Below are 59,817 nucleotides of genomic sequence, written 5' to 3' on the forward strand. Positions count from 1 at the left end.
CTCCTCTTCCATGCCGAGGCCGAGAGCACATCTCTGGGGTCTCAGGTCATGCCAGGTGCCTGGTGCACTCGGAGCACAGGAAGACCCTGCACCTGGCAGCACTCAGCACGCTGCTCCGCAAGTCACACCCCAGGCGTGGGACAGGAACAGCAGAGCGCAGGAAACTGCAAGGCAGGGGCTCGGGAGGCTGCAGTCTAGGGTTTGCAACAGCGTTCCCTGTAAGCTGAGTGTTTGGGCAGCTGCCCCGGCAAGAGTCAGGGGCCTCCCAGCTGATTAGCAGAGAACCCACAGAAAGCAGCCTGTGCGTCTATGGGTGGTGCACGTCAGCACCTGCCTGGGGGGGCACGTAACAAAATTTATTCCGCCCACAAATGTTAAAGATGCGAGGGAACGGTGGTTTGCAATGGTGCTCTCCACCCCTCCAGCAGCAGCAGCCCTTGTCGCACCCACTGACAATGCCACAGCATGACAAGCTCAGCACAGTCCTCTCACCATGGCAAAGGAGCCAAGAGCAGCACTGGGAGGACGTGACCCAGAGTAGCCAGCCAGCACGATAGGGGATGTGGACAAGCCCTGGGCTGGCACTTCATAGCTGGATCGGCGCAGGATCCTGGGAGACAGAGCAGCCCAGAACCTGCAGCAGAGATTCAGGGTCCTACTATGGCAACACCACCCTGGTGTGAACTGGAGACCAGGCAGCTCAAGCGGGGCCAAGGTGTACGTCCCAGTGGTACTGGATCCAGGATCCTCACCAGCCTGCGGGTATGAATCAGCAGGAGCCCCACGAAGGCAGCTTGGTAGCAGCTTGGGACCCAGCAGGAGCCTCACACAGGGCGCAGGACAGGAGGACCAGCAGTCTCATGGTGGCCCGGACCCTAGAGCAGTAAGAAGGCAGCGCCAGCTAGCTTCAGAGCAGGACTCAGGGCAGCGCAGGCTAGAGCAGGACTCAGCAGGCTGGGATCCAGTGGTAATCTCAGTGCAGCAGGAGAAGGCATTTCACAGCTGTACAGGACTGGGACTTCAGGTCGTCGTCCTAGTGGTGCGCACCTCATGGTCGGGCAGCGAGTCGAGTGGAGATCTGACCGTACCCGGGGCAGGGACTACGTGCCGCTGTCCTATGCAGGCCCAGGGGACCAGGCTGTCAAACGCACAGCTCCGATTTCAGGGTACCCCTCTTCGGCCTGGACTCCCCCGTTGCTTGAATCCCACCCAGCCAGCTTGGCCTTCAGACACCCAGTGCCGTCAGGGAGCCCGAGCTGCTGATCTTCTTGAATCGGTTGGCAGCACACACCCCAATAAAGTTTTTCTGTTAGGGAAACAAGAGGGAAGGTGTTCCCAATTCGAAGGCCTTGCTTAGGGAGTGGCGGAGGGCAAACCTGAGCAAGTGTCGGACAACGCAGCCTAGGAGGGAAGACTGATGGAACTGGGGTTGTTTGGTCTGGGAAGGAAACAACCGAGGGGATATGGTGCCGGCTTCCAAGTATCGAAGTCGGTATTGCGAGGAGGAGGGAGAAACATTATTCTCCTTCGTTGTGGAGGCTAGGACAAGGGAAAATCGGCGTGAATTACAGCGGGGGAGGTTTAGGTCGGACACTAAGAAAAACTCCCTGTCAGGATGGCTAAAGCCTGGACTAAATTGCCCAGGCAGGTGGCGGAATGGCCATGGTGGGAGATCTGGAAGAGCGGGTTAGACTGAGCCATGGAGGGTCTGTGGTGTTTGGCTCTGGACTTCATGACCCTTCCAGGCTCCTACGGCCGTGGGGAGTGGAGACACTGCTGTCCCTAACCCTCCCAGCCCGGCCGCCGCAGGCCCCTGGGAAGTGGCAGGCGGCTGCGGTTCTCCAAGCCCCAGGCCCACTGGGGATCCCTTTTCGGGCCTTGGGGGATGCACTGATCTCTTGCCAATGGCCACAGAGCTGCTTCTCTTGCCCACGTGCCCAGCTGAGCAGTGCCTCTCCCAGCTGCTGCCCCCTGTGCTCAGACACCTGGGAAGTTTTAGAGACCCCCTCCGCCCGCCCACCCTGCAGGGGCCTGGGTAAGAGCCACCCCTTCCTGGCAGCGCGAGGGGGCTCCGCACACCCACCAGCCCAGCTGGAGCAGCCGCCAGCGCCTGGGCAAACAGTCTCCCACCCTCCCAGCCAGGCCCCTTGCCCACTCCAGTGGCCAACCTCCTGCCTCACCCCCAGGCCCCTCCCTGAACATTCCCCCCACCCTGAGCCTCAGGGGCCCCACAGAAACGAATCGTCCCCAGAACAGCTCATCCAGCCCTGTGCCCGGCCTGGCCCCAGCTCAGCCAGGAGGGAGCCAGGCAGAAGCGAGAGAAGGGGGGTGATGGCAGTGAAGCTCAGCCCCCCCCCCACCCCAGAGGCAACCAAACAGCCCAGACCCAGCCAGGGGCGAGGCTGCAGGCAAAGGGAGCCCCAGCCCCCCGCTGTCGCTCCCTGCAGACATCAGTTGCTCCTGTGACCACGCCTGGAGCAGCCCTGGGCTGGGGGCCCTGGAGATCTCCTGTCCCCGGGGGCCGTGGGGGGTTCACATGCCAGGTCTCCCCGGGCCTGGGGGAGGGAGCGGCTGGGCGGGCAGGGACATTGTAGCGGGGATCCATGTGTGCCGGGCCCAGCAGGGCACTTCTCCCGTGCCCACGGGGGCTGCTGGCCTCAGGGTCCCAGGGGCTACCACCCACTCTCAGGCTCCCTCAGCACCTCAAAGTCAGGGGCCGGGGGAGAGACAGGCAGCAGCTGCCCAGGCCTGGGAGAACAGCCACACCCCTTCGAGCTCGCCCCCCACTGCCCCAAGCCCTGGTCAGCCGTGGGGCCCAGAGGAGCTGCCCTGTCCCACCCCAGCCCCAGGACTCCTCACACGTCCAGCGCTCCCTCCCCCCCTTGCCCCCACCCCCCCGGGCTGGCGACAGCTCCCCATTGTGCCCAGCAGTCCAGGGGAGCCTCCTTCCTACCTTCCAGCGCCGCCGCATGACATACTTCCGCAGCAGGACCTGGGATTTCAGGCGCCGGTTGCAGCGCTGGGCCTTCTCAGCCAGGTCGTTCAGCCAGGGGTGCTGGAGGCACTTGGCTGCACTCATCCGGGCGCTGCAGCGGGAGAGGAACAAGGGCACAAGGGCATGGGCCCATCCCTGCACGGGCCTGCAGGCTGCTACTGGCCGCCCTCGGGTACCTCCTCCAGGCAGGCAGTCTCCCGTGACCCGGAGCCCGCAGGGCCGGGCACCACAGCCTGATTTCGCCTCCCTTACTGCCTTGGAAAGGGTCCCAGTCCCCTCACCTTCCCCAGGGCCGGGATCTGGCTGAGCAGCCAGTGCTCCATGGACCCCGCCGTTCCCAAGGTGCAAGGGGAGGCTGGCTGGGTCTTCAGCCGACATGGGAAGCTGGGATCCACATTGTCCCTCTTGGGGCTCCCTGGCTGTGCCCCCAGTGAGCTCGGCACGGCTGACCGGAGCGTGCAGCCCGCGCAGGAGCGCCGGGAGAGGGCTCAGGGCTGCCACTGGCAAGAAGGGTCCCTTGCCGCCAGGGTGAGATGCTGCACCAGGCTGGCGTCAGCCCTTTGTGTACAGCCCCAGCGGGCCTGGCCCGATCCACGTGCTCCAGGCCAGCTTTGCCGGGAGTCAAACCTCTTCTCCTTGATGATCAGGTTTGAGACGAAGTCCTTGGCTTCGTCCGAGATGCCCTCAAAGGCTTCCTCGTCGAAGTACCAGTTGGCTGCCAAGACATTGTTCAGGGTTTCGGCGTCATTGTCTCCCAAGAAAGGAGAAAGGCCACTGAGCCTGGGGAGAGAGGAGGGAGGGAGCCGTCAGGGTCCCCAGCTGTGCTCGGAGCTCCTCAGGGAAGGAGGAGATGCAGCCCCCATTTCCCAGAAGGTTCCCGGTGCCTTTGGCACAAACCCACTGGCTACCTCCAGGTGCACAAGGTGGGGAAGCAGGCGGGCAGCGCTCTTAGAAAGGAACCGGCGTGTGCCCAGCTGGCATCTCGCTGCCTTCCCAGCTGGCTCGGGGGGGAGGTGAGCCATTCCCTCTCCACTGATGTTCCAGCCACCCAGCTCCGAGCAGGGTCAGCCCTGAAGGCTGGTGCCCGCTATCTGCAGAGCCTGGACGGGGTAGGCCTGCCTCATTTTACAGATGGAGAAACTGAGGCCTGGAGGGTCAGAGACCAGCCCACGGTCACCCTCAGGCTCCAGGACAGAGCTGGGACAACCCCAGGAGTTCTCATGCCAGCCCTTGGCTCTAAGCTGCCTAATGGTCTGCTCCTGCGCAGGGCCACCGCCAGCCCAGCCCGTGTCTAGAGACGAAGCCCAGTGAGGGTCTCACCCTACCAGCACCCTCCTGCCCGCTGGCCGGGCCCACACTCACAGCATGTAGGTGATCACGCCCAGGCTCCACATGTCAGTCGAATAGGAGACCTGGTCGTAGTTCACCACCTCCGGGGACAGGAACTCTGGCGTCCCAAAGTTCACCTTCAGCTTCTCCCGGGGGTTGTACCTGTGGGCGGAGGAGCCGGGCCAGTGAGGGCTCCTGCGGCCATCTGCATTCACTGTCACTGCCTGCCCATCACCCTGGCTCTGCGCTGCTCCAACATCCTGGCATGGCCCCAGCCGGGGCCACAACCCAGCCAGTGAGAGCAGCCCCAAAGCTGGGCACAGCTGACTCCACACAGCTGCCACCGAGCCCAGGCCAGATGGCAGATTCCACCTTCCCATGCTGGGATTCCTGCCTGCACCTCACCAGGGCCAGGCGCAGGGCTGGGGCAGCTGGTGCCCTGTGCCCAGCTCCAGGGGCACGGGAAGGGAGATCAGCAGGCGCGAGCCAGGCCGCGCAGGGCGGGGGGTTACCTTCGCGCCAGCCCAAAGTCGATGATCTTCACCATGTGGCCCGTGGAGGTGACACACAGGATGTTCTCGGGCTGCAGAGATGAAGTTCTGGAGGTTTGAGCCCAGCTCATGGCTACACACCTGCCCACCCCAGCCCAAGGAGCAGTTCGGGGCCACCCACGGAGGAACTGGAGACACTCCACTGGGACAAGCCCGCTGGAGGGTGGGACAGTTTCCCTGTCCCTGGGCAGCATCAGGGCTGTAGCCTCTGGCAGCCGAGTCTCAGCTCACGTACCGGGGGAGTCCTTGCGCCTCAGTCGAACGGGGGGCAGGTTACCATCCTCGCCCAGAGCGCCTGTGAAGCGCTGAGGTGAGGTACCAGCCGGCCCAGGCAGAGGTCAATCCCAGCTCTTCCCAAGAGCTCCGCTGTGTTACTCGTTCTGCCCGCCAGTGTCTCCAGACCACCTCTCTTCACTGGACAGAGCCTGCCAGGGCCGAGGCACCAGCCCACGGATGGGTTGCAGGTTGGAGGCGCTGCTGCGGTTACCCTGCGTGACGCTGCTCTAGACACCCCCAGACCGGGCACGGCGACCTGCGCACAGACCCCCCTGAGCCCTGCTCCCATCCCACCTGCCCTCGAATAGTGCTGAACCCAGAACGGCCCCGGATCTGAAGGGAGCCCAAGATGCCACCTTCATACAACCCAGGGAGCTGGCCCGAGCTGCTCCGCCAAGCCAGGCACCAGCCTCGCCAGCCCGCGGGATGGTACTACGGGCGAGGGCAGGGGGGAATTGCCCCCTGGGGCCAGTGCAGCCCCCAACACTCAGGAGACGGCCCCCTGGAACTGGAGAAGGAAGTCCCAGCTTCTGGAGGCCTCTCCCATCCCTTGCTGGGCTCGGCACAGGCTCCCTGCTGGCAGCACAAAGCCCTAAGGGCGGCCCTCAGCCCAGCGTTTGGCCTGCGGGATTGCTCTCCCCCCAGCCGCCGGCCTGGGAGCTGTGGACTCGCCGCACCCCCGCTGGCAGCACCTTGAGGTCCAAGTGCAGGATGCGCATCTGGTGCATGAAGGTGATCCCATCGCAGATCTGCCGCACGAACACCATGCAGTCCACTTCTGTCAGGTGGTAATCCTCATCAACGATGCGTTCAAAGAGCTCCCCGCCCTCCACGCTGCACAGACCAGCCGCGGTGTCAGCCGGCTGGACGCCCCCCTGCCCAGCACAGACGCCCCCTCCATAAGTCCAGGGCACCGTCCAGCAGCCAGGGCCAGGGAGAGGCAGGCTGGGTAACTGAGCAGGCCCTGGCCCAGGTTGGGGGGCAGAGGAACCAGGCAGTTCAGGTGCTGGGTGCCCACAGAGCCGAGAGATGGGGAATGCCCCAAGGAGACCCCAGGGGAGGGAGGGCAGAGGGAAGCTGGAGGCTGTGGCAGCCCACCCCCCGGCCGGGCTCCAGCAGGTTGGTGGCGAGGCCGCCCTAGCTGAGAGCAGGGAGGGCAGTGAAGTTGCCTGGGTTTCAGGGATCCGTCCCGTCCCGATGGGTCCCCGGGGACTGGAACGTAGGCAGAGCCAAGCAGTGCCTGGGCTGGGAACTCCCTAGCCAGGGCAGGGGCAGCGGGAGGCAGCACCTTGATGGGCTTGGTGCTGCATGGTGACCCCTAGCGGGGGACAGAGCGCCCAAGCAGCTCTCTGAGCAAGATGGCGCAGGAGGCCTGAGCGAACAAGCGTGGCCCCATAAGGCTGCTCCTGTGCCGCACCCCCAGCCCCACCCAGGGGGCTACTCACAACTCCATGAAGAGGATGATTTCCCGCGGTGTCTCAATGGCTTCGTAGAGCTGGACCAGGTTCCTGTGGTTCAGCTGGTTCATCACCTCGATTTCAACCAGGGCCATCTCCTGCGGGGGATACGTGGCGTCACCGCACAGGGTGCCGGCAGCACTGGGGGTCCAGCACACCGAGCTCCCTCCCAGGCCTGGCAAGGTGACGCTGCCAGCGGCTGGCCAATGCTTGGGCACCTGTGGTTCACGCGCACCCCCCAAACTGGGGCACATGGTGCCGCCCCAGGTGCCCAGGCCAACCCACGGCGATGCGGGACCCAGCCAGCCGCACGGGCCCAGCCAGATTCTGAGCTCACCTTGTCCTTTGAGCTCTGTTTCCGAATGATTTTGGCTGCAAGTTTGAGCCCCGTCTCCCTCTCCGTGCACGTGCGAACTTCACCAAACTTCCCCCTAGGGCAAAGGAAGCCGACAGCAGAGACTGTGAGCTCCACTCCCTGCCCTGAGAGGTGAGCTGGATGGAGCCTGTGGCTTTTGCAGCAAGGGGCCAAACTCAGCAGGGGTGTAAGCGGTTACACTGCCCCTTCGCAGCCCTGGCTGGAGAAAGGAGCAGGTGAGGGCGGGTTACCAGTTCTCAGGGTCACTGACCAGCCAGAGGCGCTGAAGAGATCCCTGGTTTCTTGGCGTTCTCGGCGAGCGAGGGACTGGAGGTCCTCCGAGCTGAAGAACTTGGCCTTGTCCCATTCCTTCATCCCAGAGGTACCCAATGACCATGAGCACCTCTGCTCCGGCAGGAGCATGCTCAGGTCTTGCTACAAACCAACCCAGCTCCCCCGGATGGCAGGGCAGGGCACTGGGCAGGCTGGGGCACACAGGGCACTGGGCAGGCTGGGATGAAAGGGGCACACAGGTCCTGGCAGCACACAGGCAGATGCTCAGGGGGAACAGAGGGGCAGGGCCCACTGTGCTGAGTGGGGCTGAATCCTCCACTGGACACCGGATCTCTCCAGTTTGCCCAGCGTGGGGCACCTTGTCCCTGGCAGGTGCCAAGTGCCTGATGCACACCAGCTCCCCACCGGCGCCTTCTGCCAGCAGGGTTACTGTGCGACCCAAGAACACCCCTCCCTCCTGCTGGGCTTCCGGAGACGCCAGGCCTGGAGGCGCAGAGCTGCCGCCTGGCTGGGAGTCAGGCCAGCCCTGCAGAAGGGGCTGGTGCAGCCCTGTTCTCCTGCGCCACCAGCGGGCTTCCGTGGGGCACCCCACGCAGATGACGCAAGCGGCTGAGCAGCCCTGATTCATCCCCTGGCTTGACCCAGCCCTTCACCTGCAAGGGGCATTTGCCTTGCGCACGTCACCTGCCCCAGGGAGTGGGAGTCCCCAGGCGGCGGAGAGGAGACCAGCCAGGTACTGCGCTGGCGGGAGCCCTCCCTGAGACCGCCAGCCCGGGCCCCGTTCGGGGAGACCAGGCAGCGGGGACTGAACGGGGAGCGCAAGAGGGAAAAGCGTCTACGTGTTCAGCCCACTGAGCAGGATGCGCCCGTGGGATTTGTAAGGGTGTTTGGAAACCAGCCCTCCCGCCCCCCCCACGTTGTTTTACAAACGTTCTTCTTGGGTCAAAGATGCCAACTCAGAACAAACCATTTCAGTCGGGGCACAGGACAGTGTGTGGGGGTGCAGGAGGGTGTGGGGGGGGCGCAGGAGAACGTGGGGGGCACAGGACAGTGTGTGGGGTGCAGGATGACGTGTGGGGGAGCACAGGACAGCCTGGGGGACTGTCCACCAGTGGGGCTTCCCCTCCCCATTGCTAAAGGGAACGAAAGTTTCCAGCCACACGTTGGCTGGGCCCAGCTGGCCCCACCGCCCTGCCCACAGCCCTGGCTCTTACCCCCCCAGCATCTCCTTGGCGTTGATGCTGAACCTGCTGTTCACGGTGCCGGATCTGAGGGCGACGATGCGATGGGCGAAGGGAGCCGGGGGCGGAGGAATATCATCTGCGGAGACAAGACACTTGGGAGCACCCAGCAGCTTCCGTCTTCCCAGCCACTCTCTGGTGCGGCTGGGACACCCCCAGGAACCAGCCCCCACACGCCAGGGGAACCAGAGCGGCTCTCACTTGTGGGCAGAGGCTGGCACCTAGTGGCAAGACGCTGGTACAGCCTGTGGCTGGCACCCTGGCCCTTCACAGGGACTCTTACACGCAGCCAAGGACGCCGCTGGCCGCCCGGGTGGCCCACGGACAGCAGGGGGTGCCCGAGCCCATCAGCTGCCCCAGTTTACTTCCAGAACTGTGTTAGACACCACCGGGTCCCACTGGGTCCTCACAGCCCCACTGACTGCCAAGCCGTCCTGAAGCCACTGCCTGCATGCCCCTCCAGCCCATATGCCCCCCCTCAGCCCACATGCCCCCCCACTGCCTGCACCCCCCCACTGCCCGCATGCCCCCCAGACCACGTCTCCCCCCACTGCCCGCACGCACCCCCAGCCCACATGCCCCCCCACTGCCCGCACGCCCCCCCAGCCCACACATCCCCCCCACTGCCCGCATGCCCACATGCCCCCCCACTGCCCGCATACGCCCCCAGCCCGCACACACCCCCCAGCCCACATGCCCCCCACACTGCTGGCACAGCCCCCCCCAACTGCTGCCCCCCCACTACCTGCCACAGCCAGCACATCTCCCCCGGGCTGCTGCACCCCCCATGGCCCCCCCACAGCCCACAAGGCCCCCCATGGTCCCCCTACAGCCAGTACATCCCCCCCAGGCTGCCGCACCCCCCACAGACTCCCCCTGGGCTCCCCCACCCCCTACAAACTCCCCCCGAGCTCCCCCCACATGGCCCACACATCCCCTGGGTCCACTGCACACCCCACATCTCCCCAAAGCACTGCCCAGCCCCCTGCCACTCCCACGCTGCACTACACACCCCTCCCCACCAGAGAATAGCCCTGTGCCCCCGGCCCTAGAGCCCCACGGCCCAGCCCTGCTTTCCCCATCTGCACAGGCTGCGCTGCCACCTCCCGCCCAGTGACCCCCCCGTGCCCCCGGCACTGCCAGCCACACGGGCTTCGCCAACGCAGGGGCGCAGGGATCTCAGCGACACACCCCAGGCGCTCCCACGTGCCTGCCCAGGGAGGAGCGCTCTGGGCCCCACACCCCAGGCACAAGCCGAGCACCGAGAACGTGCCAGGCACAGAGCGGGCCCGAGGTTTCCCATCACAGAAGCCTGGGGACAGGGCAGCCCCATTTAAAGGGAACCAGCCCCGGCACCCGCTGCGCCTGGGTGGAGAGCGCCTGCAGGTCGTACCCAGTATCTGGAAAGGGTCCTCTTTCCCGAAGTTGGGCGTCAGGTAGGGGCTTGGCGGGGCCTCCGCTACCTCCTCTGCCAAAGGTGGCTGCTCCCCAGGCACCAGGCCTGTTTCTCCCCCATTTCCGGGGCTGGCCAAGGCCAGGTGAGGCGGCTCCCCGGCTCTGGGCTCTGCAGGGGTCTCATTGGAAGCCGGGGGGGGTTGCCCCAGCAAGCTGGGGGGCTCTGCCAGCACCATGTTCCCACTGCTGCCAGCCGGGCAGGGCCCCTCGCTTGGGGTGGGCTTCTCCAGGCAGCTCTGCTCTGGGGCAGCATCCAAAGCCGGGCCAGACACCTCCTCTGCGGTGGGCTCTGCCGGCTCCACGCTGGCTCCTGGGGCAGGTGTTCCTGCGCCCTGCGTGCTGGTCTCTGTGCACGCCGCCGGGGCCTCTTCAGCAGCTGTCTGCACCGCCCCAGGTGGCTCCTCTGCTCTAGGAGCAAGACAGAGTGTGAGCTCGGCCGGCCTGCTCCACTGACCCCTCTCGTGAGGGCCCCAGGCCCAGTCTGCCCCTCACCGCACGTAAGAACCCCCCGGAAAGGGCCTGTGCACCTGCAGATGGGGAGCCCCCGGGAGGGGATCTCTTCCTGGAGCTGGGTCCTGCCGGGGAAGTTCCGTGCCCAGGGGCCCAGCGGCTCCAGGGGCCCGGGGGAAGAAGGGCCAGGGAGGCTGGGCTCTTGCACCACCAGACCTGAGGCTCTCCAGGGCGGACGTCCTGGTGCAATCACGGCAGGTCAGGCGCACATGGGGCGCAGAGGCAGGTCCAAGAGGGGCCCCCAGCTTTTGGAGATAAGGCAGGGGTTTCCCACTCCCCCAAGCCAGCAGGCCCAGCCTCCCGGGGGAGCAGAGAGATTACCTCTGGCTGCTCTCAGGGCAGCTCTGGCTGGGCTGGGGAACTGGCAGCTCCTGCAGAGAGGCCGTAGGTTCCCTCTGGTCTTCTGTCCCCTCCGTGGCCACTGCTTCCTTCTCACCAGCCTTCGTCCCCTCCCCGGCCATGGGGACGCCCTCCTCTCCAGGCTCTGCCGTTCCCTCTTCACTCCCAGACAGCGGCGAGGGTGCTGGGCCAGGCTGCCCTGGGCAGCTGTCTGTTCCTCCGGGAGCCGTGCCCTCCCCCACACTGCTGCAAGGCCCGGAGCCCTGGCCCATCAGTGCCCCCTCCAAAGGAGCCGTGGCCGGGATTGGCTGCCCAGAAGGGCCCTCCGAACCCTGGGGCATCTCTGCAGGCTTGGGCAAGGCCTCTGCGTGAGAAGGAAGTCAATAGCTCCCTGGAGGGATCTGAGCCCCCAGGGAGGAAACTCACAGGCCCAGATCCCAAGTCTCGGTGGCCCTCCCTACAGCCCCAAGCCCCAGCACCTGGGCAGAAGGGCAGCTTGAGCCTGAGAGCTGCCTGGAGACCAGGGAGTCCCCCACTGCTCCAAAGCCACAAGCCTATGGAAGACAGGACGAGCCTCCCCACAGAGCTCGGGGAATTCAGAGGGCCCCTGCAGCCTGGTTCCACTCAGTGCCCCTTGCAAGGACTCTGCTCGGAAGCCCCCATTGGCTATGCAGCGCCGCAGGCAGGCTGCTCCCAGGCTGAGCAGGGAGCCCGGCAGTAGCATGCAGACCTCCCATGGGGGTGCCCAGACCCACCCAAGGGCCATTGCAGGGGGGAAGCCAATCTCCTCCCACACCAGCAGCAGCTGGGGCAGGCGCTGCTGTGAGGTCTGAACAGGCCACCCTGGCAGGAGCCAAGTGCCGCCTTCGGGTCGCGCTGATACTGGGCACAGGAAGCCGCAGCCGGCGACATCCTGCCAAGGGGCGCAGGCAGCACCTGTCGTGGCAGCTCTCCCACGAGAAACCAAGGCCGCCCGCCCAGCCCAGCCTGCAGGACTCACCCGGTTCCACGCTCTGCGGCGCCGGCTCAGGGCTCCCTGCGGCTGCAGCCATCAGGAACGTGAGTCCTAGTGCTCCCTTGCCATGGCCGGGGCAGCGGGGCGGGAACGTCACCTGATAAATGCCACCAGGGCGCCCCTGCAACACAACCCCTGCTCAGCTCAGGCTGTCCCAGCCCAGGAATCCAAACAGCCGCCGAGCAGAGGCCGGCTGCTATTGCTGTGCTAGCGGCTGAGAGCACGTCCAGCTGGGAAAGGCTCCCACAGGAGACGGGGCGCAGGCAATGCCTTTACACCCAGGGTGACGGCTGCAGCCAGCTTGCCCTTCCTTCCTGGGAGGGCCAGACCTCCACTGGCGGGCCGGGGCGTGGGACTGCCCCGAGACAACTCCGGTGCCATCCAGTGAGAAGCGGAGGGGGGCAGGCGGAGCCAGGCCAGCCCTTCTCCGGAGCTGGTCTGCCCCAATCAGAGCCCCTGGGGAAGGGGAGGAGGGGGCCTCTTACCTGGGCTCCCCGCGGCGGCGGGTGGTCAGACTCGGCGTAAGGGCAGCATGGGAGCTGTGCTAGCGCCAGGACGGAGCCAGCCCCTTCTATACTGAGGGCCAGAGCCGGATTAGCGTGGGGAGAGCCGTATCCTTTACACCCGTCCGAGACCTCTCCGCGTCGCCTTTCAAGCCACCTGTCGCTGCTGGAGCGCGTTCAAAGGACGCTCCACTCTCCTCGCTGGCGCTCCTGCTCGGAGGAGACGGGAATTCAAACAAACAGAGACCAGATGACGGAGCCACCCCTCCCGAGCGCTGCGCCTGCCGCCCACCACCGCCGGTGGGGCCCCCAGCCCCACCTCAGTTACCGAAGGGGCGAGGGAGGGCGGTGGAGCCTGAGCGCCAAAGCCAGCCAAGCGCAGACCCCCCCGCAGGGCCCTTGGTGAGCACGTTACAGGCACGTGCCTGAAGGGCTGGGAAACGCCAGGCTCACCCCTCTTGCCCTGAGCTGCCCCTTGGGACGGGATGTCGCACAACCAGCGAGCCGGTTCTAAGACACCTGGAGAGCCCACCGCGGCCCACACACGAGCCCCCGTGAACGGGAACTGGCCTGGCTGGACCAGCTGTCCAACCTGCTGCAGCTCTGCTGCCCTCCAACAGGCCAGGGACCCGGACTGCTAAGCAACCTGCTCACCTGGGAGAGCCCAATGAAGGAGCAACTGCTCCAGGCCTCAGCCCAGGGGCTGGGCCACCCAGAACAGAACAGTGCAGGGAGCACCACACTAAGCTGTAGTCACAAGCATGCGTTTTGCAAGAGCCGCCTTCACCTGCGGCTGCCTTACGGGCAGCCCCACCTCTCCCTTCTCCTCTTCCAGAAGGCTTGAGCCTCCCTTCAGCAAAGACCCAGAGCTTCCCAGCCCCGTGCGCAGTAGCAGCTGATTGCTGAGCGGAGCTATGCGCCTTGCCGTGTAACTGGAGGTTCGTGTCCAGCCCTTGCTCCTAGCACTAGGCTAGTGTTATTGGCTGAGCAGTGCAGTATTAACGACTCATTGCTGATTGCAAGCCCCCGGCTCCAAGACTGCTAGGCCAGCAAGTGCAGGGTGAAGACGGGCTGAGTCATGTCTGCTTCTCCCACCCCTTAAAACCAGGGCAGAGCAGAGCAGAGCAGAGGCTCTGACTTTGACCCTACACAGCGAAGAGAAGAGCTGTGGTTGGGTGAAGCAGATGGGGAGCAGAATCTAGTGGTTACAACTTTAGCCCACAAGTCAGAGCCTGAGCGTCTGTTGGCCGCCCTGACAGACTCGCTGTGCCACCTCGGGCCACTCACTTTGTGCGTCAGTTTCCCTGTCTGCACAATGGAGGGGGCAGGGTTCCCTTACCTGCCCTGCCAGGGCATGGCTATGTCCCACCTGTACCTGGAGATAGCTGGTGGGAAGGTGCAGAGCTGCTACTGGGACAGGTTGGCACATGCTCTTTGGGTAACTCAGAAGGCAGGAGGCCAGAGTGCTCTGGGCAGAAGCCTGGTAGCTCACTTTGCTGGAATTGTACCTTCCCACTCAGTGGTTTCAAGGCTGGCCAGGTTCCCAGCAGAGGCTGAGCGGCAGAGCTCTGGGATTGCTCCTGGCTTCCCCATCTGCTGTCCTCTGCCTGCTGCCCAGCCCCGGCCTTCCTCCAATAGGTCTCTGTCCGACTGCTGCACCTTGGCATTGGAAAGCTTTGCATCATCCTTGCTGAGGCTCCCCAGCATCTCCCTCGCAGCCCCGCAAAAGCGCGGGAGACTCCAGCCGTAACGGTACTGCCCACTGCCTGCTTCTGAGCCCACACCAGTGGTGCAAGCCTCTGGAACCTCTCAGCCAGCGCACGCAGCTTCCAGTGCAGCCACACAGCCCCCGGGGGATGGAACGAACCGGCTGTTCAGTGGTGCGCAGGACTGACGGCAGGAAGAGGTGGATTCAGAAGAAGCTGCAGGAGGTGGTGTAAACTGGCACTGCCTGAGCTGTAACAGGCTCCAGGGAAATACCTCCCTCCCCGCAAACAGCCTCCCCCGACCCATTGCAGTCCCTCCTCGGAGCACAGCGGTGCCACCAACTCGTTGGCGACTCCCTCGCCAGAGCCAGCCCGCAGCATGCACCAGGCTAGAGGGGAGATGCCAAGGCAGGTATGGTCCACCACTTAGATCGGCTGTGCTGAAAGGGGACAGGGCAGCTGGTAGAGCCAGGGTAGTGCGTCCTGTCAGCACTCCTCCGACGCTCTGGGCTTCCAGTTACCTCCCGAGGCTTAACCCACCAGACCCCATGCAATACCAGCACAGCCTTGAGCGTGGGGTCTTAAGTGAGTCCCTCAGAGGCCTGCCATAGTCCACTACAGCCTCCTCTTGGGCTGGCCTCGGAGGAAGAGAGTGAGGCTGGCCCACTAGTTAAGGGCTGCCCCAGAACAAGAGACCTGGGTTCAATTCCTGGCTGAGCCATCTAGGCCCAGGGAACTGATGGGCAAAGCAGCAGCTCTGCAAAAAAGGACTGGGGATTACAGCAGCTGAGAGGCTAGAGATGAGCCAGCCCTGTGCCCTTGTAGCCAAGAAGGCTGATGGTATATTGGGGTGCATTAGGAGGAGCAGTGGCAGCAGCTTGTGGGAAGTGATTATTCCCCTCTGTTCAGCCTGGGTGAGGGGCCCCTGTACAGAAAGGCCCAGACACTGGAAGGCTTAATGTTGGGTAGGGGGATGGGCTTGGGAGAAGTGAACAAGGTGGGTGGGGAAGAGGCAGGGGGGTTAAGCAGGCCCATCTCACCCTGACAAGCCCTACACCTGGCCCCTCCACTCCCAGGCACCCATGTCACTGAGCACCAGCAAGCTGCACCTGGACCCCCACCTACCCCCCAGCCTCACCACAGTCCTGTTGCACCTACACCCAGAAGCCTCCCCCTCATGAGCCTCTGTGCATCCAGATCTCCCACTGACACCCAGACTGCCCCACACCTGGGTCCTCCCCTACACCACTAGGGTCATGCTGGGCTGAGCCTGCCCAGGCACAGAGGGGCAGAACCAGCCCTTGTGCTGTGTCTGGACTAGCTGCAGCCTCATTGCTGAGTTCCCGTACCAGCCTGGTCTCTCCACCTCACTGCTAGAAACATGAAGATCTGTTGTTTTCTGAATGGCCCTGCTGTCAGACCTCCACGATGACAGAGGACTCCTCAGTTGAGGCTTGATCTCAAGGGGAGCTTTTCCATAGATATCTGTTAAAAAAAGCAGAAAAAGAACTTAATCTTGTCCCTCATTTTCTTCATTGGAAAACAGGATGCCGGGAATACTCGCCGGCCTTGCAGGAGCTTGTGTAATGCATTGCTTTGGGGTGGTGCTTTGCAGCCAGCAGCTGGAATGAGCAGAGAAATCCAATTCTGCAAAAATGGTTTTTTACAAGTCCAAAACCTTTCTGGCTTCGTTCCTGCAGCAGGTACTGCCAGGGCTAACCGGAGAGCTTCTGTTGGGGCTCTGTGAGATGACTCCTGTGATGTAGTAGGGAATGGGGAGGGGGAAGCTAACAGAGGGTATGAGAATAATCCAGGCGACCAGGTGACACCTCTGGACTGCAGACAAAGGGGGAGGTGGAGCCTGAGGGGTTTGAATTGGAACTGGGAGCTGGGGAGCAGTGAGTCTGGGCTGGGAGAGAGAGACAAAGGAGGGGACAAGAACCTGGCTTGGGGGGGCCCCTCAGGGCCTCCTCTCCCCAACATGGATTGGAATGACTGGCTCTACCTTCTGTATTGACTCCTTGGCAGGAGGCTGTGCCCTGTTGGCTAATAACCCGCTGTTCTCCTGCTGAGTGCGAGTCACTCTTGCCTGCAGATGGGGTGCAGAGCTTGGGGACCCCCGAACCCCACAACAATTCCACCGCCCATGGTGTCAGAAGAAGTGTGGCAGGGAGAGCAGAGCCCTACCTGGCCTCCCCGTCATCTTTTTTCAGAGAGCTAGCCCAGTGTTTCCCAACTTTATTTGGCCACAAAACCCTTTTACTCAAGAGAATTTTGCGGAGCTCCATTCCCAGGCTCTATGCTGTTCGGTGCCCAAACCTGTTCCCCAGCTCCAGGCTTTTCCTGCTCAGCCCTCGTATCTGGCCCCCCACCCCCAAGCTTTAGCCCCCACCCTACAAAGCCGCTCTGCCATCCCTAGGATTAACCCACCTCAGCCCCAAACTGACCCCCGGGAGGGACTAACCCATCCATGGCGCTGGCTGGGGAAGCTTGTGCTGGGCAGCCCCATGGAGGTGTTCCACTGGCGGGAGCGAGCCGAGCCATGCCCGCAGGCAGGGTGTGGCCCCTCAGGTAACAAGGCAAGCGTGAGGCTCTCTGGCTCCCTGCCCTGCCACTGCTGAAACACTAGAACTAAATTCAGTTGGTTTAACGGCCAGATCCAGGGGAGTTCTACTGCTTCAGTGGCTGGAGGGCAGGGAGCCACAGAGACATTTTCTCACAGAGCCCTTTGGGAAACATTGAGCTAGTCAATGACACAGGAAGGCAGGCAGACAGCCTTATGCCACGTGCATGCTGCAGGGAGCACTGGATCATTTGTGGCACCAAGGCCAGCTGAGTAGCACCAGGCCAAGGCAGTAAACGGATGGGGGATGGATCCGACGCAGCAGCCTGGGCAAGAAGGTTTTTCACTTGTTCAAGTGCTGTGGTGGGCAGGTCAGGGCAGCGAGCCTGCAGGGACAGGAGCGTGGAAGAGAAAGTTAGTGGCAGGGAAGCTCTTGGTAGGATCAGGTTCAATGCTCTTCAGTCTCAGTTCCGTCAGTAGAGGAGAGATGACATTCGCCCGGGGAGAGCAGGCCTGGAGATTTGGTTCGTTCACTCTTGGGGCGATTGGGTTTCCGCCTCGGTTCTGTAGCTGAATGGTGCTGTTGTTGGTAAAGCAGCAGTCAGAGCCTGTCTTTTACTGCCCTTGGCAATTATTCATTGTCCAAGGGGCTTACTGTGATTGAAACATCAAACACACCAAGGGCCCAGTTTGTGTGTGTGACACGAAAATGAGGTGGCACCTTTCGCAGGCTGATTTTAATCATTTTAACTCTCCCGCGGCAAATGCCAGCTGAATGCGAGACCTGACACCTTGTTTTACTGTGTGCCGAAAGAACAGATTTCTCAGAGAGGTCACCATGTTAGGCTGTATCTTCCCAATACAAACCAGCAGGCCTGGAGCATTTTAAAGACGAACAAAATAACGTATTGGGTGATGAGCTTTCATGGAACAGACCCACTTCTTCAGACCTCGTCTATGGCAAGGTCTGCTTCCAGAGCTGAAGAAGTGGCTCTGCCCCACAAAAGCTCGTCCCCCAATATATTATTTAAAGTGCAACATCACCGCTGGCTTCTTTGTAGAGATTTCTCCATTAGCTTTAACTGGGGCTGGCAGTATGTGTTCCCAAGGATCAATGAGATGGGTTTGGGGTGTGTGCAAGCTGCCTGCATGTCAGAGTATACAAGAACTTGAGACGGACGCGTCTTATTCCCACCTTTAGTGCTTTTAATTAGCTGCCTTCTGCACGTCTGGCCCATGATACAACCCACCTTCCCTGTGTCAAGAAAATGCAGAAAATAGGAGGGCTTTATAATTTGCTTGGGTTCAGGGAATGGGGTGGAAGGAGACAAGCACACAGTGAGTGGGGATGGGGAAGGGAGACAGAGGGAAGTGGGGTGGAGCCTCAGTATGGCAGGGGAACTACAGCTTCTCTGCTTGAAGCATCACCCGCTGCTCATGGTGGCAGTATGCGGAGCTAAGCTGGGCCTGCGAATACCAACAAGACCAGCGCTGAGCTGGAGCCACCTGCCACAGAAACCCTCCACCAGGAGCGGCCGTATGTGGAGCGGGACAGAGAGAAGTATCTGCAAGTCAGACCAATGGCAGCGAGAGCAGCTGAGCTGGGACTGGGAGCGGACAGGCGCTTGGGACAGGCAGACCCATGAGTGCGGACTTGCCCCAGCAAGGGACAGCAGTTTCACTCGGCACCTGGGACTGCAACATTTTGATAGGCCCCCACGCTGCCTGGCACAAGCCTGCCGTGGAGGAAGGGCCAACTGGCACCAGCTCCCATCTGGGAGCATCCAAGAGGACTAGACTTGGTGCATGGGGTGCCAGGGCATCGGTGTGAGGCCCTGAATCCCTCAGGTCACACCAGCCTCACCTGCACTGAAGCAGTCTTTACCAGCACTGGCCCCTTAGCTGTTTTAGGAAGCTGAGCTGAAGCGTAGGAGTGACACTGAGCCAGGCCCCCATCCATACGTAGTGTTTGTGAATGAAAAGGCATTGAAGTCTTTTAAAAACTATATCCTTGGCAGGGCTGGTGTGCCTCTTGATTGCTTATTTTCTTAAAAAAAACACACAAAAGCCACCAGCTGCTTTGTGCGTGGCTAAAGCACAGCTGCAATCAGAGCACTGGCTTGTGCGAGTGTCAGTTTTGTGATGAAAGTCACAAATAAGCACTTCAGGAAATGGTAGTGAAGTGAAAAGTACATTATTTTCTTTCAAAATGACTTGGGTAAAAGTCAAAGCATCACAAAAATAAATGACCTAAGCACAAATACAGAGAGGACGGTAAGTATTTCTACTTAGGTACTTTCCATCTCTGCGACCTCACACGAATACTGCAGCCTAGGAACAGAGGACAAGGAACTGTTCTGTATCTGCATGTTCCTGTAGTCACCACTGTTGTGATGCACTAATTTCTTTCAGTGGAAGCTGCTTTATAGGCTCACAATCCCACAGTTCCCAGATGGACTCCGCTTCCTGTGTGCTGGCTCTTGGACCCCACCCTCCTTAACTTGCAGCCTAGCAGCACACGGAGAACGGGCTGGAAATTAAGGACTGCAAGGGAGAGGGCTTGCTGGTGATGAGTGTCTCCGCTGGAGCAGTGGGAGCCCTATTGGTGAGGTCATTTCAGAATGACCTAGGTGAATGCTGCTGGGGCAGGGGACAATGACTCAGTGTCGAGCTTCTGACATCCCCTGAGGGTAGATAAAAGGCAGGAGGTAGATGTCTCTGCCAAAGCAACTGGAGCATTTACATCTAAGACATCATTAAGCTTAAAAGCTAACAGTGAATGATCTGTGCAGATAGTTCACATCTTTAGCTACATTGTCAAACAGGTTGAGTGTGCATCATTCGCCTAACCAGGTTAAGAACTAAAGCACAGATCCTTAACAGGTATTTATGCACCTAACCTCTACAGTCACCTACGTGTGAGGATCTGGACCAACATCCTTTATTGCAAAAGCCAGGGTTGTTGGGGAAGAGAAGAGAAGCTACAGAAGACAGATCTGTTCTTGTTTAACAGCTTCATTGAAAAGCTCCTGAATGGACAGCTCTCTTATAGGGTTACTAGAGGTGGTTATTCAATTATACATGAGAGACAAACTTAGCTTTCATCAATGGATTGCATTGGACACATGGACTATCAAGTTCATATGAGACTAGGAATGGTAGCTATGCTGCCAGACCAGAAGTCCAGTTCACTCATAACCCAGCCTCAAGAGTACACAAGGAGGGGATGCAGAGAGCCACTACTTTATTATTTTCAGGTAAGCAAACAGGAAAACTTGCTAAGGGGTCAGGTTGATGATGGGGGACATCTAAACCAACTCTAGCCTCTTCCCAATATACAGGTAGAAATTCTCTCCTTTCCTTAGGAGCAACAGGCACAACAGCTAGCAGCCACATCTCCAAACTCATTCCAGACACATACTGCTGCATCTATTCCTCCCCTCCCCTGGTCTTCTGTCCTGTCCCTGCACCAAACTCCCACTGGAACAGCAAAGCAGCTTGCTTGTCATAGCACACGAGCCCACAGCTGCTCCATTCAACTCTATCTACATTTTCAGAGGGTCTAAAAAGGAACTGCAAGAGCTGTCAGATTGTCTAATAGGCTCAGGGAAAATGCACACAAAGTCAGGCAACAGACTAGGCCCCTTTCAATACCAGTCTCAAAGACATACAGGCCAGCAAGGATTAGTGTTATGGGTTGGAAGCTTTGAACTGTGCTAGAAGGTAAAGCCTTTACTGCTTACCAATGAGGAGCATGTTCTCTAGCTAGTTTACAAGGGTAAGAAGTGAAAGGGGGAATCTTTAGGATGGCCCAGGCTTTTGGCTATTAGGGGGACACCTCCCTTTAAACAAACACACCACCACCACCCCCCACCTTCAGTGGGAAGGGGAGAAAGACACAGGACAGAAGTTTTTCCCCCCCAAGCTCCCCTTTGCAGCAATACCAATGGAGGGAAGTGCTTGCTGGATTCTGTTCTAGAAACAAAATTTCTCAAACTCTAGGGCCAGTTGTCCCTTATGGCCAGTTGTCCAGGTTTAAGGCCTAAGAGCTACACCTCGAATTACTTTTTAATTATAGTGCTACAGGTTGCTCTTGACAGCAGGAAGTGACCAAGAAAATGCCAAGTGTTTTTCCACTCAGGAACTTGAGCCAGCATCCACATTGGCTCTGACTGGAACACACAGTGCCCTGGGATACTTGGCAAGGCCTCAAGCATGCCAGTTCCCTAGCTACACCAGCGTCACAGCTCTAAGTACCCCACACTTTAACCTTCATGTGCTTTTCATAGGCTTGAGAAACTCCACCCAGCCAGTCTGTTCCCCAGGAAACTTTATACCTGGTCTAAATTGAGCATCGCAGCAGGCTGCAAGGCAGATGGTGTTGAGATTCAGAACGAGAATAGCTTCCCTACCTGAATCCTAGCCACTGCACTGTAACTTAAGATAGCTGGGTTTTTCACAGCCAAGTCAAACAGACTATGTAGTCAACAGCTTCTGAACTGTTTCTATCATCACTAAGGATTTCCCCAGACAACTTATGAACATATTGTGACAGATACCACTTAAAGGAAAGGTGAAAGAAAGGGGGAAAAAGCCAGGCATTATGGAAACATGATCGCTCGTTGCTGTGCAATGCTAATAGGCAGTATCAAGAGCTTGTCTGCGGCTAAGAAGGTGGAATTAGGAGGAAATGGCTGTTGAACGTTCAGAACATTTAGGACACAAGACTGAACCAGTTGACAGAAAGAGCAACCAAAGATGACTCCTACAGAGTGACTCTCATAGCATTTTAGCTCAAGTTAGTGCACAGCATTAGCTAGTCAATATATGCAAAAATAGGAAAGGCTGGAGGGAAGGAAACAGACACTAGACAGCCGTTATCAGCTGATGGACAGCCTAGTTCTTTTAGCAACAGAAAGGAGAGGGTACCAATTTTAAAACATGGAGCTCCTAGCATTTCAGTCACAACATGGACTTGGTTTGTCACTAAAATCATTGCAAACAAGGTGAAGAGGCTGCAAACCAGAAACAAAATTCCTGCCTTTGAATTCTACATCTCTGAAGATGCTATTGTAGAGGATTCACTCTTGCCTTTAAATAGAGGGCTGCAATATCATACTCGGAAGTAGTCTCCGTGTGCGCAGAGAGAGGTCTGCTGGGTAAGGTTTCCAAAGCATCTTTTGCTCCTTTGAAGATCACCCAAAACTTGCTGAAATTCCAGAAGGATACGGTCTCCTCTGAGAAGGCCCCAGTTATTGCGATAGTGATTTTATACCCAGACAGAACACACAAGCTTCCCCATACACATCATTGGCTGCTTGGTGCTATTTGCTGAAGCTGCACTCTTTTGACATCCCCTAATCTTCATGCTTTCCAGATGCGAGAATTCTGTATGCCTGGTATCTCCAGAGAAGGAACAGTTACTTACCTGGAATTTGGCTCTCAAGTCATCCTGCAGGCTCTTCTTCCTTCACCCCGCTCCTGAGATCAGCGCCTCAAGAAGTTCAGCCTCTTGTGCCTTTTCATTTGTAATACATATTTATTTTCTTTTCATGAAATCCACTTCTCTGAAAACTTGGCCTCTCACCTCAGTTGAAGGAACTGTCTAGGGGGTTTGGACAGCAGCATTTGTACTGTACTGTAGTAGGGAGACAGTCAGATAAAACATGAGCCTGGACTAAACATGATCTAACACCACCCTTATGGGTGAGCTGCCATACCCTTTCCAAGAGCTATCCCCTCCACTCAGAGCTAGGAGACTTCAGTCAATCTCCTGCCTGAGAACCAAGAGCCAGGCTGGAGAATTCTGCACTGATTGTATTGTTAGAAATGGTTGTGTCCTTATCAATACAGAAGACAAAGTTAGAGAATTGCTCTAGGTGGAAAAGCTTGCATGGCTCAACACCCCTCCACCCTCAGTCATTACAACAGCTTTATTGCAACTAAACTACAGATAACCTATGAGGCTCAGCCCAGACATAAATGTATCTCCTATAATTGGAGAGGGCCCAGGCCCAAGGAATGACCTGAAGCCCTTAAGAAAACAGCTGAAACAGGAATCAAGTTGCCGGGGGGCGGGGAGGAAATGAAGGGAGAAGTGGCCACACATGCAGTACTCTGACCTACTCCCCAGCCCGCTCAGAGGGATAGAGCAGGCAGTCTCACAAAGCTGATTGTGCAATAGTCAATGCGAACCTCACTTTTTTTTTTGCGGTTTTACTGAACAACAATATTTACCACGAAGAGTCTGGTCCATCAGCAGCTGAATGAGAACCCATTGACATGAACAGGGCAGGTCATACCTCAACTATGGTCACCGGGCCTGTGAACCAAGGCATCCCTGAATTACACTAGCCATAACAAGGCTCACAGCTGGAGATTAAAATGGTTTTTAAAACCTTCTTAGATTTTGTAAATGAGGTAGCTAACATCTGACTGGTGTGTATCCGCAGAATCCAAACCAGGGGAACCCCTTCCACAAAAAGGAAATATCCAGCAGCAAAGCCCTTTTTTTTAATTTATTAAAGTATGCAAAGTAATTTATTTCAAGTATAATACCGAAACTTGACACAGTCTTTAAGATTAGCATCTACATGCTGAGTGAAGCCACATGACTGGTGATTTCAATACAGGCAAAGCCTGCTTCAGCTCTCTGCCTCCATCAAATTGTTAACACTACTCAATATAAAATAATGGAAGCTGACATTAGCTTAAGAGTCCCAAGTTAAAAGAGGAAAATAAAATCTGCCTCTACACCCAGAGAGTGAGGAAAGAGGCTGCAGCTTCTACACATCGGTGCATATCAGCATCGAAATCTGTCTGAGAAGTTGGGAGACTTTGGCATGGTCAGAGGCTGGTCACTTGGTTTCACCTCCAGACTGCGGTACTTCCGAACCGGGTTGGCCTTGTGTACCTCCAAAGACAAAAAAGGACAGATAAGGGTCAGTTCCTAAAGTTTTAATTACACTTGTTCGGTTCCAAGGAGTAAGGACCGTCTCCAGTGGAATGGGTCCTGCACCCAGAGCAACAAGGTGGGCATTTGTAGGAATGGGTTTTGCTCTTCAGTTCAAGCTGTGTCCATGTACCCACAGGGGCCTGGAGTGCTCAGTGCCAGCTTGCTCTCTCCACCTGGCATAAGCATTCTTACTGTCTCCCGAGGGAGTGCCTTTTAGACCAGTTTGGAGATAGAGGCCTTGGTAGCGCCCTTGGCTGCTGCAGTCTAAGACAGACCAGGAAAACCAACTCATTTACCAGTTCGTGTCTCAGCCTGGAAAGTTCTTCCTTCTCCCGCTCTGCTTCCTGCTGCCTGGCCTCTTCTCGAAGCCTCCCCTTCTCAGTTTCCAACTCAGCCAGTCGCTTTTCAAACTCTTGACGCTCTTTAGCTCTCTTTTCCGTCGCCAGCTCAAAGCTGTCGGGAACTATGGAACCAGAAAGTCTCTCTAAGTTTAGAAATAGAGGGAAAAACATTGGCTCAACTGTCACCCAAGCACAGCTCTATTAGGGTTAGATGGAAGTCTCTGCTCTCGAGGCCCACGCTTCACGCGTGTTAGTGAAAGCTGTTGGGATTTTGGAAGGAGAGAGAGAAGTTCATGTGCATCTGATACAATGTTAGTCCTCCAACAATGGGGCAATGAATGTAGGTGCTGGTCAGTTTGGGGCAGAGGCTTCCAAACTTTTCCTATACTAATAAGAAACCTTACCAACCAATATTGTACACCACTAGCTATGTGGACACTAAAAAAGGCATCAGCAGGTTTCCCCAGGCATAATTGCTGTTGAAGTGCGTCAGCCCTGGACTGCTAGCAAGCCAGTGCAGTGAGTGCATGTAACTCCACCTGATACTGGCAAGGTACCAACCTTACCCCCAACTGCCTCTCTCATCACTGGTACTTTGTATTCTTCAACACTACAAGTCTTCAGCCACCTGCCCATATTTCAGCGTTATGTGCAACTTATACAGGTTGTAACTCTCTGGCCTGGCACCCCCTGGACCCACGTGGTCTCAAATGCAGAAGCTTGTGGGCTCCCTGTCCCTGCTCCCCAGACCAGACTCTGCTCCCAGTGCAGCTAGGGCTCTCTGTTCAAAATGGATATTGCTGGACCAGGAAGGTTCCACCTGAATAGGAAGTCCCCACACTGTACTCTTGGCTAAGTTCTGAGCTCAGTTAGAGGAGACAGTTGTGGGCAACTGAACCATGTTGTAGGGTGATTGGAGATGACGACTCTATATGTTGGCATCTCTGTGTTCTCCTTGGCACTTCAAAATACATTTAATGACTATATTAGATAACAAATTTCCAGAGATTTAAAGCTTTAGCTGAGCTGCCTAGTGTGAAAATGCAATAATAAAACCCACCATTACACGATTTCTCCCCTACATCCCCCAGAGATTCTCACATACCCTCAGGCACACATCAGTTTGAGAACCCCTCGTCTAGGACACTTCATGGCAGAGTTCTTTACAAACACACAGTCTTTTGCAGGGGAAGATCACAGGGTAAAGAACAGACAAAAGCTCCCAGTTCCCACAAACCCAGCCTGGCTCCTCTTCCGAAAGGAGAAGGAAAGGAAATATGGCAGCTGCTATAGAAGCGTCAGCTGTCTCTACAGGAACTCACTACATGCTTTGTACCCTTAACCCAAACTAGTAAACACTAGCCTGCCAACTGCAAAGCTGTTAATGCAGCTGCCATGTCGGAGTACAAGGGGCAGTAAAGAGGAAACCACCCCCTCCCCTTCCTCAGGGACACAGGCAGTTAGAGGATTTGTTGACTAAGTATTGCACAAGCACCACTAGCTATGTGGATACTAAAAAGGCATCAGCAGGTTTTCCCCAGGCATAATTGCTGTTGAAGTGCGTCAGCCCTGGACAGCTAGCAAGCCAGTGCAGAGAGTGCATGTAACTCCACCTGATATTGGCTTGCTATCCTTCTTTGGCACAAAAGGTTCCTGGTGCACAACGGTGTTTGGATTAGCTTTGAAACACGCTGCCTCTTTCTGCCGTTTCAGGTCTTCTTTGACCTGCGTGGGGAAGAGGGGTCCTGTCAAGAGCTGAGTAATTGAAGCGCACCCCACTCCCTCTGCACTGAGAGAGCAGACTTCAGACAGACAACTGAGTATTTGAAAATGGAGAGAATCTAAACCCAAAAGAAATGTAGCAAGCAGCTCTGTTCTGTGCGGCATTTGTTCGTTGAGCAGCTTCAGAAACAAATGGCCAGTTTTAGTGCAGCACTTGGAATTTCATCAAAGCTCACAGGAGAGCTCCACCTGTGCACAGCTGCCCTGGGAAACAGCCAGAAAAAGCAATTCAGGGGCGCTGGTCACAATACCAAAGGTCTGATAAGACTTGCACTCAAAGCAGGATAATTGCCAATATGCTACTGTGACTAAGGAACTGATTTTAGACAACAAGTGCCATCTCTGCTTAATCAGTACTCGATACTGAAGCCAGACTTGCCAGGCCTGGCTCTGGGGAGTTGATGTGCCCCTAAGAGAGACAGAATTGCTGCCTCAGTCCTACCTGTTGCTGCCAATTCTGCAACTTAGTAGCTCCCCGTTCATCTGTCTGCAGATGGAAGGGCTCTGGCTGCGTTGGGTTCTTCACTTTTTTTTCTGGCAAGCTGATGTGGTCAAACTCAGGCAGGGGTAGTGCTTTGAACTTGGGTACCTATAAGAAACAAAAAAACCCAAAAACCTGAATAATGGTAAGAAACCTGCTTTGCGAGATGTATTGCTTGCATTAAGATCACCCCCCTTACTTTTCAGGTACAAATTTGAAAATCATGAAGGGGAACACTTTCTACTCCCCCATCCTCTGACGCTTACTGATAGAGGAGATTGCCAGGGTAGGGTTTTCAGAGAAAATTTAGTGTCCAACTCCTACTGAATTTCAAATGGGATTTGGGCATTTAGATTCCTTTAGGTTCTGTTGAAAAAACTAAAGAATTTAGCTGACTCAAGAGGAATGAACATTTACATGGATAAGGCTAGCCAGCAGTGTAGTATTAGTAAATAAAATGTAACTAAAAGGTTTAAAAATGAATAAAGTCTTCCTGCCTCAGAAAACATCACACTAATGGGGCTAAAGAAGCTTGCTTGGCATGTGCAAGATGACTGGATTTTTATACTGGATATGGAAGCCATTTTGTGTGTCTATTAAACCTACTGGGGGGCTGTGTGAGGGGGGTCTAATGAAAGCTGAGGATGCCCTGTATCTTTGTACCCTACTTATATATTGGTGTCATGTTTGTAGGTAGAGTTATAGATTTTTACCTCTCTATTAGAAATGTTTTAGTGCTAAGATTCACAATAGCAGGCGTGGTCTCCATCCCAGCCAGGGTAATGGACTGAACAAAGGCTCAGAAAACCAATACACATCTCAGGGATGTGGGACTTCTCTCCTGGAAGGCATCCAATGGTGACAGGCCACAATAGCCCAACTGTGTCAGGTGACTCTGGGCTAAGCAATGGGATGGAAATCAAGACGCCCAGACATCCATTCCACATATGTATATGATCTGGAGTGTGCTGGCACACTCAACAACCAATGGCAGAGTGCCACAGCCAACTACCTGAGCCAGGTGACCCTGACTCTCCAGCATCTGATGGGAAGGAGAAAGGACTTTTTCCCTCCTCCTGAAGAAAAACTATGAAATGAGCTAGAAACGTTCATCTTGGTTCCTGTTCCTAGGTTCCATGTCACAGCATGCTGGCTCCAGCTCGCCAGATTTCCAATTCTCCAGCCACTAAGACTATGTAACCCGGACTCATGCCCTTTCAGAGACTTTCAAGAGTCAGTACAGAACACTTGGCCTGCATCAGTAACTGTATCTGATGTATGTAAAATACTGCTTTAACAATTTTGCTAATCCTGTTTTTCCTTTGTTAATAAACCTCTAGATTATCAAAGCTGAAGGACTGGCACACAGCGATTTGGGTAAGATCCAAGTATATATTGACCTGGGACTGTGGCTGGACCCTTCAGGGCCTGGAAGAATCTGTGTGGTGCTGGTGAAATAGGTTTCAAGAACCTCTCAGCTGTGTAGGGGGTTGTTGGTCTGGGCTGGTGTAGCAGCTGAGAAGTCTGTGGGTTTCCTTGGGTGGCTTCTGGATGGCCAGTGGGGCTGACGGAGGTACTTTAGTGGCTGGTTGGATTTGCTTAGTGAGAAAGAAATCCCAGCCTGGGGCTGTAAATGGACCAGTTTTAGGCAAAGATAATCTGGGTTGATTTCCTTAGCTATGCCCAGAAACCCTGTCATATTACAACAAGCATGTCTTTTCATAACTGCCTTTGAAGGATTTCTTGCACCGTCCTTAAAAGCATTGTTAATGGCCCCTAGGCCACACAGCCCAACGCAATGATCTAGTATGGATGTCAGTTTCCACTGAATGTTGGGCCACGAACAAGAAAAGGAGGAGAGGAAAACAGGAATGCCATTATCTTCCCCCAGGGATTTAAGAACAGTGAACACCAATAGACGCACCTGCCCCCCTTGGAATATCATCCCAGGTCAGGATATTCCCTAGAGATCCATTTACTCTCATCAAGGGAACAGAAAATCCATCAGTGATTCTGTAGCACTCCTGAGATCTTGCAAAATATAGGGTCACACCAAATTCATGGTCCATTGTGGTCAATTCCATGGTCATAGGATTTTAAAACATACATTTAAATAGTAAAATTCATGACTTCAGCTGAAATGTCAGTGTCATAATTGTAGGAGTCTGGACTCAGAAAGGAGTGTTGGGCCATGGTGCATGGGTAGGTGTCACCAAGTTATTGTAGGGGGATTGCAATACTGTTACCCCTACTTTTGCGCTGAGCTGGGCAGCAGCAGTGCTGAAGTAAGGATGGCATGGTAGTGCTACCCTTGCTTCTGAGCTCCTGCCTGCAGAGTTGGGTCCTCAATCAGCAGCTACTCTTCTCTCCACCCACCCAGTTCTGAAGCATCACTTTCCTTAATTTGGTGCTGCACTCTTTGTTGGCCAGGTGCCTGGCCAGCAGCCACTGCTCTCCAGCTCTGAAGGCACTGCAGAAGTAAGGGTGGAAATGCCACAATTTCCCCCTAAAATAACCTTGTCACTCCCTCACAACTTGTTTTAGAGATGAGACCACAATTTGAAACACACTGGTCTCACCTGTGAAATGGGGTGCTTTCATCCTATATTTTATCAGAAGACCAGATTTGATGGGCCGTGATGTGTTTTTCATGGGCATGAATTTGGTATGGCACTGAAAAGTAGGTTTCCAAAAAGCTGGACATCTGGCCAGAGATGAGCAGTTTTGCTTCAACATGAAACTCCAACAAGCATTCTGGCAGTAGCGAGAGACAAGACTTAAGAAAAACCAACCCCTTCACTCCCAAGGAAACCCACAGTAATCCAAGAAGTTTCCAAGCACGTACCTCCTCTTTCTGCAGCTCTTCTATTTTTTTCTCCTTTTGCATCCACCGCTCTCTGTCACGAGAGTCAAAAGAAAAGGGACACACTTCCACATGCCTCTGCTCAGGAGCTTTAGGTTTGAAAGGCACTCCATAGTGTGGCATGGGGTTAGCTTTGATCACCGGGGCCACCTCTTCTCCCTAAAGGCACATGAGCATTAGCAGACAGACTGAGAAATACAAGAGAAACACTGATCCCCGACCAAAATTATTGTTTAATGGACAATTTAGGACTTTGCATGAAGAGAGATTACCAGGGTTGCTAAAAACGTGGGACTTAAAAAACTGGAAAACTGTTCTCTCCGACTAACAGGCGAAGTGCACTGAAACAAACAGCTACAACAACGCAGGTACCAATCTTGAGACTACTTCAGGCACGAGCAAGACATAGTAGTAGAATTTAGTGATACTACAAACCACTAAGGCTGAAGTATAGTTTCTTCATTGCCTTGCCCCACCCCCACCCAGGCCGCAGGTCTGTCCAAGTGAGCCATTGTGTTAACAAGGTGTTAGAGCCAGAAAGGTCTTCATCGGCTTATGAAGAAACTTTTCCCCCCGGGTACTGTAGGGAAAATAAACCCCAACCACACCCTTCCGTCCCCAGGAGATGAGCATCTGGCCAGCACCCTCACTCTTCGAGAAGCCTATAGACAGGTAGTTTTCCCAGGCAACACAAAGTAAGCTACAGCTGCAGAAAGGGGCATACTTTCAAGTACCTCAGGAGGCCAAACAATGTCCCTTAAAATAAAGGGCCAACCTCACAGTGAAGTAATTGTATTAAGAAGATTCGATTTCTCTGGAGGACAAATAAGCAATTTGCTTCAGGAGGTAGTGGCCATGACAAAGAGGGCTAATGGGGGAAGGGACTAAATGATCCCCCAAAGTTTGAAGATAACAAGTTGCTCAACCACAACACCCATGTTACTGCTTGCAAAGTCACTGTTTGTTAGGTTTTGGAAGGGTAGTTTCCAGCTAGTACATGCTATGAACCCCAGAAACCCTTCTTCCAATTAGTCACCTTTTCTTCCTCTCTAGCAGGCATTCGGATTCGGTTCTTCAGTGCAAAGGCTGGAGACTTAGGAACTGTAATTGGAAGGGGCTTCTTTTCAGGAACTCCCTGTCATGGGGAAATAGTTAAAAAAAACAAAAGTGACCATTTAGCCCCAAATAGGTAATATGTCACAGGAGTGGCCTGGCATAATTAACCCACTGTAGCTCTTTCCTGATAAAGTGATATTGAGAGGTTTTTGGGGGACACTAACAGCAATACAGCAAAATAAAGAGGGAAGTATGCTCGGAAAGAGAAGCTTATTGCCACATCAGACGTTCTCGCTTCTTCAGAAGAGGTTGGGTTGCAAGAGTTCTTACCACAACATCCTCCAAGATTTTAGCTGGACATGGTCTGGAATGGAATTCAAAATGCTCTTCTTCCTGCTGCTGCTTCTTACTCTCGCGCTCTTGAATCCTTTTTTCAATTTCCAAGTCAAATCCCACAGGCTGCGTGGACTCTTTCACAGGGGGTTTCTTGGGTAAGATCGGCCCACCCTCTAAGATCCGTGGATTAAGCTCCCGAGCTTTGAACTTGTATCTGCATGAAGAACGAGGGGGTAGTCAACTACACAGAGAGTGACCACAAATAGCTTCTCCCTCGCCTCAGCAGCAGGAACCAGCAGCAGTGACCAGCATTTGCACCTGGCACATTTCACCTTGTGCACAGCTCCACTTCCTTACTGAGAGTAGGAAGGATCAACTGAGTCACATTTTGAACATGGAGTTCTGCAGACCCACCCTTATACACAATATTAAGAGACTATAAGCTTTTATTTTAGAATCTAACTCCCAAAGAGAGAGAGAGAGAGAGCGTCTGGTTGTAGGAGTTTTATACTGCATGCAGTGACTGTGCTTATTAGAGCCGCAGTACTAAGAGTAAGGCTCTGTACATACTAGTCGAGTTTTTTTCCTGAAAGAAGAGTGCTGGTTCACATTGTTTACCACAGGCATCAGAGCATGTTTCTCTGTATCACCCATGAGAGGAGCACAGGGTGGTAACTACTCTGCCATGTGCTGCTCTGAGGCACAAAACAAGTCATTATTGTGGCAACGATGGATGCGTGTGAGAAAGCTGCTGGAAGCAGCCAGGCCAGAGGCAGAGAAAGATTCTGACTTCAGGCCTCACCTCCCTGCTTGAATACAGATAAAGCAGGAATATTTTACAAAGAGGATTTTGTTTGGTGTCCCAGAGCAGCGATAGCACCAGCTGTCAGAACAGGCACTGAAGGCAAGGAGCACATATCTGCAGGCTGGACTGCAGCATTTCAAAGAGCAGCCACTCCTACTCTGCACTGTGGGGCAGCAGTAAAGGGCAATTAGACTGGTGAAAGCAATCAAGAGTCTTCCCTGGCACATCAGTGCAAAGTGCAAGAAGAGACTTTTGGGGTGGTTTTATTTTTGCACTGAAACTTAGTTTTAGAGCAAAATGTTTATTTCCGGTGAAGACACTAGCATGGTTTTTGTACACAACACTGGCAAGACGACACATAGCTTAACTCTTGGCTAAGAGTTGAGTCTTTTCCATTCACAACACTGTCCACAACAGATCATTTCACATACCTACATTACATGATTCATCTGAAATCCTGTTGCTTTAACTCTAGATACTTTAATTCCATCTATACTATTATTGCTTTACAACAAGTCTGTTCCTCACAAGTGGTATCATGCTGAGACTTTTGGGTTGATTAAAGGATATTTCAGTGTCCAAACAATTCTGCTTACTGGTGGAGCTTCTCTATTTCCTCTGCCTCCAACTCTGCTGCACTCTTACAGGTTACAGGTCTTAAACGCTGTTTGGTTTGAAGGAGTGGTGTTTTGGGCTGCGTAAGTCTGGTCTTCTGTGGCTGTACTGGCATTGGACCTACAAATCCAAACCACAGAAACTAGCAATTAACAGCTGTAACTGAAACTGGTGATTTTAATTAGAGCAGATGCCCAGGCTCTATGAATGACTAAGGAGGTGGAGCCTAAACAAGTTACTGCTTCTTGCTCCCCCGTCATCTTGGTGCATAAGTAAACAGCTAGCCCACATTGCTAAGGCTTACTTTCATCAGTCCTCCTGCTCCTCAAATGGTAACGAGAGGGAGTGCGTTTTTGGAAGTTTTCAATTTGTTCAGCAAGGGGAACATACTCAGAGGTAGTTTCTTCAAACTTCCTTTTATTGCCTTGGGAGAGATGGAAAGGTTTGGGGACAGTTGGCCCCTTTGCCACTCGTGCCTGGAAAGAGAGAGAAGTTATGAGTCATTGTAGCAATCTCAACAAGGCACTCCACCAAAACTTCACACCTATGCACCATAAGACTTCCTCACTAGCAGGAAGATGGGAAAGTGTCAATTCTAACTCGTGACAAAAAAGAGGGAGGCACTGTATAATCATTCTTTCAATTTTCTATGCCACCTTGTTCGGACAATTGAAGGAGGCCATGAGGTGGCCAACCAAAGCATACTAAACAGATAGTGTAGAAGATACTGTAGTCATGTCCTCAGTTTATATTGAATGAAACCCCTGAAGTTCTCCTCTCCCAAAATTACTTTGAGAACAAGAAGAGAATCCATGTGGAAGGGACAGCAGCCAAAGCTCCTGCTAATTTGAACAACTGTGCAAGTTCAGCACTGCCGAGGACAGGCCCTACTGCATGGTAATTCAGAGATAGCTAAATAAGTAGACTCCATCTTGGAAACAGAACTTGTACAGAGAAAGCCCTATTATAATTTTCAAAGAATCGTCTTTTTGGAGCCTCAGGTAAACTCAACCTGTTGGGAGCAGTAGATGGGATCTAGATTTCACTTAAAATCACTTGTGATGCTACAAACTCTGCAGGGATCCTGACTGCTCCAATGGTGATATTCCATGATACCACAATACCTTTATTAGTCTGGCACAGCCCACACGACTTTTTACATTCACACCCAGTGAATTACTACCAGCAAATCCCATATCAGCAAACAGAAGAGCAGGAAAAGTCAGCCACCAACAAGAATTAAATGAAATAGCACCCTTGCTTCCCCATTCTCTCACCGGAGATGGAGGGTGCCTTCTCAGGGCTGCCACAAAATCTAATTCCTTGTATTCATTGACAGGTTGGGTTTCTGTGCGCTGTTTAATCCTTTTGTCAGAGCAGAAGTGGAAGTCAACTGGCTTTGTTACCTGACCAGAAGTCTTCTTTACAGGTTGTCCTGAAAAAGACAAAAACCCTGTGAGACAGATACTGAGGAGCAGTTGATATTCATCCATAGCTTGAGCTCTGGAGTTCTTTATGTTCATTCTGTCTTTTATATTTTGGAACAGAGATGTTTTGTTTCCAAGTAGATTTGTGGCCCAATACACTTTAAACATGCTATTTTATATGGCTCCAGAAATATGCTGTTAAGAATGTGGAAGAAAAAAAAAAAGTCTGTTTTTGTAGGTGTCTACTTCTGTCTATTCACGATCCTGGTGCAGAGATCTGACTCACACCCAGGTAGACTTACAACTGCAAGAAGGCAGATTGTTGTAGCCAGCCCACCCCCAATACTTAAATATTAAAGAAGATGGAAATCATTAAAAACCTCAGTACTGAAACTATGAGGAAAGAAAAGGGTCTGGAGACTAAGGCCTTGTCTACAGTGACATTAATACAGATTATGTGAGTTTAAAGCAAAGTAGCTATTTCTTAATTAACTCCTTGTGTGAGTGCTCTTATCCTGGATTAGCCCAATCCCCTTTGGAAATGGATTAGGTGAATATAGAAGACGGCCCTTATTGCAGAAAGCAGAGCGTCAACATCACACTTAGTTACCCTGTGCAGACAAGTGCTGAGAAATAATGGTAACTTGGGCTGTGTCTGCACTGCCCTGCAGTTCAGACTACAGGGGTGTTTGAGAATAGGTCTATTAAAGGCTGAACAAACTGATATAGTTCTTTTCTGACTCCTGTTGTAGACTTGGCTCCACATTATCCTCTGGCAAGGAGTTCCACTTGACTGTGTTGTGTGAAGAAATACTTTTTGTATGTTTTAAGCTTGCAGACCATTTACCCTATAAACTCTTTTCCAAGATGGAAAATCCCAGTCTTGTTAATCTCTCTTCATATGGAAGCTATTCCACACCCCTAGTTGTTTTTGTTGCCCTTATCTGTACCTTTTGCAATGATTACATACCAATTATTAGCTTTGCAATTTCACATTTCAGTTCCTTCAGAACCTTTGGGTGAATGCCATCTGGTCCTAGTGACTTACTACTGTTGAATTCATCAGTTTGTTCCAAACCCTTCTCTAATAAGACCTCAATCTGCAACAGTTGTTAACACTTGTCACCCAAAAAGTGTGACTCAGGTTTGGAAACATCTCTCACATCCTTAGCTGTGATAGCTGATGCAAAGAATTCATTTACTTTTTCCACAGTGGTCTTAGCCTCCTGAAATGCTCCTATAGCATACTGAAAGTCTAATGCTCCTGATGTGCTTATAAATTTTCCTGTTACTTTGCATTTTTACTAACTCTTTTTCAAATTCTTTTTGCACTGATTCATTTTTTATCCTTCGCTTGCTAGAGGGGGCTTCTATTTTCCTCTACAAGGTTTAATTTGCACTCTTTCTAGGATGCTGTCTTGCCTCTGTTTCTTTTACTTTGTTTAGCCACAGTGGCGTGTTTTGGGGTCTTTTAAAAACATTTTTTTTTAAAGTTTGCATGTGTAGTGCCAACATATGGGGAGTTAGAGCAGTACTCTGGTACATGCTGATACTTTCACATCTAATCTGAACTGCAGGAAAGTGCAGATTAGCTGACAGTTCTCAAACAAGGGATGCCAGGGTTAAGCCAAGCCTAACACTTTGTCTACAGTTAGACAGTGAGGAAAATTAATCCAAATTAAAAAGGTGTAAATTTAAAAACAGATTTGTTAACTTATATTAAATCCCCGTGTGGAAGCTTTTATTCAGAATTAAAAAGGGACCTTAATTTGGCACAAAAGTTAATTAAGCTAAACCAAATTGAAATGGCTTTAATTCTGAATAAGTGCATTGAAATGTTACGTGGATGCTATTTAAAGGTGTGACTTTCAAGTGGAATAGTTAATTTGAATTTTCTTAAGTGTCCCTATGTGGACAAGCTCTATGGCTTCAGGGAAGCAATAAGAATGTGAAACAATACAATGTGTAGACCATGAATTAATTTAACCCTTTTATTCTGGAGAAGCTGTCAGAAATCATACTGAAGATAGGTCCAAAGGAAAGCATCTGTCAGGCGGCAGGTACCAAATCTAAAACTGGAGGGAAACATAGGATTCTACTCTGAGAGCTGAAGAGTAGGTCTATCACTGAAACAGTGAAATGTGTGAATTCTAGTCTGGGAGGGTTCGTGTTAATAAAATTATTGCTGGGTTAGTGAAATTGGGACATATCAGATAACCCTGTCAGGAACACTGCATTTTACTTAAAAAGACTATATCCTCCAAAGAAAGGGAAGATGAGAAGCAAACAGCTAAGAGGGCTCAAACTGCATTCCATGTGCTTTGAAAGAGCATTTGCTGATATTTCCCTGCAGAACGCACTATCCCCTGCCACACCCTTAGAGATGACTGAGAGCATCGGATGCTAAACCTCCATCTTTAGCTAAATCCTACCTAAGCCAGCAATAGCTGTTTTCAGGGACTCTTCATTCTTTTTGCGCAGCTCCATTGTCTCCTGCTGCAACTGCTTCATCTTTTCCAGCTCTTGGTCCTCTGTGCTCTTTAGCTTGCCAGAAAGATTCTTCCTCCTGAAAAAATTAAATATACCAGAAGCTAAGAGGAGTGAATGGCTTCCACAAGTTTACAGGAAGTTTGCCTGTTCTTCAACAGTCCAAGGAGATACTAATCCCTTACGAAACCTATATGGATCCCAACAAGCATAGCTCTCTATTTCTATTCGATCCTACATTCCCATCTCAGACACATCAGGTGAAGACCCTGCAAATCAGAGTTGTAACTTCAGTGAAGAAATCTAAATTCTCTCGCTCCAGAGACACTGTTTAACAGGTTAAAACCTAAGTTTTGGTTAACTACAGTCTGATTTTGTATCTTCAAGAGTAGGGTACTTAAAGTTACCTTCTCATTTGCAATTGAGGATTACCGAATACATGCTTGCAACACTTGTGGGCAGACTGCTTCTCCGATCATCCCCAAAGTAGTAATACTTGACACCAAGCTACACTAGAAAGCTTACAGTGGCAAAGCTTTCCTTAGAAATGGTCAGATTTTAAAATAATAGCAACTAGCACAAGAGACTATTCACATTCAGAGGAAAGCTACATACTTCATCACTGTTGGTGTTGTAGGCATGGTCAGCTTGCCCTTGGGTCTTACTGGAGAGAGTTCAGTGCCTTGAAGTATTGATGAACAGAGATCATTCCCAGTCAATTTCAATTTACTGCTAGAGCTAGAATGACAAAATAGATTTTAAAAAAATCAACACAAGACTGGTCAATTGGATGCCAATGTTTTCAGCTCTCACCAACATGCACTGGACATTCCAAACACCTTTGCCAATGATCTGAAGAAAAAACCAAGAAAGAGCCTTACTGGCCACATAGCCTGGCTGAGGTGGTCTAGTTTTTCCTTGGTACTCTGTAAATGGGAAGACTAATTACTGAAGTTTCGGTACATAGCTTCTCCTTCCTGGAGGAGCTCTGATATTTGTCCTCAGTTATTAGTCCCTTCCAGTTTCTGAGGCATATATCCCATCTTGTGACAACTGCCTACTGTATTGTTTTCTTAGTGCCAAGTCTCTTAGCATATAGTGGATTCCTATTTAAACAGAATTTACTAGTCTAGACTTGCTTGACTTCATCCTCACTAGCAGCGTGAATCAACTTTAAAAGATAATTCACAGAAGCACTGGGCCAAAAATGACAGGATTAAGAAACTCACAAAACTGTATCACCCACTATCTCGCCCCCACCTTCACCTCAGCAATCCTACTCAATTTTGGGGGAAAAAATTATCACATCACTGGATTCATTTGTTATGGATTTAGTATTGCGAACCAGATCTGTATCACCTTTACCTAGAGCCTCCGACTTCACCTCAACTAGGCTGAAGCCTATTCAGAAGCATGGTCTCTAGGAATTCAACTGATAAGTAACAGCGCTCGGATCACCCAGTCCCCTTTGGTGACGTACATTTTCTGTTTTTTGGGGGGTGGATCATCTTCCTTGTTGGTGGAGGTGACAGTGCATCTCTCTTTGACTCTGGCTCGACGTTGGCGTTGCTGGGCATTCTTCTGCTGTGCTGACAATCTTTTGGATAGTGCCCTGCAGGAAAGAACAGTGTCAGGTCTCCCATATGGTATTTGGGAAGGTCAATTCCATATAATGTGTTTTAATGTCTGCTGGTAAGTTACAGAAATCCAGACAGCACTACGTGCAGATATGCTTCAGAGGAGACCAACGGCAGTTAATTATTACACTAATTGAAAACCTAAATCATCCCTGGTATTTCTACTACAGTACAAACTCCCTTTATGCAGTCCAGGTTGCAAGGTTGAGCTTAGCCTCAGACAAAATTCCTGCTAGGTACATGTCCTGGAAGTCATCAGCACAACTGGCTAACTACCCTTTTACTATTACAGAGGGGACCTCAGAGTTAAGAAACAGGCACTGACAGCATAGGATGGACAAGCTCACACAACTGCTGTATGTGATTGGCATAGTCAGTCTCCAGTTCTATTAATATGGGACCATTAAAGAAGAGTTGCTATGGTACGCCATCCTCATCCACCTGGCCCAGAATGTAGCTCAGTCTTGCTGATGCTGAGAGTGATAGCCAAGCTACATAAGAGGTCTAGTTAAGCTGACAAGCATTCTTACCTTTGAGAAGGTTCTGAAAGAGCAGGAGCTGAAGTATTGTTTGATGGGACTCTCCAGGCTGCCAGTGAGCTGACAATATTCTGTTGTCTCAATACAGGCTGCTCCATTTCTCTCTCCTCCATCTTATGGTTTTCAGCTAATTGAGGGAAACAGGGAAATTAGTTTCTGCTTTTGAACAGGTTAAGGCTATAACTACACTAGAAAGCTTAGAGCTGTAAGCAGTCTAGCGTAGCTGCTGTAAGCTGATAGAACAGTTCTCCTGTTGTCCTAATTAATCCACTCCAAAAGATCAGCGATTATTATGTCAGCAGGAGCAAATTTTGCACCTGCCCAAGCTGCCACACCTTTCTATAAATCTGTTCAGTTGGGTTCCAATGATAAACTTTTCCTTTTATTTACAGTCTAACAGAACCCAAGAAAGCCAGAGTCTGAGAGCTCTCTCTAAATTGGACAGGAAAGTGGCATAACTGTATCCAAAGTCAGGTCAGAAGACAGATCTAACAAGGCAGGAAGAAATTTCCCACATCTCCAGAGTGCATTCTAAAACTTTAATCATTAACTTCAGGCTTCCAAGAAACCCATAACAAGCTCACAGAATCATGCTGAACTAAGCCATTATGCCACCTACCACCAAAGACTTTTAAGTTCTACTGTAGCAGGTCTCAAACTGTGGGTCAAAAATCCCATTTTAAGGGGTCAACAGGGCTGCCTTAGACTTCCTGCAGCCCAGGGCTGAAGTCCCCCGGACCACTACCTGGTTTTGAAGCCAGAAGGCTTCAGCTGTGCCCACCCCACTCCCTAACCTCCCAGAGCGATGGGCCTCAGACATCTGTCATATTGTATTTTTTTATTTTCAGAAAGGGGTCCTAGCACAATGAAGTTTGAGAACCCCTGTGTGATGGGGTTCTGGGGTCCCCTATGCTCTGCACCCTGTCTGCAGGCAGGAGAGTCTCTTACTCAGCAGGAAAACAGCGGGTTTATTAGCCGACAGGACACAGCATTATACAGAGGAGTCAGTGCAGCAGGCAGAGACAGCCAGTTCAATCCATGTTGGGGAGAGGAGGCCCCGAGGGGCCCCCAGAGCCGGGGACTTGCCCCCTCCCTTGTCTCGCTCTCCCTCAGCCCAGACTAACTGCTTCCCAAATCCCAGTTCCAATTTAAACCCCTCAGGCTCCACCTCCTCCTTTGTCTGCAGTACAAAAGGTGTTACCTGGTCATCAAGGTTACCCTCAGCAGGAGCCCCACACCCTGTGTGAGCCCCACACACACACAGGTATCCCCCACTCCATCACACCCTGTTCTAGTTGTTTTCAGAGATGTGCAAACTTACTGGATTTGACCATTGGTGAAACAATAGCTTGTGGAAGATTCGCCTTTGAAAAGTCAGTCTTGCACTGGAAGATAGGTGCCACTTTCTCTGCAGGAGGAACATTCTCTGAAGTAGCCTTCAGATCTGCGACAAAGTAAATGCTGTTAACATGTATTTGGTTTAAGCAATTGTAACAAAACCACTTGGTGTACAAGTAATTATGTTGTTAGTCAAGCCTGTTGTCAACTCAGCAGTTCTTAATCAAGGATAGTGTTTTACTCTACAGGGGTTTTAAACATGTAATTTACTGTTTAAGTCAGCAGAGTTTACTTGCTACAGAAGTCAGGACTAGTATAAGGTAGTTCTCCATGGCGGGGAAATTATCCCTTCCCAAAGCGTTACTTCAGCAGAAAGCAGACACCATAGCCCCTAGCTCTATGATACTTACCAAACCATGAATCCACATCCTGCATGTCATCATCATTCAGAGTCTTGAAGTTGATGTAGGTAGTTTCTGCATCATATGAATATGAAGATTGCGGATGAGACATTTTCACTGCAGTCTTGCCCCCAGAAGTGTGTCACAGACACCACTAATATAGATTAATCACTGGAGAAAAAAAAAAGAAGTTAATTTAGATTATTTATTCTAAGTCATTGTAAGACTGGTTACTGGCTCACACAATAGTGGAAATGTTTGACCCTGAAAGCCACCATCTCTAAAGACAGAAGGACAAGAAACCTACTTGGGCTTAGAAGCAGTAGATATTTCAACTTAAAAGGGAGTATCATACTTTATGTCAGATTATAGCAGTGGTAAATTTTGTTACCCTCGTATTATAATGCTTTAAAATTCACTTGAAAGAATAATGCCATGCACCTGAACTTAGGAGTTGTTCTGAACATTGTTGAATAGCTCACGCTTTGGGGATAATCCCAGACATTGTGCCTATTCAAAGAAGTTGTGAAAAAGGATGTTGAGTGTTCTCCCAATGATGACCACAGCTCTTGCATAGGGTTCTCCATTTGTCCGATCAATGCTCGTAACTGTCCAAAGCAGGCACGTCCAACCCGCGGCCCGCATGCGGCCCTGGACAGCTAGTAATGCGGCCCCACAAGATTGTAAACTTTTAACATTATTATGTGATTCATATACATTAACTATATTATATATTTTATATGCGGCCCAAGACAATTCCTCTTCGCTCAATGCGGCCCAGGCAAGCCAAAAGGTTGGACGCACATGGTCTAAAGCTTAGCCTTTAAGAGGATATAACATCTAGCTCCACAACTGGCAGATAGAAGCACCTTTGTCTTCTTCATCTACATAGCCTTTTTGCTGCTGTAGAGACTAGCGCTCTAAGTTGCAAATTTGTTCAGGAGGAATGTACAGTTTCACTGCACTACAGACTCCTCTGCAGAATAGTGAAAGACTTTAGTTTTGTTAGTTAGGGTATGTCTACACTTACTGAAAGATCAACTCCTTCAGGGTCGATCTTCTGGGGTTTGATTTAGCACACTAGTAGTGAACAAGTGCTAAATTGAACCATCAGAGCTCTAGAGTTGGCCCTGGTACTCATTCTTGTGAGAAACAAGGGAGGCCAACGGAGGAGTTTCTCCCACCATCCTCCCTGCGTGGGTGACGGAGAGAGTGGTAGGGAAAGAGAAGTGGGGCTGAAAAAAACCTTGCAGCGCTTGCAATTGTCATAGCTAGAATTGCATATTGTAGATCAAGTTTTTGGTCTAATGTAGACACGGCCTTAGTTTAAGTCTACCACCATTTCCATGCAAAACCAAGAGCGGCGGCTGCTTTAACACTGTAGTTGTTTAGAGATTCAAATAAAAACCACAACAGACCACACTGAAAATCTTGCAGCCGTGACAGCCAGAAGCTTATTTTGAATGGAAAGGGTAAATTCTTCAGAAATGATAATTGATCTATGGTCCACAGCACACCCACACTTAGTACAGAGATCTTCCTCGTTCCTTGTTGGCAAACATTTTTAAAAGCTGTGGTCCACTTCAGTCTGATAAAAGGAAACCTTCCATACTTTACGGTGACCTTCATAAACAACGTTGGAGTTCTGCTACTATCCAGTTACGTTAGCATCTCTATAAGAAAGGACTCGGCATGCAGCATTAGTCATTAAGTACAACCATGCTGTCGTATGGCTGTTTAATTGCTAAACTGCAGAAACAGATAAGTGTGCTAAGCAACAATGCTGCAAAGTCTATTTAACTACACGTACAGGACAGCAATGTAAGCCAATTGAAAATGCTGCAGCACTGCCCTCAACAATTTGTCCAGGTATGCAGGATGCTAACAGCAGACCTTATAGTCAAACACTGAGTGGACAAAAGTCAGTCTCTACTTAAATTGCAATAGACATTGGAGGCATGATTCAACACTTCAAGATGAAGTGACAATATTAGAGACGTAAGACAAAGCCAAGAATGTTACGTATTCTAACATAGCAACTAACATTTTCCAAGATATTCAGTGTGTTCATAACAGGTCATGTAGTATAAAGCAATGCAAACTTTAGAACAATAAGCCACAAGAGAGTTTGGGCTGTGGGTCAGGTAGAAGGAGAAGAGTCTTGTATAGCCATTTGATGCATATGAACACAAACCACTTTCCAGGCAGGCCAGATTCTTTATAATCAGAAACTGAACAGATTATTTTGCTGCTTAATCAAGTCAGGCATGTTTCAGTCCAGAGCAGTTTGCATATACCCATAAAAGGTTGGCTCCCTTCAGGAGGAAGGTTTGTCTGGGTATAAATCAGAGTACTATTAGCAGGTGCCATTATAATTTACAACTCAAGGATCCTCCCTTCCAAAATTTGCTGCATACTTGAGAAGCCTACAGTTCTCCCACATAGAGCTGCTGTAGCTAGGGAGAAAGTTGTCATAAGAGAAGAGTCATCTACATGATTGTGGAAATGTCAGGGCAAGAACTTAAAAACTGATAAGAAGCAAGCAGAAAAGCAAGCCATGGCCAAAACCAACTGCAACCGAGCTGGGGAGATGACTGGAATCAGATGCCTTCCTACTCCTCTTAATCAGGATTGGGTTTCTGTCAACATGACTAGGTTTGTTTTTTTTTTAAATCAAGTGCGTCATCTACATTCTTCCCCCTCCCCCTCCAAACAAGCCAATCTGACAAGCTGGAGCACCAGGCATCTCATTTCATAAATATCTGTATCCACTGCAGATACCAGTGCCAGACTGCAGGAAAGTTATGACATATCACTGTGAAGCCAAGTTACTTCTGTTTGACTGTGAGAATCTAGAGCATGTTCCCTGATAATGGAGGGGCAGTTACTGAATTAAAAGTACACTTATGCTTTGCAAATTTATGTAGCTAAAGAGGGTAGTCAGTCCAGGTATTCTAGATTAACTGCAAATCTCATCCTAAATAGATAAGGCTTACCTGTTTTGGGTCCACATAGGGGCTGGAGCAGCACACTGCCCGCAGGGTGTTCCAGCCTTGGGGGGTTGCCACAGGCAGCCGTTTGTGCACACACACAAGGCCGCTGCTTTGGTGGGGTTGGAGCGCCCTGCACCTGTAGCGGTGCAGCAGGACCCTGGCAACCCATTCCCTCCTTTAATCAGTTAACCAATTAACTGGGATTTTTACATTTCCAGTAGACTAGCATTAAAGATGGAATGTTTCCCCAGTTGTACACAGTATGCCTCATGCTTTTTAGAAAGAGAGTAGGGAGATTGTAATTAAACTTCAAGGAGATGATGATATGCCATTTCCTTATTGACAATTAACTCAAATTGACATTTTTGGCTCTCTTTTCTCATTTCTAAACACTGTATCCATTCTTTACAGGTCGGATTTATAGCAGAATAGCAGCATGCAACTCCGAGATGTCGTAGTACACAGGTTGAGCGCTGAACTTTGCCAGTTGAGCCTGGGCAGATTAGGGAGTTTAAGGCAACTTGACGGCTCCTTAGAAATGTTCATACTCATATTTATAACCAATATGAGTTTGGTCAGTTTGTGGTGCACCACTGAAAGAAAGTGCCCTTGTGCATTTTTAAATCCATGGTATGTTGATTAATCAAAATATTTGATTGATATATACACAGGATAGGAGTAAAGACTAGCATGCCACCTACATTCTTCATGTAAGATTTGTGTAAAATAGCAGAACCAGACAACTTCTCTGCACCGGGAAAGTGACCTGCTGATACTCTTTTCAAAGGACAGTTTTTCCTATTGTGTCATGCATCGAGCACGTCTACCTTACTAAATTCTCCCACGGGCTCTGGTCAGACAGTTGACCAACGCATGCTGCATTTGTGAATTATGCAAATAGTTAGTTGCAAAAATCCACCTTATAAAGTACATAACAGGACAAGCATATAAGTGGTCAGCTTCCACAATTTACCACCAAACCTACTCCAAAGTTCCTTTCAAGCACAGACAAGCCCTAAAATGATGCATTAGTCCATACAACCATGGATCTGTCCAACTTCCTGAAGAACTAATGAATTCCATAAAATACCAAAGAATTAAATGGAAAGTTTTGTAAACAATAAAATGTAGGTGAGTCAAGACTAAAGATGAGTGAGGGTACTCCAAAGAAGTTTAAAGCCAAACCTAGAATATGAGAAATTAAATTCAGTTTTGATTACTGGATTACCAAGGAGTAATTCACAAAACACACAAATAGGTCCTAAAAGAAACAGCTTCTCATGTGCAGTTGCAGACAGTGAAAAAAGCCATACAATGCTAGGCTGTTCACAGAAAGAAAGAGAAGTATTTATGTTTCTGTATAAATGAGTGATATGCCCACAGCTCACACGATTATTATTTTTATAAGGTGACTAGAAAAGTTCAAGAGACAAACAATGAAAATCAGAAAGGTAAGGAAACAAAACACGAAGGGAAACGGAAAAGATTTGGTCTTGGAGCTTGAAGCTACAAGTAGACAAAATGAGTTGTAGAGAGAAAGTGAGTCTGGTTCTTCTATTTCCTGGTCCAAGATGACCAAGGGGTCATTCAGTGTATTAGCATGCAGAACTTAACACTACAAAAAGTAACAGACAAGTGCTTAGCATGGTTAAAGAATAGGACATCCACAATTAAGTTACTAGATATAGTGGTGCCATAAATCAACCGACTTAAGGGCATAAGTCATGCGAGGTCATTAAGCAGATGTGCACTGTGGAGGATGCCAGAATGTCCTCTGAAGTACTGATACTGGCTTCTGTTGGGAGCACCGGATACTGAGTAGATCAATAGTTCAAACTTTTCGGCATCACGCCCTGCCTGTTGATTTTTGAGAAACCCTCATGCCCCCAAACTTCTTCTTTACCATCATCCAACCCGTTTTAACAAAAATTCAATTTCTAATTTAAAACAAACAGCATCTTGATATAAAAATGATATTTAAAATTAAAAATAAGCACAAATTTTTTCCTGGCCCAAAATTTTAATAAAAAACATAATTTAACATCAGAAACAGTGGAAACAAATTAATTTAATGTGGACGATGCCACTGCATTTTCTTCGTAAGTTGGGAAATCCTAGGAGACCAACTATGGACCTTCCAGGCTAATGGCACAGACCCCACTTTGTGTGTGCCTGGTGCAGCCCAAGGTGGCCAACTGCCTGAGCCCCATGTTGCCAGGGCCGCCCGCCAGAGCCCCTCCCCTCCCACAAAGCCAGGCATCACTAGCCCCTCATCTAACTCCATCCTCCTCCTCCCCCCTACCCACACTCGCTCACCTTTGCAGGAAGCAGCTAGCTCCACACAGGCCTTTGCCGGCTGCCTGCTTTCTACAGCAGCTGAGCCGGGTCACCCATGTGAAATGGCACAGTCTAAGAGCCAGAAGCAGAGGCCGGCTCTTTCTTGGGGTGGTGGAAAAGACGGGAGGGGGCTGGGTCATCTTGAGTCCCCCTGGAATTTCTTCACACCCTCCCCCAGGTGGGGGCATGCCCCCCAGTTTGGGAAACCAGAGAGTAGATGGACTATTGTTCTAATCCACCATGTCAATGTCACAGTCCCAGCAGCTGCTTCATATAATTGACGTTTCTTAAACATTAGTTTGTGCCATTTTAGAGAATACAATCTACAGATCCCAGCTACAAGCTTGTTGGAGCACACAGACTGTGCCTTTCTGCACTTGTGTGCTCTTAGAACCCCAAGTCGTAAGTGCTTTCAAACCAGTTCATAACCTAAGAACGCAGTCCTGTAGCCATAACTGGGAGAGGAGAGTTTTCTGCAATAGTATCAGCAAGAACTCTCCTTGCCAAGGAAACCACTTTTGTATGATACTCTCAAATGAGCTCCTCCCTCACCCATTTGCCAAATATTGAGCTTCACTGGCATATTGTCCAGCTGAATGATGTTTCCTCTGAATATTCAGTGATGTTTTCTCTTTTCTTCCAATTCTACAGACCTCTCCTCCCTGTGAACTGTCTGGAGTGGAGCCAGGGTGCCATACTACACTAGTAACATGACTAATGGCAGCTACAAATAGAGCAGATCTTGCATGACTTGTCCACCCAGTCCACAGATACCTTAATAGTTATGCACACGTAGACTTCTGTACAACAGGCCTATAAATATCAAGGATTCAAGATTCTTTTTTTATTGGGAAAGGAAAAAGGATCAACCACAGGCTTTCTATGGAAATGAAAGAATTTGTTTTAATATTTTGGCATCTAATGAGCTTCTGGCCACTGAAAGCACAATTACCCTGGCTATTCAAGGTGAAGATAAAAATGAAAACTGCTAAATTTACTTTTTAAAGGTTCCTTTTCCTTTCCACCTTCTTCTCCCACTTCCTCAACCTATGACCAGCACCACCCCCCCTTCTGGCTGAGTAGTTCACGTGCTCAATTTAGTCTCAATTCTATATCTAGGAGTTTATACTAGATACACAGTAAACCCTCAAAATGTGCAATTTTGAGTCGTGCTTAACTCGTGCCAATGCAAATTAAATGCAACTCAAAATCCTGCTCCCTCACAGCCCTGGCTCAAACCCTCTGATCCCCGCGTGGCCCCAGTTCACCTCCCCGCAGGGCTCTTGCTCAACACCCCCTGCCCCCCAACACCAGTTCATCCCACCTGGGGCATGACTGCAGCCTGCTGCCCCTCCCCCCCGGTGCAGCCCCGGCTCACCCCACCCCCCAACCCACCCCAGGCTTAATGCCCCTCCCCTCCTCCCACGGCTCCAACCCACCACCAGGCTTAACCCTCCTCAACCCCAGAAGTTACCATTCAAAAGGAGCTCCAGGTGCTCCTGCTGCTTCCCCAGCTGCAGAACGTGCGTTCCACCAGGGAAAAAGCCATCCTAACTTATGCAAAATTCGAGCCATGTGAGGGTGTGTGGGAACACAACCCTCACATAACTCAAGGGACTACTGTACTCATTTGACACTCAGACCCATATGCCATTCTGGAGAACTAATCAGTCTATAACTCTTTGTATAAACATGGATTCTACAACCTGTTGTCTCTCTCATCATAAGAGGTATGAAGTTAAAGGAGGGATCCAGGAGCATGAGAGATGCTACAGTAATGGCTACATTTACCACAATCTTCCTGTGACCCTAGTACAGAGGCAGGCCAGATTCATCCCATCAAGTCTTTCAATCCAGCCCACCTCTTCACACAGAGCAGCGGGGCTCCAAGTATAGAAGGGTGGAGGGGAGAGGGAGAAGCCTGAGGCACTACCTCCACCCCAGCAAAATGTCAGCTCCCATTGGCCAGTTTCTGACCAGTAGGAACTGAGAGGTTTGTGAGGGGCAGGGCAGCATGCAAAGACTTCCCAGCAGCACAGGAGGACACATGGCGTGGTCTAGGGCTGCTAGGAAGACTGGAATTCGCCTGAGAGTGCTGCTGGTCAAGAGTTGCTCAAGTAAGCATCCCACAACCAGAGTCGCTGTGTCACAAATCTCCCCTCTTGCCTCCCAACACCCTCCCAGACACTGAACCCACTCCTACACCTCTCCCCTGGGCCCAAATCCTCTCCTGCATCCATATCCCTTCCCAGACCCCAATCCCGTCCCAGTCACAACCCCCCCTTGCAACCCTCCTGCCCTGTACCCCAGTCACTTATTCCAAGCTCCATTCTGCAGCCATCCTCCCTTGCAGAGGCTACACTCCTTCCATATCCACTTACCAACATCTCAGAATGCCCCCTCATCAAAAATTATGGCCCACCCCAACCTAATAATAGCAGCTCAGATTTGTTTCCCTGCCAAACAACTTAAAAATAAGACCACTCTGGCACCTGATGTAAATCGGACCTCACAAGCTGTGAGAATGAAAAATGTGAAATTGCCTAAGACAAGATTCCCCATTCCCAATTAGAGTCTAACTAACAGGTGGGTGACTTCAAGAATTTGACAAGTGATCAAGGGCTGCATTCTTCAGTGATATTAATGGAAGAAGTGCGGGTCTGGGATGGAGATTTGGTGCGGAGGAGAGCTCAGGGTAGGGGATTCTGGTATAGGATCTGGAAGGGGATTGTGACCTGTGACAGAATCATGGGTGCAAGTGCAGAGGGTTTGTTTTGTGATTGGATGAGGGAGTTGGTGCAGAAGAGGAAGTGGGGTGCCAGATGCAGGCTGTGGGCAGGAGGCACCTACCTTAGGAGGCTGCTAGGTGGCAGACTCCCTGCCTGCGACGACCCTGCATGCCACTCAAAGCCGTCAGTTGCAGGGACTATGAGATCTCAGTAGGATGTCTGTGCTACAAGCATGACCCAGGCAGCTCCTATAGGTTGGGAAGCTGCAAGACTGTGCAGGGGAGCAAGGGCAGCATATGAAGCACCCATGTCCCCTCCAGGACCTGGAATGCAGAGAGCATGTGGCCCCTGCAGCTGGTGATTTTGAACAGCATATGGGATTGGGGCAGCTGGACCATAGGACAGCAGCTAGCCCAGCTGAGCTGGAGTGACCTCCCCAGCCCTGGTTAACCATTTAAATGGGATTTTACATGCCTAGCTGGGAGCTGTCTGTAAGCAAGGACTGGCCTGCCTCCGAAGGCCTGTGAGTGACAGGTCATCCAAGATAGGTTGTAGATCCTTAATATTTTTGAGAGGCTTTTTCTGTTGCTTTGTTGGGTCTGTCCTGTAGTAGGCGACTTCTGGGTACCCCCTACCTTGAGTGTAATGTAGTCTGTCTTGGTAGCACAGCAAATTTACCACTCAAACGCTCTCAGGGCTGGTGGGCCAATTTTATTTTGAAGGTTAACATTAATTACAACCCCATCCCGGAATGGAATTCCCCCTATGACATCCAGCCTCCATCACCGGAAACTCTCTGAACTTAGCAGTAAGCTAAGCGCTGGCCCAGAAACCGTATACATTACTTCTGGGGAAAATGTGCAGGACTGTGCACCTAGAATGCCTGTGCTTTCCTGCAGGCAAACAAAAGTGTGTGTGTTGAGGGAGAAGAATGCTCATGGGTACCATTTGAGGGGGAAGGGAGAGCTACCTACCCCAACAGAGACCAGACATGGGGGCACACAGGGTTACCTGCCACTACCACCCCCAACCCCACCCATCTGGGGCATGCTGCTGAAAGCATGTGTGATGTTGATGAACCAAGCATGCTCAGGCACTCTCCTGAAGGTTTTCAGCAGTGGAAGGTAACCTTGGCTCGGGGTGCCTCTGTTCTCAATCCCCATGAGGCCCCAGGCTGCAGCCTGACTCCCTCCCCCAAATGCCCCCTGCCCTGACTGACTCCTTCCCCAGATGCCCCAATCCTTTGCCCTGAGCCCCCTGCACTCCCCCTCACACTTAAATCTCTTGCAGGTTGTATCATACCACAACTTCCCCAACCCCTGCCCTGAGTGCCCCCCCCAGGGTTGTGCATGTGGGTGTGAGTGTGAGTAGACAGGCCTGTAAGAAATTTAAGTTACGCCCATCCCATCCAACTGTTCACTTTAACCACTTGTTGGTAGTTGCACAAGTTCTTTATTTGATTGGAAAGATTTCTTGAATGTCTTCCATGCTGAATTCTGGGACCCCAACAGTAAAAATGGCAGAGAACGATGACAAGTATCGAAATTTTCAAAAGGAGTGCACAGACTTGTATGCATCTGTTTGTATGTCTGGATCTGCACTCATTTGTAGCGAGACGGTGCATGCATGGGCATGCGCGGACGTGCGGGCCCCCCCCCCCGCCAACTGTAGAACAGCATTTCATGACAAAACATTTAGCATTTGCTAAAAATATGCGTGGGGAAAAAAGCCTACAAGGAGCTGCAGTAAAAAATGAACATTGGACAAAAATAGTCCACTGGCACAGTAAAAAAGGTGGAAGCTTAAACTCAAGTTGCGTTGCTGTCGACAGATATTTCCCAACACAACCTCTGTCTACAGAAGACATCCACACCTAATACAGGCTCTCCCCATCAATGCTTCTGTCAGAGTGGCAAGACTACCCAGCCCTCTGTTGCAGAGCTTCTAGCTGGTTGCTCTGTCAAACAGGGTAGGCCAGTCAACCAGAGGCGCTCTCTGTCGAGGGAGGGCCTCCTAGAGCATCTACACAATTGTTGTGGCAACGATGCTATGCCTCTTACAGGTGAGACAGAACTCTGTCAGGAAATCTGCTGCACTCTGTCAACAGAACTCGTGTGGTGTGGACACTCCCTCGTTTTCTCAACATAAGGCCCTTCTGTCAACAGAACTCTAGTGTAGACCCAGCTTAAGTTTCGCAGGCTAACGCAACATCATCAGAGCAGGAAGCCTTGAACTGACAAGAGATGCGCATTAATAAATGGTCATGAACTACTCGATGAGTTTCACAAGGATAAATAAAGACATGCCATTACTGGCAAAAACAGTTCATGTCAGAGCTGTGAAAATGGCCCATCAAACTGACAACAAACAAGTGTTAATTGGAGTACAACCACTAATTTCTTGTTTGGTTTGGATGAGACAATATGTGACAATCAGTTGTGCATTCTGGGACAATATATTTGTGGAAATGCTGTGCATGAAGAAATGATTGTGATACTACCAAGGTGGGCAGGGGACACACCAAATAAAGTGCCCTTAACTGATGACCTCTGCAAGAAAGAAATATAGCTGGATAATTACATGGCTGTGCATAAGGTTGGTGCACCTACCATGGTCAGCAAATATAAAGGATTCCTTACTCTTGTCAGAACAGCTGATTGCAATGAATGCTCAAAAGCAGGCAGTGTGCATCAGGAAGCAATTTGGGCACAATCTTGTGGAAACAAACTCAGAAATGTAATTGGACTGGTCATGTGTACTGTCAATTGGCTTCTTGCCTGAGGCCTTAATCACCATCAATTCCAGTCACTGCTCATGGAAGTAGATTCCAAATGCCCTGATCTACTACTGCACAGCAATGTACACTGGCTGCTTCGTGGCAAAGTTTTGTCTCATTCTGCCACCTGCATTAAGATTTAGTTATTTTTGGAAAAGCAGGACGTCAAACACACCAAGCTTACAGACTGACTGGTTGCTCAGATTTTACCATCTTGTTGACATTACTGGTTCTTTGAATGAGTTGAACCTTAAGCTACATGGGTGAGGAAATAAGAGTCCTGACTCTGAGGCAGACACTGTTTGGATCGGAGTCAAAATTGACTGTCTTCCTCAAAGATATTCAGAGGGGTAAACTAGCACACTTTTGAAAGGTTAAGGATGATTTGTATCAGAGAGAATTGAAGTGACCACCTTGATTTGCAGCAACTTGCTGGGTTTGCTTCCGAGCACCTGAGGGCGTTCAATTCTTTGTTTGGTGATTTACTTGCGCACGCACACCCCCTCCCCCCCTGTTTACAGTTATGATTTGTTCACAGAAGGCATCCATTGAAGAACTGCATTTGATAGTCATTCCAGTCAGGGATATGGAAACTGAAAATTTCAAGGAGTCTGATCGTTTGTGAGGAACAATTTGTCAAACTGAATTCTGATTTAGAATGTCTTGCTTGACAATGTGCAGAATTGACAAATCTGTACAAAGGGGCTGACGTGAAGAAACTGGAGCACAATGGTAATCTGATTCTGCAAACTTGGAAAGAACCTGCTGTCAGACAATACCATGCAGAATGTCAGCTTGACCTTACTTTCAATGTGCTAGCTGGCTCTCTCTCATTTGAATCACATCAGAAGTCTTTTGCACTCAAGACTGACAAAGGCTGAATGTGTGCATGAAGCTGAATTTGACCAGTTAGGATATAAACTTCAAAGAAATCTGGGGAAAGACAGCAGCAATCTCATTAAATAAAGATCTGCGAATACAATGTTCATTTATGCTACCAATCAATGTCAATTATCAATAATATTAAGTTGCATATTTTCAGTCATACAAATGGGCATTTTTATACTCTTTGGGACCACTTGTTCTGAATGTTGATGTAGTTTGGCTTTTGGGTCCTGGTCTGGATTCTCCTAGCTCTGCAGCTGAATGCAGCCTCCTGAGTTTTAGTGCCCACTTCTATGTTCTGGGAGACACTGTTTTACATACCCAAGATGGAGCTGAGTAAAGGATTAGAAGGGAAATGTGGTGGGGGGCTGTGAGGGGAAGAGGAAGTGCAACAGGACTGTGGAAGAGAAACAGAATAGGGTAATTCTGGAGGGAAGCAGGAGCCTGGCATGCAGCATCCCTTCAGCATGAGCAGAACTTCCCCATTAAGCAGGGCCACCTAACCCTCACTTACATCTGGAACCTGCCACCCACAGACCACCCATACATACCCAGGTCTCAACCCCACTGAACCAAGACTAGGTGCATGTGGATTCCCACCCCATCCAGATCCATCTCCCTGCACACACCTATATCCTCACATACAAGCCCTCCCTCCCTGTTCAAATCCCAACCCTCTTTACCTGGGTACCCTACACCCAGAACAACCCTCCTCCCCCCTCCACACAATGTGTCCCTGTCCATCCAGATCTCCCACTGAGCTGTCATGCACAGAAACCTTTCATCCCACACCTGGATCCTGCTGTGCTGAGCCTACCCAGGAGTGCTGAATAAATTTAAGTGGTGGGGGTGCTTAGCGCCATTAAACAAAAACCATAACTCCTGTATATAAGGGAAGCCACCTCAGGACAGAAAGTAATGCAGAACCACCACACAAACACATACAAAGTCCTTTTGCAAGAGGCAGTAACTTACCTGAATGCAAAGTGTCCTGTGCTCCCCACTGCCATGCTACAGCCAAGTTTACTGACAAACTTGCAGAATTTTAAAATATAGTTCACATTTTTATGGTACAGAATTCCCTCAAGTAACATATAAGCTTAAATGTTAAGTTTCACAATAATAAGTTTAAGAGATAAATTAAGCATTCTCTGACTCAAACAGGAGCTATATTTGCAATTGTAGTAAATAGGAAAAAACAAATTAACATGGAGGTGAAAAAGTAAAACTGCTGCCAAATGGAGAACAGGAGGAATGCTTTTAGAAGGCTGGACTGTAACAAATATTTGGTTGTGGGCGTGTTCTTAACAGCTAAAGAAACTTATCAGAGTGCCAAATCTGACATTCCAGTTATTTTTGAACATTTTGCACCAACAAGTTGTCCAAAGTTTGCTTAATGGAGTCTACGCATATATGTTTTGTTACCAGTGGCACATGAGTCACAGAATATGCTTGGGAAAAAAAAAAGTCTGGGCTATACACTCTCACACGCTTATTTTTCGCCCGACAAGATATTCCACCCCAGCAGTAGACAGCACCTAAACCAGGCCCCCAGGAGTCCCTGAAAGAACCTGCTGCAATGTAACAAAACCCCACTGATCACCCCAACGCCCTGCACCCAAACCGATACCAAATACGTGCAGGACGCTCAGCAGACCCCCCACCCCCTCCCAAAAAAAACCATCTTCCCCCCAGGCGAGTTCCTGGGTGCTCAGGCCACGGCTGCTCCAAGCGGCACCAGCTCCGGGCCGTCTCCACTGCTGCGACTGGTACCCCCAGTACCCGCCGCCCCTCGCCCCGCCGCTTTGATCTGGTGAAAGCCCTGGCACCCGGGAACGCGGCACTCCCGCCCCTCTGGCGGGCGGGGACCCACGCCGGAGACCTCACCCCTCGTGGGGCGAACCGGCCTCCAGCTCGGGAACCAGCCAGGCCGAACCCCACTTACCGCCAGCCACGGCCCCGTCCTCCTCAACCAACAGCGAGCCCAGGGCAGAGCGCCGCCGCCAACGGTTTTGAACAGCATTCGCCAGTCTAAACGCACCAATCTGCTCCTCGCACGGCAACGGAGGCAGGCTGCGATTGGACGCACGGCGGGAGGGGCGGGAAGAAGCCAAGGCCCCGGATAAAAACAACCTCTGCTCTCCGGGGAAGCCAACCGCCAGCCTAGAAACTACACCTCCCAGAAGGCACCGGGAGCCACAGCGCGTGAACAGAGACGAAATTCAAGTTTAAAACCGTTGACAGGGAGCGGCCAATCAGCTTTGAGCAGGCAAGGCGCTGTTTGATTACGTTTCAGGCAGACGGGCAAGTGGCGCAGGGATGCTCCCTTGTGAAGGTGATGTCCCTATGGAGGCCCGGCGGGCGGAATAGCGGCCGTACTGGTCCTTAGGCGGAGCCAGGCTGCAGCCGCTACAGCCCCCGTGTTCCCGCCCTGCGTGGCGGGTGGAGGAACTACAACAGCAGCCATCCGCTCCCCCCGCCGCCCTCGCGTAGTCGTACCGCCCCTCCCGAGGCTCCTATTGGTTGGGAAACGCAGCCAATGGGAGATTCGAGGGGTGGTGCGGGTTGGGGAGTGATGAGCCACCTGTCCCCTCCCCCCTTCCACCCAAAGAGGAGCTGCCCCAGGTGAGTGACCCACCCCCGTTCTAGAGCCCCCACTTTCCCCGTCTTCCGCCCCGAGTCCACTCGCCCTGTACGCCCCTCCTCAGCTCCATCCCAGAGCCCGCACTCCCACCTGATGACTTCGGCCCCCTCCTGTCTAGACCTTCCCCTCGGCGCATGCGCACAGCCTACCCGTTCTCCAGACTCCATGTCTCCGCCTCAGCGGCCTTCTCCAGCGCATTTTGGGCCCCAGCCCAGAACCTGGGGGGACAACCCCCCCCCCCCCCCGTCTGCTAGCTTCAGTCCCCCCTGAACTCTGAGGTGGAACTTGAGGATAAGGGGTGAATGTCTTTCTGCTTCTCAGTGGAAATACAACTGTGAGGGATTTTCCTCCCTTGCACTTCTCACTTGCATGTAGCCTCCAACTGATTTTTTTTTTTTTTTTTGGGTAGGTCAGTGACCTCTGATCCATAAAAAGGTTTCCCATCTCTGCCCTAAGCTATTATAGAAGCTGTTTTGGGCTGCCTTGGTAAAACTAGCTTTGGGGCTATTAAATAAGTTATTAAAAGGGTGACCCTTGCTCTGACTTCTGTAATTCTAGAAATGCAGGATGAATGTACTAATGTCTTACATCTGTGTTTCCCCACACAGACTGTGATAATTAATACTGATTGAGCCACTAAAATTGGGGTGGGGATCTGGAAGGGAGGAGATGCAGGTGGGGGTGGGTGCAGGGTCTGGAAGGGAAGAAGAGGATAGGAGTGGGCTTGGGAGTAGGAGGGTCTGGGCAGAAAGGGACAGGGTTGCAGGCACCTACCTGGCACAGCTCTGCAGCAGGGGTGATAGGAGGAAGCAACATTGCTCTGCAAGCTTCAGGGAAGTGTCCCCTTGCTGGCCCCACTATCTTCCTCTCAGTGGCAGTGATACAATCACTGGGAGAAATGAGCATGGGGGTCCTGTTGCCTGCACAGACCACAACCCTGTCATTCAGGAGCTCCTTCCCCACTGCCAGACAAAGGCTAGTTGACACTAGTCCTTCAGCCATGGGGGCCCTAACAGCAGCTCTTGCCCCTGCTAAGGGAACTGAAATGCTGTAGTACCAAGCCTCCCCTCTTGAGCTGGCTCCAGGCAAACTGCAGTCTGGATGTTCTCCACCTGCTGCTTTATGGGTTACCCAGAAGCCATCAACACAGTTCCTTTAAAGCAACCCAGCATTAGGTCTCTAATCAGATACTCAGATCAATTAAAGCACTACCTATTGCACGGAATTGGACATATTACCTCTCAAGCCAATGAATATTTCATATCTATTCCAAATACACGCTTAATTATAAATTAAACTAAAATTCATTTAACATTGTTGATTAAAAGATCAATATACAGGCATGAGTACAGTTGAGATCAGCTCCATAGCAGAGATGGTGAACTTTGTTGCAAAGAGTTTTTACAAAATTAGTCCATATTTCAGAGCAAGTCCAGTAGGCTTGGAGATCTCAGAGCTTTCCCCGATAAAGCACCTGTCAGGGTTCCTTCTCCACTGGCACACCGAGTGTAGAAAGTGGGGGCCTGCAAAAACATAGCACCTTGCCTATTTACAGGCTTTACTTGAAAGCTTCCCAGGATCACAGATCCCCTGGACTCTGGAAGGTATGCAGCCCCCACCCAGGTAGAACAAAAGCCCCCTTAATCCAGGAAGATTATCTCCTGAGAGACACCCCAAGCTCTTAACCCTTCCTCTGGAGAGACCTCAAATACAAAAACTGTAATTCTGTAGCTGACCATTTGGTCTAAGACACAGACTCTTACGATACAGGATCAGGTCAATTGCTTAAAAACAGTGATTTGTTCACAAAGCAAGAGAAAAATAATCACGGGTTGCACGCAGAGAAAAATATTTCCCTAGGATTCAGCTTAAAAGTTTCAGGGGGAAAAATCTCAAGTCAAATACCACCACCACACACACAGCAGCCAAACAATAAAACAAGGGAACATAGATAGCCAATCAAACCAAATTCAAAATAACCATAACTTGATTGCATCTAACTATACAGTAGGCCCCCAAGTTATGTGAGGGTTGTGCTCCTCTGCATCATTGCATAATTCAAATTTCACACAAGTCAGGGGGGAACCAGGCTGTTGCCTGGTTTCCAGCTCCCCTGGGCTTGCAGGAGCTGGGAAACTGACCAGCACACGAGCTGGGGGAGCCAGGTGGGCAGACAGCTGTAGAGGCAGGGCTTCTCCCAGCCGGGGTCGGGGCTGGAGTAGGGAGGGGAGTTTGAGCTTTGCTTAACTCAGGCATATCGAGGGTTTACTGTACATTTCAATTTTACTTGCACTTCTATGACTGATTTTGAGATGGTCAGGATATTTATGCTTTTCTTTCTGATTGCCTGGGAGGTATCTTCTCCCTCCATCTTTCTCTCTGCCATCCCAGCAGACAAGAAGCCCAGAGAACTGCAATTGTTCTCAGTCCATAAATGTCACTCCATTCCCATTGGCTCACCTGGGCTCAAGTTACCTCAGGAAGAGAGCAACAAGAAGTCCTGTAGCATCTTATAGGCTAACAGATATTTTGGAGCATAAACTTTTGTAGGCAAAGAGCAGCTTCATCAGATGCCTGAGTGGGCTTCTTCTTGTTCTTAAAGATACAGACTAACACGGCTACCTTTCTGATACACAGGAAGAGATTAACCCCTTCCCTACTCATTCATGATAGCATCAGACAAATCTGAGATTAAAAATGCCGAGGATCTTTATGGGGCTTGCCAGCAGTCTCTTGACTGTTCAGTCCGGAGTGAACAATAGGTGATCTCAGACTTATAAATAAACCTATCACTCAAGCATCACTGGTAAATAGCTATTATTATCACTCATTAACAGACAGTAATTTATTGTCCCTCATAAACAGATAGTTTATGCTACACCTCAGACAAATATGGTGTAAACAAGAACCACTTGATGACATTGTTAAGCCCTAACAATATATATGCAAACATCATCAATCAGTGTGTCCCTAGTGATTGAAATTGAGTCACTTAACCTGCAAGATGCTTAACCCTTTTTTTGGCCAGGTCTCAACACTTCACTTTTTTATAAAAACCAAAACCAAGGTTTCATATAAAATAAACCAAAAATGGTACCCACATAGTGGCCTATTCACATGTAACACAAACCCACCAAACCATAATTAACAGCAATTTTGCTTATGAATTGACTCCATGACTTCGGCACTAGCCTCTTTTTCCCCCTAAAATTTCCCACTGTTGCTAACAGTAGCATAGCGTCACAGTGGAACTGTTTATAGGAATTGTGACAGATGGAAAATCTCCTTCCGTGCGCATCCTGATCTGGTGGTCTTGATTATACAGGTCTTCATCAGCTGGGATACAGCAGTGCAATATACCAGGGAGCAAAGCCAGCAACAGTAGGAAACTCCAGCATGTTACTTGAGTAACATAGGCTTTCAAGCTCAGCAACCCTGTTCTTCACTCTCTAGTCTACTTCCCATAGAATATTGAGTTAAGTTCAGTGTCTCAGTTCTTACCTCAAAAAGAAAAAATAGCATGACCCCCGCATAGCTAAATGATCACCTCAAATTCAGGGATGAAGACTGCAGCTGACAGATCCAGTCCATAGGCACAATGACACTTTCTACTCTGGGGTACAGCTTGTCCATGCTGGAGTTAGTACTTTATCAGGGACAGTCAGAGGGATAGGCCTTTGAGGATATCAGATATCCAGCCTACTGGTGATTGAGACTGAGTTAATTGCTTAAGTAGCTGGGCAACACTTAATTAGATAAGGGGCACTTGAGCCTTATAAAGGTAAAGAAGGCTCAGACAGGAAGCAGAGAGAGGACGTTTCTAAGGAAAGGGCTTCCCAAGGGAGTGAATTCATTATGAAAGAAAACTGAGGGAGAATATTCCTGGTAGACAGCACATCTGAAAGGGAAGACCTGTGAATACCAAGGCCTAACAAAACCTAGTGCTACTAAGAGCAAGTCACTATCTGGTAATAGGACCTCCAGATCCCAAATGAGTTCTGTGCTGTTTTGGAGAAGGGATACCATGGCTTGAACTCTGCAGGGGCCTTGAGCCCAGAGGAAAAATCCTTTAGTACTTGATGATAAGAGGGCCTGAATAGCAGAGACTGAAATAAACTCAGCTCCCTTTGGGTGAAGATTTATGTAACACAGTCTGCATTTGGATTAAATAAAGGAAACATCTAACGGGGCAAAGGAAAGTATATAAAAGCCTCTTGGAGTTTAGTGAAAATACACTAAAGGGCAGTGATAAGCAGTCCTGCAACACCTTAGAACCTAACACATTTTTTAGGTCATGAGATTTGGTGGGTAAGGTGCCACGGGACTGTTTGTTATTTGTGAAGGTACAGGCTAAAGGCTGCCTCTGAGACTAAGTAGCAGAGCGGTTGAGATGCAAATGCAGTTCTGCACAGGGCTGGCATGGGACACTGCGGGGGAGGCTATCTGCCATTACAGGGGCCAATATGAAAATATGTGAGGAACCTACCAAGGGAAAAGCACCAAAACCAAATGGGAAGAAGGGGCTTTTAAAGTCTAGGGAGTCCTTTCAAAAGGCCTGTCTACATGGGCGGTGTGTGTTTCGTAATGCAAGTGGCTGCTGTTATGCTAATGAGGCACTGCATATGGAAGTACCTCATTAGCATATGCCAGTGGCTCATTAGCATGCCCCTTCCAAAAGGAGGGGGCTAGTGTAGCCACGGACATTCAGAGAACTATTGGCAATGACTCCTTCATCTCTGTCTTGATTGGTAACAGCTAATTTGGACCCCATCATTTATGTGTATAGTTGGGATTATGTTTTCCAGTGTGCATTACTTTGCATACATCAACACTAAATTTCATCTGCAATTTTGTTGCCCGGTCCCAGTTTTGTAAGATTGTTTTGAAGGTCTTTGCAGTCTGCTTGGGATTTACCAGATGTAACATGTACAAAATTTAAAAACTCCAGCAAGACATGAGAAGTAATCCTATACTACTCTATGCTGATAAATCCTCAGCTGGAGTATTATGCTGAGTTTTGGACTCTATGTTCAGGAAAGATATAGACAAACTGAAGAAAATCCAGAGGCAACTAAATTAAATAATTAAAGGTCTAGAAAACATGATATATGAGGAAAGATTAAAAAAGAAATTGTTTTGTTTTATGTAGAGGAGAGAGAGCGTATATTTTCAAGTATGTAAATGGTTGTTATAAAGAAGGGAGTGAAAATTGTTCTCGACCCCGGGCTGCCAACCAAAATAGCAAGAAGAGTCATTTTTTCCAGTTCGGTAAGCTCAATAATCCAAGAGCGCCAATGCATGTGAATACTAAACAGTCCTTAATAACGTCAAACCACACTTTTTCTAACCCCTATTTTAAGAACACGGCACACACAGTGATTTGTAGTGTGATACATGTTTACTGCAGATCATTCGCAAACTTTTTACAAATTCTGTTTCATCGCATTTTACATGTGTATTTGTACCAGTCTTCCTGACTTTCACTCCTGAACGTTCTCTGTCTCTGGAGGATGCTGGGGGAGTTACCCAGTGTTTCAAGATAGCGTTTGCTGTTTACATGGGCTTTTAGATGTTCACTGTTTATCAAAATAATCAGGAAGATTTATTTTTTACTTTGCAGTTATGGTGTCTGGAGTCACACAGAAGTCATTCAAGAGCCACATGTTGCTCCAGAGCCACATGTTGCAGACCCCCATCCTTGACCTTTGAGACAAGAAGCAGTGGTCTTAAATTGCAGCAAGGGCGGTTTAGGTTGGATAGCAGAACAAACTGCCCAAGGAGGTTGCAGAATCTCCATCCAT

General features: G+C 50.6%; 2 protein-coding genes across 3 annotated transcripts; both read right to left on the reverse strand.

Moving 5' to 3' along the window:
* Positions 1–306: 306 nt before the first annotated feature.
* On the reverse strand, positions 307–15,511 carry MYLK2 (myosin light chain kinase 2). Its single transcript, XM_075011653.1, has 14 exons — positions 15,376–15,511; positions 12,303–12,530; positions 11,803–11,938; positions 10,785–11,166; positions 9,892–10,361; positions 8,472–8,577; positions 6,946–7,039; positions 6,597–6,706; positions 5,844–5,985; positions 4,837–4,907; positions 4,358–4,486; positions 3,623–3,775; positions 2,954–3,086; positions 307–1,306 (listed from the first exon to the last, which is right to left on the reverse strand). The coding sequence occupies exons 3-14, from the start codon at positions 11,852–11,854 to the stop codon at positions 1,226–1,228; spliced, it is 1,923 nt and encodes a 640-aa protein (XP_074867754.1). The 5' UTR covers positions 11,855–11,938; positions 12,303–12,530; positions 15,376–15,511; the 3' UTR covers positions 307–1,225.
* A 7,590-nt stretch (positions 15,512–23,101) lies between these two features.
* On the reverse strand, positions 23,102–53,848 carry TPX2 (TPX2 microtubule nucleation factor). Of its 2 annotated transcripts, none has more exons than XM_075011923.1 (17): positions 53,318–53,848; positions 39,662–39,823; positions 39,235–39,357; positions 37,905–38,040; positions 37,218–37,349; positions 36,353–36,475; positions 35,683–35,816; positions 33,101–33,258; positions 32,128–32,299; positions 31,805–31,943; positions 30,398–30,617; positions 30,048–30,146; positions 28,994–29,170; positions 26,110–26,256; positions 25,499–25,610; positions 23,841–24,028; positions 23,102–23,502 (listed from the first exon to the last, which is right to left on the reverse strand). In XM_075011923.1, exons 2-17 carry the CDS (start codon positions 39,762–39,764, stop codon positions 23,392–23,394), a joined length of 2,274 nt encoding a protein of 757 aa, XP_074868024.1. In that variant the 5' UTR covers positions 39,765–39,823; positions 53,318–53,848; the 3' UTR covers positions 23,102–23,391. The 2 variants fall into 2 exon arrangements, with proteins under 2 accessions (XP_074868024.1, XP_074868025.1); XM_075011924.1 differs by having other exon boundaries at positions 23,841–24,007; positions 53,318–53,847.
* Between the last annotated feature and the right edge of the window lie 5,969 nt (positions 53,849–59,817).

This window comes from Carettochelys insculpta, chromosome 17 (assembly GCF_033958435.1).
Source record: "Carettochelys insculpta isolate YL-2023 chromosome 17, ASM3395843v1, whole genome shotgun sequence".
NCBI classification, from domain to species: Eukaryota; Metazoa; Chordata; order Testudines; family Carettochelyidae; genus Carettochelys; species Carettochelys insculpta.

Coding starts and splice junctions, on each gene's coding strand:
- MYLK2 (XM_075011653.1), bottom strand. CDS start 11,854: ATGGCTGCAGCCGCAGGGAGCCCTGAGCCGGCGCCGCAGAGCGTGGAA. Junction 11,167..11,802: donor GCCGCAGAGCGTGGAACCGG/GTGAGTCCTGCA, acceptor CTTCTCACGCAG/AGGCCTTGCCCAAGCCTGCA. Junction 1,307..2,953: donor TCATGCGGCGGCGCTGGAAG/GTAGGAAGGAGG, acceptor TTTCCCTAACAG/AAAAACTTTATTGGGGTGTG.
- TPX2 (XM_075011923.1), bottom strand. CDS start 39,764: ATGTCTCATCCGCAATCTTCATATTCATATGATGCAGAAACTACCTAC. Junction 39,358..39,661: donor GGATGTGGATTCATGGTTTG/GTAAGTATCATA, acceptor ACTTTGTCGCAG/ATCTGAAGGCTACTTCAGAG. Junction 26,257..28,993: donor AAGAGCTGCAGAAAGAGGAG/GTACGTGCTTGG, acceptor TGTTTCTTATAG/GTACCCAAGTTCAAAGCACT.